Here is a 72,089-nt window from a genome sequence, read left to right as displayed (position 1 = left end):
ATTGGGAAGACTTTTTCTGTTATTTTGCCCTATTCTTAATTTTATTTGTTTATTTAAAGTTCATTGCTACTAAGGTAAAGAATCAATTGTATAAGTTCACAGGGTTACAGAAGAATTCAGCACACAAAACAGAGAAAGAGAGCTCACTGGCAAGAAAACGCCAGTAAAAGTCTATTTTGGGCGTTCAACGCCCAAAAGAAGCATCCACTGGGCGTTGAACGCCAGTAAGGATAGCTATCTGGGCATTAAACGCCAGAAAAAAGATCCTTCTGGGCGTTTAACGCCAGATTTACAGCGTCCTGGGCGTTTAGAAAAACGCCCAGTGACAAAGGAGTTCCTGGCGTTCAACGCCAGAAAGAAGCAACAGCTGGGCGTTGAATGCCCAGGAGAAGCAGCAATTGGGCGTTAAACGCCCAAAACATGCAGTGTTTGGGCGTTTAACGCCAAGATGGTGGGGAGGAGGTAAATTCATTTTTACTTCATATTTTTTATTTTAATTTTAATTTCCATGTTTCAATTCATGATTTCTTGCATAAACATGTTACAAACCCTGATTTCTAAAATCCCTAATTTCTAAAAACTCTACTTTAAAAATATCAAATGTATCTTAATCCATAAACACAAATTCTTTTTCAATCCAATCCAACTCTTTTTCAAAATTTCCGAAATAAATCTGTCTCTTTTCCTTCTAAAATCCTTTCAACTCATCAATATCTTTTTCAAATCTCCACATTATTTTTTTTCAAAATCCAAATTTATCTTTTTCAAATATCTTTCATATCTTTTCAATTTTAAATCACATCTTTTCATATCATACTTAATTTTTTTTATAAATCATATCTTCTATCTTATCTTTTTTAAAATTTTCGAAAACCCACCCCCCTCCCTTTTAAATCCACATTCGGCCTCCCTCCTCTCATCCACCATTCGACACCAGCTCTCCTTCTATCCCTCTCCTTTCTTTTCTTTTGCTTGAGGACAAGCAAACCTCAAAGTTTGGTGTGTTTATCCGTGATCACTAAATTATACCCACTAAGATCATGGCTCCTAAAGGAAAACAAACCACTCCAAGAGGCAAGAAAGAGAGTATTCCAAAACCACTTTGGAATCAAGGGAAGTTCTTAACGAAAGAACATTCAGACCATTACTACAAAATAATAGGTCTAAGATCAGTAATCCCGGAAGTCAAATTCAATCTGAAGGAAGATGAATATCCAGAGATCTAAGAGCAGATTCGAAACAGGAACTGGGAAGTCCTAGCTAATCCTGAAAAAAAAGTGGGAAGGAATATGGTTCAGGAATTCTACGCTAATTTGTGGCAAACAGACAGGCAGAGAATATATGGAACTGTCCTCTATGACTATCAGACTATGGTCAGAGGAAAGATTGTTCACATCCACCCTGACAAAATCAGGGAGATCTTTAAGCTACCTCAGCTGAAAGATGACCCAGACTCCTTCAATAGGAGAATGATGAGAACAAACAAGGGCCTGGATAAGATTCTAGAGGATATATGCATCCCTGGAGCCAGGTGGACCACCAGCAGCAAGGGTGTCCCAAATCAACTCAAGAGAGAAGATCTCAAACCAGTCGCCAGAGGATGGCTGGACTTCATTGGGCGTTCTATATTGCCCACTAGCAACCGTTCTGAAGTCACCGTTAAAAGAGCAGTGATGATCCATTGCATTATGTTGGGAAAAGAAGTGAAAGTTCATCAATTGATTCCATCTGAATTTTACATACTTGCAAACAAGAACTCCAAGGATGCCAGGTTGGCTTATCCAAGCCTAATCTCTATGTTCTGCAAGGATGCTGGAGTAAGGATGGGAATAACGGAGTACATCTCAGTGGAGCAACCAATCACTAAAACCACAACGGAAAAACAACAAGTGCAGGATGACCCCATCAAGAGGAGGGCGCAAGAATTTCTCCCGGAAGTCCCTCAATTTGAATATTGGGAATAGCTTGAAGCATCTGTTACCAAGTTGCAAGAATCTATTGACCAAATAAAGGAAGAACAGTAAAATCAAAACAGTATGCTCTGCAAACTGCTCAGGGAACAAGAAGAGAAAGGGCGTGACTTAAAGGAACTGAAGCATCAGAAGTTATCTCTTGAAGTACCAAGCACCCCACAGACTAGAGGAACATCCACATCCCAAACTCAAGGTTGTTGAGTTCTAATCTTAGCCTTAACTCTGTGATAATTGTTCTTATTTGAGTTTTACCTTAGAAGTTACAGTAGTAATTAGTAGTGATTTTATCTCCAATTAAGCTATAATTTATTTTTCTCATCATCATTAAACATGAATAAAATAGAATATTTTCTTTAGAATAAGGAGGCAATATTTTTCGAGTCTTTAATAAAACAAATTCTAATTGTTTACATGTGGTGGCAATGCTTTCTGCCTTCTGATAATGCCTGAACAGAGCATATGTCTTTGGAATTTGATGTTCTTGAATGTTAAATATGTTGGCTCTTGAAAGAATGATGAACATGAGACATGTTATTGATAATCTGAAAAATCATAAAAATGATTCTTGAAGCAAGAAAAAGTAGTGAACACAAAGCTTGCAAAAAGAAAAAAAGAGCAAGCAGAAAAAGCCAATAGCCCTTAAAACCAAAAGGCAAGGGTAATAAAAAGGATCCAAGGCTTTGAGCCTTCTGTAGTCAATACACATACGCCACCCTGTAACTGTTCTTGTAGGAACCAATTCATTCTTTTTATTATGAACCACCGTCATGCCTCCCTTCTTGGGGACAACTTGGACAGGGCTCACCCAGGGGCTATCAGAAATAGGATAAATAATCCCAGCCTCCAGTAACTTGGTGACTTCTTTCTGCACCACCTCCTTCATGGCTGGATTTAGCTGCCTCTGTGGTTGAACCACTGGCTTAGCATCATCCTCCAATAGGATCTTGTGCATGCATCTTGCTGGGCTGATGCCCTTAAGATCACTTATAGACCACCCAAGAGCTTTCTTGTGTGTCCTTAGCACTTGAAGTAGTGCTTTCTCTTCCTGTGGATTTAAAGAAGAGCTTATGATCACCGGAAAAGTGTCACCTTCTCCCAGAAATGCATATTTCAGGGATGGTGGTAGTGGTTTGAGCTCGGGTTTAGGAGGTTTCTCCTCTTCTTGAGGAATTTTCAGAGGTTCTTTTATTTCCACTGATTCCTCCTGATCAGGCTGAACATCTTTAAAGATGTCTTCTAGCTCTGATTCGAGACTCTCAGCCATGTTGATCTCCTCTACCAGGGAGTCAATAATATCTACACTCATGTAGTCTTTTGATGTGTCTGGATGCTTCATTGCCTCAACAACATTCAGCCAAAACTCGTCCTCATTGATTCTCAAGGTCACTTCCCCTTTTTGGACATCAATGAGGGTTCGTCCAGTTGCTAGGAAAGGTCTTCCTAGAATGAGAGTTGCACTCTTGTGCTCCTCGATTTACAGCACTACAAAGTCAGTGGGAAAGGTAAATGGCCTAACTGTGACAATCATATCCTCAATTATGCCTGATGGCTATTTAATGGAGCCATCAGCAAGTTGAAGACAGATCCGGGTTAGTTTGACCTCTTCAGTCAAGCCATGCTTTCTGATAGTGGATGCAGGGATTAGGTTGATACTTGTCCCAAGATCGCTATCTTGGTACAAGTACCCTCTAATGTGCATGGTATCATAAAGCTCCCAGGATCCTTAAGCTTTTCTGGTAAGCTCTTTAAAATGACTGCAATGCACTCTTCAATGAGGAAGACTATTTCAGTTTCCCTCCAATTCTTCTTATGACTTAAGATCTCTTTCATGAACTTAGCATAAGAGGGTATTTGCTCAAGTGCCTCTACAAACGGAATCTTGATTTCAAGAGTCCTGAGATAGTCTACAAAATGGGCAAATTCTTTATCCTGTTTTGCTTGGCGGAGTTTCTGAGGATAAGGCATCTTGGCTTTGTATTCTTCAACCTTAGTTGCTGCAGGTTTATTCCCTATAGAGGTGGTTGGAGAAGCCTTCTTAGAGGGGTTACCATCAGCACTTGCAGGTGTCTAATCCCTCATTGGCGTTTGAACGCCAGGCCTAGGGGTTGGATGGGCGTTTAACGCCAGATTCCCTCCCCTTTTTGGCATTTAAACGACGAAATTGGACATGGACTAGGCATTTAACGCCAGCTTTTCACCCTTTTCTGGCCTTTGAACGCCAGAGTTATTCCTCTCTGGGCTCTTACTGTCCTCAAAGGGATTTTGGGTAGCAGGTTGCTCGTCCTCTGTCAGCTGTTCTTTTCTTGGATTTCTGCTACTTTGAGTTGAGGTATTCAATATTTTTCCACTTCTTAATTGAACTGCTTGGCACTCTTCTGTTATTTGTTTTGATAACTACTGTTTTGTCTGATTCAATTGTGATTTCATATCCTTGTTAGCATTTTTGGTTTCTTGTAGCATCTCCTTAAATTCTGCTAACTGCCTTGTTATAGAAGATAGTTGCTCATTGAGTTCATCAACTTGTTCCTGAGGGCTAAAGTCAGTTGATACTGCCTTAGCTTCTTCTTTCATGGAGGACTCACTACTTATATACAGATGCTGATTTCTATCAACTGTATCGATAAGCTCTTGAGCCTCTTCAATAGTATTTCTCATGTGTATAGATCCACCAGCTGAGTGGTCTAGAGATATCTGAGCTTTTTCTATAAGCCCATAGTAGAAGATGTCTAACTGCACCCACTCTAAAAACATTTTAGAGGGGCATTTCCTTAGCATCCCTCTGTACCTCTCCCAGGAATTGTAAAAAGATTCATTATTCTCTTGTTTAAAGCCTTGGATGTCCAGCCTTAGCTGTGTCATTCATTTTGGAGGATAATATTGATTTAGAAATTTGTCTGATAACTGTTTCTATGTTCTTATGCTTGCTGTGGGTTGGTTATTTAACCACCTCTTAGCTTGATCTTTTACAGCAAATAAAAACAGTAATAATCTATAGACATCCTGATCTACTTTCTTGTCACGTATTGTGTTAGCAATTTGCAAGAACTGTGCCAGAAACTCAGTAGGTTCTTCCTGTGGAAGATCAGAATACTGGCAAATTTGCTGCACCATGACAATAAGCTGAGGATTTAGCTCAAAACTGCTTGCTTTGATGGGGGTATACAGATACTACTCCCGTATGCAGCAGTAATGGGGTTAGCATATGACCCTAGAGTCCTTCTGTACTGTTCATTTCCACTTAGGTCCATGATGGAGAAAAGGAAATTGATATGAATTGCAAATAAATTATATTTTTATTTTTATTTTATTTAATTAAAAATAACCGAATAAACAAAAAAAATTAAAATAAAATATTTGGAAAATAAAATAAAAGTTTTGAAAACTTAAATAATTGATTAATTAAGAAAATTTGAAAAACTTTGGATATGATTTTTGAAAAATATTTGAATTTTAAAATTTCAAAACTAAGATAAGATAAAATAGAAAGTTTTAAAATAAAAAAAATCTGAATTTCTAAAGGAAAAATTCGAAAATCAATTAAAATAAAGAGAAAAGATATTTTTTTTGAGTTTAATGAAGAAAGCGAAAAACAGTAAAAATGACACCAAACTTAGAATTTTTAGATCAAAACAAGGAAAACAAACAAGGAAGCTTTGAATATCAAAATGAACACTAAGAGAAACTTTTAAAAAAAATTTAAGAAAACAGAAATGCAAAGGACACTAAACATAAAAATTTTTATATTCTGAGCACTGATAATTCAAAAAAAAAAAGAGAGAAAAATAAGATTATGCAATTGACACCAAACTTAAAATATGAAACTAGACTCAAACAGAAGACTAAATCATGAAGTTATTGGTTTTGAAAATTTTCGAAGATAATTAAGAAAAAATAAAATAAGGATTTTAAGAATTTTAAACAAAAACAATAATAGAAGACTCTAAACCAAAAAGAAAAATTTTTCCTAACCTAAGCAACAAAATAAACCGTTAGTTGTCCAAACTCGAACAATGCCCAGCAACGGCGCCAAAAACTTGGTGCACGAAATCACAAGCACACTTTTGCAATTCCGCACAACTAACCAGCAAGTGCACTAGGTCATCCAAGTAATACCTTACGTGAGTAAGGGTCGGTCCCACGGAGATTGTCGGCTTGAAGCAAGCTATGGTTATCTTGTAATTCTTAGTCAGGATATCAGTAATGATTCTTAGTTTTAATTGTAAAAAGTAAAAGAACATGAAATAAATACTTGTTATGCAGTAATGGAGAACAGGTTGAGGTTTTGGAGATGCTCTGTCTTCTGAATTTTTGCTTTCCTACTATCTTATTCTTCACGCACACAGGTCTCCTTCCATGGCAAGCTGTTTGTTGGTGGATCACCATTGTCAATGGCTACCAGCCGTCCTCTCAGTGAAAAGGGTCCATGTACATGACTAATCATCTGTCAGTTCTCACTAATGTTGGAATGGGATCCATTGATCCTTTTGCACACTGTCACTGCGCCCAACATTCATGAGTTTGAAGCTCGTCACAGTCATCCCTTCCCGGATCCTACTCGGAATACCACAAACAAGGTTTAGACTTTTTGGATCCCAGGAATACTGCCAATTGATTCTTGCTTATACCAAGAAGACTCAGATCTCACGGATTTGAATGCTCTGTTGTCAGGAAGAGCAGACAAACTCGTGAACCAGGTACCCAAGAGATATACATTCAATCTAAGGTAGAACAAAAGTGGTTGTCAGGCACGCGTTCATAGGTTGAGAATGGTGATGAGTGTCATGGATCATCACATTCATCATGTTGAAGTGCAAATAAATATCTTAGAATAGAAAAAAGCGTGATTGAATGAGAAACAGTAGTAATTGCATTAATCCATCGAAACATAGCAGAGCTCCTCACCCCCAACGATGGAGTTTAGAGATTCATTCCGTAGAAGATACAAAATTCAGATGTAAAAATGTCATCATGTGCATAGTAAGTTTCTAAAAGTAGTTTTTATACTCAACTAGTGACCTAGGTTTACAGAAAATGAGTAAACTAAGATAGATAGTGCATAAATCCACTTTCGGGGCACACTTGGTGTGTGTTTGGCTGAGCATTGAAGCTTTCACGTGCATAGGCTACTCCTGGAATTTAACTCCAGCTTTTGTGCCAGTTTGGGCGTTTAACTCCAACTTTTGTGCCAGTTCTGGCGTTTAACGCCAGAATAGGGTAGAGAGTTGGTGTTAAACGCCAGTTTGCGTGATCTCAACTTAAACAAAGTATGGACTATTATATATTGCTGGAAAGCCTATGATGTCTACTTTCCAACGCAATTAAGAGCGCGCCAATTGGGCTTCTGTAACTCTAGAAACTTTATTTCGAGTGCCGGAAGGTCAGAATCCATCAGCATCTGCAGTCCTTTTTTAGCATCTGAATCAGATTTTTGCTCAGGTCCCTCAATTTTAGTCAGAAAATACCTGAAATCATAGAAAAACACACAAACTCATAGTAAAGTCTAGAAATGTGATTTTTTCATAAAAATTAATAAAAATATAGTAAAAAGTAGCTAAATCCTACTAAAAACTATATGAAAATACCTCCAAAGAGCGTATAAAATATCCGCTCATCAAAAACCTAAGATCAGATCTCCAATTAATTAAAATACAAAAGGGCAAAGTAAAAATTGACTTCGAATTGAAAGAATTAAGAATAATTCTTCAATCCGAATTCCATATCCAAAACAGAGAGTAAAAGATTGCAGAAGAGAGAAAACAAAAACAAAAAAGAAAACTTTAGATCTGATATCTATTCTAAATTCTAGAAAATTGAAAACTAAAAGAGAGCTCTCCTTCTGATATTAAATTACTACCTATATATACACTTTCTATTTCAGGCCTTCAGCACTTGGTGTGGGCCTTTTGGTCTTGCATGGAGTGGATCAAAATGGCCATTTGTTGCAGCTTCAGGTGAACGTAGCATTCTCAAATTGAACACTGCGTTCTTTCACCGACACGGGCAGGCCCTGTGCGCTAGCGTGTCCCTGGCATTCCTCATCATCAACGCGGGCGCGTACTGTGCGCAAGCGCGCCCTTGAGCAGTGCTCATTAACTGAACGCTTCATTCGCGGGATGAATGCTATGTACGTGATGGATAATTTTTGGAAAACGAATTCCAACATCCAAATCTAACCGGCAAGTATACCGGGTCGCATCAAGTAGTAAAACTCACTTAGAGTGAGGTCGATCCCACAGGGATTGATGGATCAAGCAACTTTAGTGGGTGATTAGTTTAGTCAAGCTAACATTGAAGTGAATTGTGTGAAATTGTAACCAACAGAATTTTAAATGACAGGAAATTAAAGTTACAGAATGTAAATAGGCAAAAACTTAAAGAACAAGCAATGTAAATTGTAGAAACTTAAATGACAAGAAATGTAAATTGCATGAAAAGTAAAGGGGGGCTGGGTGCTGGAAATTAAAGAAAGCAATGGATCCAAGGCAAGAAAAGTAAATTCAGATTTGCAGCAAGCTCAAAGTTAAAGTGTAGAATGTAAATGTGCAGGAAATGCAAATTGGAAGCAATGCAGTAGAAAGTAAAAATTGCAGAGAAGGAAATTGTAGCAGAAAAGTAAATCAGCAAGAAAACTCAAATCAATTGTGAAATCTAGAAAGACAAGTGAAGATCTCAGGGGCTCAATGAGACTAGAAAACAAGTCTAGATCTCAAGTCCTTCCTTGATCCAATACAGAACAATTTGCAAAAGAAATGAAGATGAAAGCAGTAAACAGAATGTTGATTCAAATCCTTAATTCACTAAAATTTTGTAGAAGAAGAACAAGAGAAATCTCAAAGTGAGAATGAAACAGAATTCCTTCAATTCTCAACCCAAGATTCAAAACAAAGAGAAAAACTAAAGAGAGAGAGAGTTCTCTATTCCTAATGCTCCCTCGTGGAGCCAGCCTCTAATGCTCTCTTATGGAGCTCTCCTGCCTTTTTGAAATGAAATTAATGCCTTTATATAGGCTTTTACAAAATGAAAATGAAAAATGAAAATAATATTTACAAAATGAAAATCCTAATCTAGCTTCTCTGTGTGCCTTTGAGTCATGTGGGCTTTGCTTGCTTTGGAGTGGAATTGGGTTGAAGATGGATCCGGATGGCATTGGTCTTGAGAAGAAATCCGCTTGCAATTTGGACTTTGGAACATTCACGTTTGAGTCAACGTTTGAGGCAAACGTTGACTCAAACGTCTTCGTGAAGGCATTATGCAGAATGGCCATTTTGCTGTCACTCACGTCTGGGTTCACATTTGAGGTCAAACATGAGCTCAAACGTGATCTCCTCCAAGGCATTCTTTGGCCAACGTTTGACCTCACGTTTGAGGCAAACGTTGGTGCAAACGTGGGCTCCCCTCCAGGGCATCCATCTAGCAACATTTGGTCCTTAAAGATGCCTTTCACTCATGCCACAATTTCATGCCAAATATGGATTGCTATATATCGTTGGAAAGCTCTAAATGTCAGCTTTCTAACCCAATTGGAATCATCTTAATTGGACATTTACAACTCAAGTTATGCTCCTTTGAAGGGAACAAGGTCGCTGGTGTTGCTGTCACTCACGTTTGACCCCACGTTTGAGGTCAAACGTGAACGCAAATGTTGGGAACATTGCCAGATTCGGAAGCTCAAACTTGCTGTCCACCTCATACTATTATATATTGTTAGAAAGTCCTGAATGTCTACTTTCCAATGCCATTGGAAGAGCATCATTTGGAGCTCGACAACTCGCGTTTTACTCCATCGAAGGTGCAGAGGTCAGTTGGCCTCACTGCAGGTTGCCACCATGTTCGTTTATGCACATTTCGGGGCAGTTTTCTCCCTCAGTTTTAGTGTCCACCATGCAATGCCATATATTCTTGGAAAGCTCTTGATTCCTACTTTCCATTGCTATTTGAATCACCTCATTTGAAGCTCTGTAGCTCAAGTTATTCCTGTTGGAAGTATACCCCTTCAGGCTGTGGGGAGCAACATTTCCCAAGGTATTCCTTAGCCAACGTTTTACCTAACGTTTGAGGTAAACGTTGGCGCAAACATTGAGCTCCTGGGTGGCTGTGCTGGTGAAGCTTCCTTGGTTTGGTCATGGGCCACACTTTTAAAAGCGTGGCCTAAGGCTCCAAAGTGTGCTCCAACTTCAAAGTTTGCCCCAAAGCTCTTTTTTTCTCCTTTTTAGCTTATTTTGTGCTTCTTTGCTTCTTTTTCTTCTTATTTTCTACAAAGTTTAACAAATCAAAAGATCAAAGAAATATACCATTTAAGCACCAAAGAATGCAAAATTTAAGCACTAATTATCAATTTCTTGCATGAAAAAGCATAGAAAAACATGACATGGTGACATGTCATCACAACACCAAACTTAAACCCTGCTTGTCCCCAAGCAAGAAAAGAATCATGCACTAAAAATTGACAATCCAAAGTAAGAAGAATAGCAACTCAATGTCCATGGTAAGCTAGTTTTCAATGTAAGCTACAATCATAAAAGAAATGTACATGATTGATGCTTCTATCTAGCTCAATTTATGAAATCTTTTTCCTTATAATTTTCCCTTGAAACAAGCTTTTGATTTTCTTATTAGCTTCTCCTTTTGGGTACTTTGCCCCATGAGTTAATAACAAAGCTACGATTCTAAATGCTTTGTTTTCAAGTGTTACCACTTGATACATAAGCACCACAAGCATTTGAATTAGAGGACTTCATTAAGCTCATTTTTCTTTTCTTTTCTTGACTCTCTAATCATTGATGCTCAGAACCTTGATCCTTGAGGGGGTGCTTTTGCACTTGAGCCTAGCCTTGACTTCTAAGTGTTTTGTTTTCAAGCATTTGGCTTGATACATAAACACCACAAGTACTTAGCAAATAAATTACCATTGGTACTCAGAGCCTTCAGCTTTCTCATTCTTTCCCTTTTTCTTTTCTTGCTTTATTTTCTTCTTCAAGGTTTTCATGATTTTCAAAAGATTTCACAAAATGTCCTAGATGAAAACTTCAATTAAATAAAATCCAATGCAATTAAGCAACAATCAAACATACTAGCTTTCCAATACTTTTATGCACATGCTAAAATCTTCTTTAATGCCTTGTTTGTTTATGATCATGATACTTTATTGCTTTTGAATTCACAAAACTCAAGTTGGTAATCATAATGGCACAGCACCATGTTGCAATTTAGAAATCAAACTATGCCTTTTGATACACACATGCATACAGAAAAGGTAAAGACAATCATGCAGTTTATAGTGCTTGAAACAAATGAGAAGAAAAGGAACTCTACAACCTTGTAGTTCATCTTCATTATTGTTGTCCTTTTTCCTCTATTCTTCCTCTTTCCCATGCCAAACTCAGAATGCTTGCTCATCCTCAAGCAACAATTAGAACAATGGCTATGGGGCTAAGATGGATCATGAATGTCTTACACAATGAAAAGTTAGTAGTACATGTGTTCTAAGCAAGCAAAATTAAAGATAATAATCAAGGCACAAGAGACAGAGACATTGTGATTGCAAACTTAAGAAGGTGAGCATAATACTTTGCATAAAAAATAAGTGGCACACCAAACTTAGTGTGACACTTTCACTTGGAATTGATGCAAGTATCTTGTAAGGATTAGAACCACATTTTGTTGCATAGCAACACCAAACTTAGAATGCAACTACATGTCAATTTATTTGAAATAAAACTAAAAGAAAGAAACTGTTATATGTTAAATACAATCACCAAGCCAAGAATCTATCATGAATAAAGCTCTCTTGGTAGTGTATTAACAAACACAGTAAATAAAAGAAAGCATTTAAAACAAGGGAATGACTAAAAACAAAGAGAAAACTAAAATTGTCTCACTAAAAGAAAGATAACAGTGCAAAGAACATTATGATTATGCAAACAAGTGGTGTTGCTGAATGATTTGCATAGAAAAATAAGTGGCACACCAAACTTAGAATCTTGGTGTGTCACTTTCATTTTTTTGATTTGATGCAATCATCCAAAAAGATTGAAAACAATTTGTTGCAAGGCAACACCAAACTTAGAATGTAACCGTATGCTATTTTATTGAATTTAATCAAAGTAAAGAAAGAGAACAAAGCATAGAAGAGAAACGTTACCTACTGTTGGCATGTTGTTCTTTACTTTCTTCCTCTTCTTCCAGTTTGTTAAGAGGAATGACCTCAAGGGAGGAGAAGATTCAGCTATTGCCCCTTGTCTTGGTTTCCTCTCAGCAAGCTTCCTTTTGTACATGGCTTGATTGAGCTTCCTTGCTATTGGTCCAGGGGTTGGATTGCTTGTGGTTGACCTCCTCTTGAATGTTGTCCTTGGTAGCTTGGTCACAATCCTCTTCTTGGTGCTTTTGTTAATTGCTTTCACTTCCTTGAATCTAAGTCTTGGTGGTTGTGTGATTGTTGGAGTCTTCTTTTCATCAAGAGCCTCTTGTATTGGTGGTTCCATGAGCCCTTCCTTCATGTGATTTTCTGCTTCACTTGAGTGTGAATTCTCTTGAGTATCTTCCTCCATTTTTTCTTCATGATTTTCCATTAATTCCTTTGGGAGGGAATCTTTATGTTTCATTGTCACCTCAAGTAGCTTTTGTGATAGTAAAACCTTTGGCTCATGTTCCTCATCCTTCATTGCAATTTCACTTGACACAGGGACCTTTTGTTCTTGTTTTTCCACTTTTTCCCCCACAAATTTGTCTTCATCCTCACTGTTTGATGGTTCTAAGTTCCTCTTTGTTTGCTCTAAGGGCCCATTCATCTTCTTGAGGATGGTTTCTTTCCAGGATTGGGGTTGTGTGTATCTTTCTACGAGTTTTCTGTGTATTTCAATGGCTTGGCATTGGCTTTCTAAGGGTTCTTTGGACCATTGAAGGTAATCCTCAACTGCTATTTCAAGAGATGAAGGTTGAGAGTAATTTTGGTGACATGGATGTGTTGTGGTGAAGTTGTGTTGAGGGGTATGGAATGAGTTGTGTGATTGATGGGATGACTTGTATGGATTTTGGAGGAAACTTTGTGTTGAGGCATAATCAAGTGATGAAGAACTTTCAAATGAGAAACTGGGAGGTGAGGGTGGATGCTCTTCCATTCTTTGGTGATGCTTCCAACCACCATGAGGATAATGATATGAATTATTTTGTGGTGTTGGTTGGTATCCCATATGATGTTTTTGTTCATCTTATGTCTCTGAAGCAAATCTCCATGAATTGGAGTGCTCAGAATGTGTATTCTCTTGGTGATATTCCCAGCCACCATTAGAGATTGGTGATGGTGGGTAATATCCCATAAAATTTGTTTGATCATAAGATGAGTTGAACTCCATTTGAATTTTGTAAAACACAACACCAAGGAAAATTGAAATTCATATCTCAGAGATGAATTTCTTAGTGAGGCAATAACTCAAAAACCTTGGTTTCAACTTAGAACAGAGAACAAAAATAAAGAAAATGCTTGATCTAGACTTCTCACCCACTTAATCATTGTTGATCTAAATCAATCCCCGGCAACGGTGCCAAAAACTTGATGGATAATTTTTGGAAAACGAATTCCAACATCCAAATCTAACCGGCAAGTATACCGGGTCGCATCAAGTAGTAAAACTCACTTAGAGTGAGGTCGATCCCACAGGGATTGATGGATCAAGCAACTTTAGTGGGTGATTAGTTTAGTCAAGCTAACATTGAAGTGAATTGTGTGAAATTGTAACCAACAGAATTTTAAATGACAGGAAATTAAAGTTACAGAATTTAAATAGGCAAAAACTTAAAGAACAAGCAATGTAAATTGTAGAAACTTAAATGACAAGAAATGTAAATTGCATGAAAAGTAAATTCAGATTTGCAGCAAGCTCAAAGTTAAAGTGTAGAATGTAAATGTGCAGGAAATGCAAATTGGAAGCAATGCAGTAGAAAGTAAAAATTGCAGAGAAGGAAATTGTAGCAGAAAAGTAAATCAGCAAGAAAACTCAAATCAATTGTGAAATCTAGAAAGACAAGTGAAGATCTCAGGGGCTCAATGAGACTAGAAAACAAGTCTAGATCTCAAGTCCTTCCTTGATCCAATACAGAACAATTTGCAAAAGAAATGAAGATGAAAGCAGTAAACAGAGTGTTGATTCAAATCCTTAATTCACTGAAATTTTGTAGAAGAAGAACAAGAGAAATCTCAAAGTGAGAATGAAACAGAATTCCTTCAATTCTCAACCCAAGATTCAAAACAAAGAGAAAAACTAAAGAGAGAGAGTTCTCTATTCCTAATGCTCCCTCGTGGAGCCAGCCTCTAACGCTCTCTTATGGAGCTCTCCTGCCTTTTTGAAATGAAATTAATGCCTTTATATAGGCTTTTACAAAATAAAAATGAAAAATGAAAATAATATTTACAAAATGAAATTCCTAATCTAGCTTCTCTGTGTGCCTTTGAGTCATGTGGGCTTTGCTTGCTTTGGAGTGGAATTGGGTTAAAGATGGATCCGGATGGCATTGGTCTTGAGAAGAAATCCGCTTGCAATTTGGACTTTGGAACATTCATGTTTGAGTCAACGTTTGAGGCGAACGTTGACTCAAACGTCTTCGTGAAGGCATTATGCAGAATGGCCATTTTGCTGTCACTCATGTCTGGGTTCACGTTTGAAGTCAAACGTGAGCTCAAACATGATCTCTTCCAAGGCATTCTTTGGCCAACGTTTGACCTCACGTTTGAGGCAAACGTTGGCGCAAACGTGGGCTCCCCTCCAGGGCATCCATCTAGCAACATTTGGTCCTTAAAGAAGCCTTTCACTCATGCCTCAATTTCCTGCTAAATATGGATTGCTATATATGGTTGGAAAGCTCTAAATGTCAGCTTTCTAACCCAACTGGAATCATCTTAATTGGACATCTACAACTCAAGTTATGCTCCTTTGAAGGGGACAAGGTCGCTGGTGTTGCTGTCACTCACGTTTGACCCCACGTTTGAGGTCAAACGTGAACGCAAACGTTGGGAACATTTCCAGATTCGGAAGCTCAAACGTGCTGTCCACCCCATGCTATTATATATTGTTGGAAAGCCCTGAATGTCTACTTTCCAATGCCGTTGGAAGAGCATCATTTGGAGCTCGACAACTCGAGTTATACTCCGTTGAAGGTGCAGAGGTCAGTTGGCCTCACTGCAGGTTGCCACCATGTTCGTTTATGCACATTTCGGGGCAGTTTTCTCCCTCAATTTTAGTTTCCACCATGCAGTGCCATATATGCTTGGAAAGCTCTTGATTCCTACTTTCCATTGCTATTTGAATCATCTCATTTGAAGTCTTGTAGCTCAAGTTATTCTTGTTTGAAGTATACCCCTTCAGGCTGTGGGGAGCAACATTTCCCAAGGTATTCCTTAGCCAACGTTTGACCTCACGTTTGAGGCAAACGTTGGCGCAAACGTTGAGCTCCTGGGTGGCTGTGCTGATGAAGCTTCCTTGATTTGGTCATGGGCCACGCTTTTAAAAGCGTGGCCTAAGGCTCCAAAGTGTGCTCCAACTTCAAAGTGTGCCCCAAAGCTCTTTTTTTCTGCTTTTTAGCTTATTTTGTGCTTCTTTGCTTCTTTTTCTTCTTATTTCCTACAAAGTTTATCAAATCAAAAGATCAAAGAAATATACCATTTAAGCACCAAAGAATGCAATATTTAAAAACTAATTATCAATTTCTTGCATGAAAAAGTATAGAAAAACATGACATGGTGACATGTCATCAGTACGCGTGCGCGCCTTGTGCGCTTGCGCGTGTATAGCAACAAATCAATTCTGCGCTCCGGCGTCTTGTACGCGTCTGCATCCATCACCACTCTTATTCTATCGGCGCGGGCGCGGCAGGTGCACGTGCGCGTCGATTCCCTTTTTCAAGTTCCCACTCTGAAAGTATCGCAGGCGTTCACTCGAAATGAATGTAGCGTTCATGGTTGGTGAACACTGAACCTCGATGCACGCTGGTGCGCCATGTGCGCGTGCGCATGGGTCTCCAAACTTGCTTCGTCATGCGGGGGCAGCTAGTGCGCGTATGCGCCCTTGTGAACGTAGCATTCATTGAGTGAACGCAGCGTTCTCCTGCACGTTGCTTTTCTCTTTATTTCCTTCTTCTCATTTCTTCACCTGTTATCAATTAAACATGCCATGAAAGTTTCACCAAAATCACAAGGTTTTGCATCGTCTATAATAATCAACTAAATTATTCATAAATCTCATGATTTTATAAAAAATTAACAATGTTTAATTGAGTTAAAGCAACATGAAATTCTACTCCAATCACTTACTTATTGTGCAAGAAAGTGCATAAAACCTAATGAAACAAATGAAAAATGCTTTTGAAACTAGCATAAGATGACTTGTCATCAAACTCCTTAGTCATTGATACTCATCGCTTTGGACCTTGCTCTTTTTTTTTTGCTGTTTCTTTTGCTTCAAGGATTAAATTTTTGTTTATTTCAGAGAAATCATAATAATTCTCTAAATCTATTTTCCTTGTACATCAACATTTTTTTATTCAAATTTAAATATGAACTGTTCATGTCATGCATTCGGAGTCACAGAAAATACCACCATATTTGAATGAATAAGACTACTCTAAAAATTAAACTCAATTTCTCATGCACTACATCTTTTCTTCTTTCCTTTTGATCTCAAGCTCAGTAGATAATACATGAGGCACCTTTCAATATTAAAGCAAATTATAGAAAATTTCAAAATAGTAGAACTAAACTAGAACCTAGGAATTTATCTAATAAAGGATCATGTAATAAACGAGACAAAATAGCAGAAAACCAAAACATAACATAGTAAGAGCGGGAAGGAATATAGAGTGAAAGGAACTCAACCACCTCAGTTATGTTGGTGGCCATCTTATTCCTCCAGCTATGCTCCTCAGTGAAGATGATTCGCCTCCCTTTGAAACCATAGAAAAGCCATAAGCGAAGCGACAACACCAAACTTAAAGGTTTGCTTGTACTCAACAAAGAGGGACATAAAAAGACATAAAAATATTATGATGAAAGAAGAATAAAAGGATAAAGGAAGAAGAGAGAATTAGGATTAGGGAGTGGATGATTTGAAATCAGGCGCTGAGGTGGCTTAATTAGGCGTCGCATATGACGCGTACGCGTGAGGGACGTGTATGCGTGGATCGCGCGATTTTCAAAGTGATGCGTAAGCGTCTAGCACGCGTACGCATGCCCTTGGTTTGTGCGAATCATGCGAAGCGGCCACATGCACGCACAACTCTCTGTTCGCGTGGCCTGGGAACCAAAATTCTCACATGACGCGTGCGCATCAGCGACGCGTACGTGTGGATGGCCATTGTAGGAAAATGACGCGCACACGTCAGGGATGCGTACGCGTGATGGGGCTTGTGCTCCCAGCACAATTCCAACCCCACACCATCATAACTCTCTGGGGCTTGTACGCGTGATGGGGCTTGTGCTCTTTTTTTTTAAGTGTTCGGTTCCTGTTTTAAAATAGCTGCATGATCAGAAAAATAGTAAAAACTCAATAAAAATCAAATAAGTAAGAAAACTACTACTATGAAAAATAACTAAGGATACGAGATTATCAGGTTGCCTCCTGACAAGCGCTTCTTTAACGTCACTAGCTTGACGGTCAGTTCTGCTAATTCAGCAGATGAGCGGACCTCTGGCGATCAATTTCGCCTCCAAGATAGTGCTTCAACCTTTGGCCATTCTCTGTAAATTTCCTATCTGAATTCTCTTCCTGTATTTCCACATGACCATATGGTGAAGCTCTAGTAACCACAAACGGTCCTGACTACCGGGATTTCAGCTTCCTGAGAAAAAGTTTGAGCCTTGAATTATATAGAAGCACTCTCTGTCCTGGCTCAAAGACTCTGATGGCAATCTTCTTGTCATGCAATAACTTGGTTCTCTCCTTATAGAGCTTGGCATTCTCATAGGCTGAATATCTGAATTCATCAAGGTCATTCAACTGAAGCATTCACTTAATTTCTACAGCTTCTGAATCAAGATTTAGATACCTGATTGCCAGTAAGCTTTATGCTCCAGCTCAACTGGCAAGTGACAGGCTTTGTCATAGACCAACTGATAAGGGGACATGCCAATGGGAGTCTTGTACGCCGTTCGGTATGCTTAGAGAGCATCATCAAGCTTCCTAGACCAGTCCTTTCTTGAAACACTGACAGTCTTCTCTAGAATCCTATTGAGTTCCTTGTTGGAAACTTCAATCTGTCCACTTGTCTGAGGGTGATAAGGGGTTGCCACTTTATGACGGACTCCATATCTCTGCAGAAGAGAGTCCAGCTATCTGTTACAGAAGTGACTTCCTCTATCACTAATGAGTGTCCTTGGAACACCAAACCAACTAAAGATATATCTCTGAAGAAAACTCATTACCACCTTGGCATCATTGGTGGGTAGAGCCACAGCTTCTACCCACTTGGACACATAATCAACCGCCACTAGAATATAGTTGTTTGAATGTGAGGGTGGGAAAGGTCCCATGAAATCAATACCCCACACATTAAATAACTCAACCTCAAGAATTCCCTGCTGTGGCATTTCATGGTTGGCAGGGAGATTCGTGGCTTTTTCACATCTGTCACAATGTTTCAAAAATGCTCTTGAGTCCCTGAAGAGAGTCAGCCAGTAGAACCCGCTCTGAAGGACCTTTGTAGCTGTCCTTTCACCACCAAAGTGACCTCCATAATAAGAACCATGACAATGCCAAAAAATCTACTGCTTTTCCTCATCCGGGACACATCTCTGGATTATACCATCTGAACATCTTTTAAAAAGGTATGATTCCTCCCAAATGTAGTACTTGGCATCAGTCAATAGCTTCTTTACTTGTTGCCTACTGTACTCCCTTGGAATAAAATTCATGGCCTTGTAATTTGCAATGTCTGCAAACCATGGAGCCTGCTGAATGAGGAACAATTGCTCATCCGAAAACATCTCAGTCACAACTGTGGGTGGTTGTACTCCTGCTTCAGGCTCAATTCTGGAGAGATGGTCAGCTACTTGATTTTCTGACCATATCCTGTCTTTTATCTCAATATCAAACTCCTGAAGGAGCAACACCCATCTGATTAATCTTGGTTTAGAATCCTGTTTGGTTAGAAGGTACTTCAAAGTAGCATGATCAGTATAAACAATAACCTTAGAACCAATTAAATAAGACCTAAACTTATCAACAGCATACACAATAGCTAACAATTCCTTTTCTATAGTTGTGTAATTCTTTTGGGCATCATTTAACACACGATAGGCATAGTAAATGACATGTATAAGCTTACCATGCATCTGTCCTAAAACAACTCCTATAGCAAAGTCAATGGCATCACACATCAATTCAAATAGTAAATTCCAGTCAGGGGGAGCTATAATGGGAGCAGAGGTAAGGTTTGCTTTTAGAGTTTCAAAATCATGCAGACATTCAGCATCAAACACAAAAGGAACATCAATAACCAATAGGTTGCTTAATGGTTTAGAAATTTTAGAAAAATCCTTTATAAATTGGTGTACGAAATTGTGATTACAATTTTCACAACTCCGCACAACTAACCAGCAAGTGCACTAGGTCGTCAAAGTAATACCTTACGTGAGTAAAGGTCGATCCCATGGAGATTGTCGGCTTGAAGCAAGCTATGGTTACCTTGTAAATCTTAGTCAAGAGATTAATGATAAAAATGATTTTTGTGTATGAAAAGTAAATAACATGAAACAAATGGTACTTATGATTTAGTAATGAGGAACAGGTTGAGGTTCCAGAGATGCTCTGTTCTCTGAATCTCTGCTTTCCTACTGTCTTCTTCTTCAAACACGCATGGCTTCTGATGAGACGCAGAAGCTGGTGAATTAAAAATTATTAAAATAGTTGCATTGCAAGTATAGTTCTTAACTCACCGAAAATCTGCCTATCAATTTAGAAATATGTCACAGAGAATTAAATTAAAAATTACTGGGAGTTTTAAGTTTCAGGTCGTCTCCCAACGAGTTGCAGAAAAGTGTGCTATCTTATTAATCAGATGTTCCAAGAAGTTGAGCTAAGTAAATTGGAATGTAAATTGAGGAAAGTTAAATAATATGAATAAAAGCCTTGACTGGGAGTTGATTGGTTGGAATTTCTATTATTGGTGGAGTGATTGTAAGATTAATTTATAATTAATGGTTGTTCTGTTTGGTTATCCTTTACTAAGTAAGGGAAAGTCAAACAATCTGGAATGCCAGATCTGTTCACAAGTTGCAACCCACTTAGTTCTAAGGGGTTGGCGTTGGTGACATGATAGCAATCCAACATTTAACCCAATTACAAATTTCTCTTTAGTCCTTCCAACTCAAGAGTTCCTTTTAATCAACTCCCCATCAAGTAAGGAAACTACTCACGCATTGTAAATAAAGAATCCATAGCATATGAAAGAGAATTAAAAGAAGACATGATTATTGGAATTAAAATTAAATTAAAAAGAAATAATCCTTGCATTAAATAATCATAAAAGTATTCAAATAACAAAATTGAACAAAACAAGGAACATGGAAGAATAAAACCAAGTTGAGAAAATGAACTAGAATGACGAAGTCTTGATGAGGGAATAACTCTTCTCAATGTTCCAATGCTAAGACCAATTGAAAATTAAAATTCTAAAACCTAGAGAGAAAAACCTAAGAGAGTAAAACTAGATCTAAAACTGTCTCTGAATGAATCTGTTATTTGTTTCTGCATGTTCTCTGACTCTAGTCTGCTGTTCCGGGCCGAAAACTGGGTCGAAATAAGGCCCAAAAATCGCCCCCAACAAATTCTGCAGATTATGCAGATCGCACATGTCACGCGATCGCGTCATCCATGCGGACGCGTCACTGCGATTTGCTCTCCTTCGCGCGGTAACGTGAGCCATGCGACCGCGTCACTTCTCACTGGTTATCTCGTCAAATTCTTGTGTTCCTTCCATATTTGCTAGCTTCCTTTCCAGTCTCCAACTCATTTATGCCCTGTAAAGTCTGAAACACTCAACACACAGATCACGGCATCGAATGGAATAAAGGAGAATTAAAAATAAATAATTAAAGTCTCTAGGAAGCAGTTTTCAAGCATGTAATAAATTCAAGAAGGAAATCTAAATGCATGCTAATTTAATGAATAAGTGGGTAAGGATCATAGTAAAACCACACAATTAAACACAATATAAATCATAAGATAGTGGTTTATCAACCTCTCCACACTTAAACATTAGCATGTCCTCATGCTTAATTGAAGGAGATAAGGAAATAAGTATGAACATGTAGAAACTCATGAAATGCAATGCAAACCTACATATATATAAATAAATGCAACTATATGATTCTTGTCCACTTAATCAAAAGTAAATAAGCTCTTCAAAACAATTACAAATCAAATTCCACTAATTTTATCATTACACAATAAAATGGATAAAAGTGCCTGAAGATAGCCCATGAAAGCAGGGAACCTGAAAATTCAAGTATTGAACCCTCACCGGTAATGTATGTACGCTCTAATCTCTGGTGTATAGGGTGGTCACTCCATCCTTCTCTAATCATGCTTTCTAATTTTTGTTCTTTTCCTAACCAATCAACAATAGTTAATATACCAATGCAAACATCATGAGGTCTTTTCAAGGTTGTAATGGGGCTAAGGTATAGGTAGGGGTGTATATTTGGTCAAGTGAGCTAATAAATTGAATCTTTAATTAACCCAAGCTCTAACATAACTTGTATACACTTAATGTCATCTTTAAAGTTCATACCTAGCTACCCAGAATTCCCTTTTTCAATCCATACTCATGTATCAACTTATATTTTTGGTTCTATCATATGTGCATTGATCTTTGAATTCTGAATTTAACATTGGGGTAATTTTGTCCCCTTATTTATTGATTTGCCATTTTTTTATAAATAAATAAAGCTTATCAATGCACATAGATTTTTTTTTTCATTCTTATATTTTTACATGAGTAGGTATCCAAATTCTCCTTAAATTTTTATGATACATTCCCTTGACAACTTTTGTTCCCACAATTTCCCATACTTAACTGGCACACACACTTCTATCTTAAGCTAACCAAAGATTCAAATTGGGATATACAATTGTTTTTCGGCTTAAGGTTAGTAATGTGGTAAAATATCGAACAAATGGGAATTAAAGGCTCAAAGTGGTTAACAAAGGTAATTAAAAAGGGTAGGCTTAATTTGGATGAGTGTGTTCAAATAAATAATGGCCTCAATCATGTGCAAGCATGCGAATATAATAACTATTGGACATATAAGATAAAACAAAATATAGATTACAATCGTAGAGAAGCAAACACACAAGAATGAAATAATTATGGTTAAATAATGTAACCATTCATAAAGGCTCAAATCTTTCACAGGTTGTGTGTTCTTTAACTCAAATATCATGTTCCAAACATAACTCAAGCAAATTTATCATATTTCTTTTTGAAAAATTAGTGAAATTTTGTTCCAAAGATGGATTTTTAAAGAAACTTATTGTCTTTTTAATCAAGTAGAACATGCATGCAACTATCCTAACCTATGCAATTTATTCTATTTTATAAAGGAAAGAAAATCTAACTAAAATATCCTAATTATTGGTGCTAGAGAAGAGAAATTACCTCCGGAAGTCAGGTACTGACCGACCTCCCCACACTTTAAGGCTTTGCACCGTCCTCGGTGCCATCTGTCAGAAACAGGGGTTGGCTGGTAGCAGTATCTCCACAGGCGGGACCGACATGGCTCCCTGTGCTAGTAAAGGAAGTAGAGTCCGGGGTGTCTGAGTCTCTGAAGCGTCCCTTGAGTAACTCCTTGAGGTGTTTGAATCGGCGCTCGTTACGGCGCTCTCTCATCTTTGCTTTCTGTTTTTGTCGATCCAACCGTTCGATTATCTGCTGGAGCAATTTCTCAGTTGTAGATGCTTGTGGTGTCAAAGAAGGATTATCTTCAACTGGAGCAGTAGGCAGGCTTGTAGTGGCTGCTGAGAGTCTGAGGTATTTCCCGTTAAGGACATACTGATCATCCTGTAGAAGCATGGCTTTGGTGTCCCCAGCTCTGTAGGAGACTCCGGCTGCTAAGACAAGATCTGAGACCAAGGCGGGGAAAGGTAAGTTGTCCGCAATTTGTACGTGTTCCATAGCATTCCGGATGTGTCTTACGAGATTCAGAGGTTAGTCTGTAAGGATGCACCATAGTAGAACAGCCATGTCTGCAGTGAAGGAGGACTCATGAGAGCTCGGAAAGACGTAATGGGACATGATCTGTGCCCATACGCGAGCCTCCAAGGTAAGTGCTGAAGCCAAGATTCCCTTAGGGCGGGTACGGTGGTATCCGTAGATCCAACGGCTGCCAGGTAATACGATGACTCCAAGAACGGAGTCCCAGTTGAATTGGTATCTCTGGCGCTGAAGGGTGGCTACTTGAAAAGCGTCCATTCCTGCTGGAATAGGGAGAAGACTCAGAGCTTGCTGAATGGCCTCTTCTATGATGTGGACTTGCTTCTGCCGGACATAAACAGACTGCAGGGTCGGTATGTAGAAGTTGGAGTAGAACTCAACTACCCAAGAAAGATTGACCTGCCTCGGCTGCTTCCGTAGGAAACCCCATTGTCTTCGCTCAATTTGCGGCTCAACAAAGGTGGCAATATTGGACGGGAGGATAAGAAGGTATTCATTGTTATAGTTCCTTTCTGCTAGGATAGGGACCATCTGCTCACAGTAGTGATTGGAAAATCGCGCAGCGTCCTTTTCTGGAAAGGCTTTCTCCTTTTCGTCAACCTTTATTATCCTCTTGACTCGTTTTGTTGAGGGCTTGACTGCGGTGGAAGAAGGCTCTGCCACTAATGCTCTTTTAGTTCCTCTTCTTGCTAGTGGTTTGAAAGTTGCTTTCTCCTTTCCTTTCTTGGTGGCCATCCTGAAAGAAGGGAAGAGAAAGAAAATTAAATTTAAAGAGATATACAGCAAGGAAGGAAACGGAAAAGAGGGTGAATGATGCATAGCAAAATGTAGATGACATTAACACATGCTCTCGAGTACATATGAAAAGCCATCAATGGAAAATAGCTAGTGCATACAAAGTCAAGTGAATGCAAGGTGTTTATTGGCATGCCGGCAAAGGGCATGAGTAGCATAGACCAAGCAATACTTTGTAACAAACTATCACATTTGTATTGACAATTAAATTCAATTAATAAAATAACAAGGGAAAGTTGTGAAAAGCAAGCATTGAATAGTAGAGTAAAGTAATGTAGAAAAGTGCATAGGGCTATATAGGCTTTTTCACAAACACATGGCATGCATGGTAAATAAGATATAAAAAGTATGAAATTGAACATGCAAGAAATCCCCTTAAAAATAATAATAATTGTCAAATAAATTGTAACAAGTCACAAGTATATAATGAGGGATAATGACTCAAAAATTTTCTAGCACCATGTAAAAAGGGAAAGAAGAAAATAAAATACAAAAGGGAAAAAAAAGGAGGGAGAAAGAAAATAAAAATGTATATAATATAATAAGAATGATGGAAAAGAGAAGAAGGAAGAAGAAAGTGAAACCTTGTTAATGGTGGTGAGAGGGATAGAGAGTTAAAGGTGAGATAGAAGGGAGAAGGAAGAAATAAGGAGGGAAAAGAAAAATTAGAATTTGGGGGAGAGAAAAATAAGATAATTTGGCAATTTAGGTAGAGCTGTGCGGCGCATGCGACGCGGCCGCGTGGGGCACGCGTTTTCGTGGGTGTGCGTCAGGTAAGGGGACGCGATCGCGTCGGTCACGCGGTCGCGTGACCCATGTTACGTTGCTAGCGCGAGTGCAGCCTCGCTCCAGCACAACTCTCTGTTCGATTTATTATAATTGCCAAAATTGGGTGACGCGATCGCGTAGGTCACGCGATCGCATGAGTGTGCATTATAAAATGGGTGATGCGGCCTCGTCGGCGACGCGGTCGCGTGACAAGGATTGTGCCTCCAGCACCAATCCAGCATCACTCTCGCATAGAATGTTACTGTGCATCCTTTTACGTCAAAAATTTAGGGCACACGGCCGCGTGGGGCACGCGGTCGCGTGGAAGGCCAGGATCCCCATGCGACGTGAACGCGTCAGGGACGCGGTCGCGTGGGTCGATTTGTGCCATTGGCACGCCTCCAGCCGGACTCCAGCCGAACTCTATGTTCGGTTATTTGTTTTCTCCACCCTCTTTGCAACGCGGACGCGTCGCTGCTGCGATCGCGTCGCTCGGCGAAAACCCCCTTTTTTATTAAAAAAATAAAAAGAAATATGAAGACATGAAATGCAAATGCACGAAAGCACTAATAAAGAGGAGAGTTATTAAAGAAGAAAAACAAAAAGTGAAGAAAAGAACGATCATACCGCGGTGGGTTGTCTCCCACCAAGCACTTTGCTTTAACGTCCGTAAGTTAGACGCTCCACTAGCTCAATCGGCTGCTGTGTGGGGGTCTTCCAGGTGGAAGATCTCAAGCTCCTTATTTTTCTGCACCTTCTCACCATGGTACAGCTTCAGGCGTTGTCCATTAACCTTAATAAGTTCAGAACTTGAAGGATGGCTTAGGTGATAAACTCCGTACGGTTCAGCCTTCTCTGCTTTGTATGGACCTTCCCATTTTGATCTCAACTTACTGGGCATGAGCCTTAGTCGAGATTTGTAAAGGAGGACAAAATCTCCAGGTTGAAACTCTTTCTTCTTGATGTTCTGATCATGCACAGCTTTCATCTTTTCCTTGTAAATTCTGGAGTTCTCATAAGCATCTAGGCGAAGGTTCTCCAGTTCCTGCAGTTGCAACTTCCTTTCAGCTCCGGCGTTCTCAATTCCCATGTTGCACTCCTTAACTGCCCAGAAGGCTCTATGTTCTATTTCAACTGGGAGATGACAACCTTTTCCATAAACCAAGCGGAAGGGACTCATCCCAATGAGCGTCTTGTATGCCGTTCTATATGCCCACAGTGCATCTTGTAGCCTGGTGCTCCAGTCTTTTCTGTGAGGCTTTACTATCTTTTGCAAGATACGCTTAACCTCTCTGTTTGATACCTCGGCTTGCCCATTAGTTTGGGGATGGTAAGCTATTGCAACTTTATGGATTATCCCATGCTTCTTCATCAATCCTGTTAGTCTCCTGTTACAAAAATAGGTGCCTTGATCGCTCACGATTGCTCGTGGTGATCCAAAGCGACATATAATATGGTTTCTCACAAAGGAAACAACAGTGTTAGCATCATCAGTGCGGGTAGGAATTGCTTCTAACCATTTGGAAACATAATCCACAGCTAACAATATATAAAAATATCCATTAGAATTTGGAAATGGACCCATGAAGTCAATGCCCCAAACATCAAAAATTTCACAGAAGAGCATATATTGTTGAGGCATCTCATCCCTCCTGGATATATTACCAAATTTCTGGCATGGGGGGCAGGATTTACAAAACTCAGCAGCGTCTCTAAAAAGAGTAGGCCACCAGAATCCGCAGTCTAAGATCTTTCTAGCTGTTCTTTGAGGGCCAAAATGTCCTCCACTCTCAGATGAGTGACAGGCCTCTAAAATGGACTGGAATTCTGATTGAGGCACACAACGTCTAATTATCTGGTCAGCGCCACATCTCCATAAATATGGGTTATCCCATATATAATATTTAGACTCGCTTTTCAGCTTGTCTCTTTGATGTTTAGAAAAATGTGGAGGAAATGTGCGGCTAACTAAATAATTAGCAACAGGTGCATACCACGGGATTACCGCAGATACTGCTTGCAGGTTGTCAAAAGGAAAATTATCATATATAGGAGTAGAATCATCCTTAATATGTTCAAGGTGACTCAAGTGGTCTGCTACTAAATTCTGATTACCACTCCTATCCTTTATTTCTAAATCAAATTCTTGTAATAGCAGTATCCAACGTATAAGTCTTGGTTTGGATTCCTTTTTAGCTAATAGATACTTTAGAGCTGCATGGTCCGAATACACTACTACTCTAGTACCAAGTAAATAGGCTCGGAATTTATCCAGAGCAAAAACAATAGCCAGAAGCTCTTTCTCAATAGTAGTATACTTGGACTGGGCAGTGTCTAAAGTCTTAGACGCATAGGCAATAACAAAAGGATCCTTACCTTCGCGCTGAGCCAGCGTTGCTCCTACTGCATGGTTGGAAGCATCGCACATGATTTCAAACGGCTGACTCCAGCCTGGTCCTCTCACAATTGGGGCTTGAGTTAGAACAGTCTTCAGCTTATCAAACGCTTGTTCACAATCCTCACTGAACTCGAACTCAATATCCTTCTGCAGTAATCTAGACAAGGGAAGTGCCACCTTACTAAAGTCCTTAATAAATCTCCTGTAGAAAACTGCATGGCCAAGGAACGAACGGACTTCCCTCACAGAAGAGGGGTAAGGTAAACTAGAAATAACATTCACCTTTGCTGGGTCTATAGAAATACCATTATTAGATACCACATGTCCTAATACAATCCCTTGTTTTACCATAAAGTGGCATTTTTCGAAATTCAATACAAGATTTGTGTTAACACATCTATCTAATACTTGAGATAATCCATCTAAAAGAATCACCATAAACGCTAAAATCGTCCATAAAAACTTCCATACAGTCCTCGATAAGATCAGAGAAAAGACTCATCATGCACCTTTGGAAGGTAGCTGGTGCATTGCACAAGCCAAAGGGCATTCTCTTATAAGCATAGATCCCAAAAGGACATGTAAAAGTAGTCTTTTCCTGATCCTCAGGAGCTATATGAATCTGGAAATAACCTGTGTAACCATCTAAAAAGCAATAATGTGATTTACCTGACAGGCGATCCAGCATTTGATCAATGAATAGAAGTGGGTAGTGATCCTTACGGGTAGCTTGGTTGAGACGCCTGTAATCAATGCAGACTCTCCAAGCATTCTGAACTCTAGTTGCTATGAGCTCTCCATGCTCACTCTTCACTGTAGTGACTCCAGATTTCTTGGGCACCACTTGTACTGGGCTTACCCATTCACTGTCTGAAATGGGATATATGATAACTGCTTCCAATAGTCTGGTCACTTCCTTTTTGACAACTTCCAAGATGGTGGGATTCCATCTTCTCTGGGGTTGACAGACAGGTCTTGCTCCCTCTTCGAGAAATATTCTATGCTCGCATACTTGAGGGTTAATTCCCAATATGTCTGCCAAACTCCACCCAATTGCTTTCTTATGCTTCCTCAGTACATCAAGTAACTGCTCTTCTTGTTGAGAAGTCAGTTCCCTTGCAATAATAACCGGAAGCTTCTGCTCATCCTCAAGGTAAGCATATTTGAGATGTGGAGGGAGAGGTTTCAATTCTAACTTTTGATCATGGGCAGGCTCTGGATTATCTGGGGCTTGTGAAAATGGCGAAGTGCCCTCACTGTCAGTTAAGAGGGTCCCCACACTGGGACCTTGTCCAGTGTGCCTCTCTTCATACTCTTCCTCTTGAATTTTAGCCACACTTTCGTCTATGACATCACACTGGAAGATAGAACGATCTTCTGGGGGATTGTCAATGACTCCATTCAGATTGAAGATTATTATGCGGCCATCTATTTCAAAGGAGTATGTTCCTGAAAAAGCATCCAATTTGAATTTTGATGTCTTCAGGAATGGTCTTCCAAGTAGGATTGATGATGGCTTATATGAATCATTGTGGGGCATCTCCAAGATATAAAAATCAGTGGGAAATGTGAGCCCTTTAATGTTCACCAAAACATCTTCAGCAACTCCAGCCTCTGTAATAATGCTTTTATCTGCTAACACAAAACGAGCTGCCGACCTTTTTAAGGGAGGGAGCCTCAAAACATCCTATATAGACAAAGGCATTATACTGACACATGCTCCTAAATCACACATGCAATCATAAATTACTACACCACCAATAGTACAACTAACTATGCAAGGACCTGGATCATTACATTTTTCAGGTAATCCTCCCATTGAAGCAGATATAAAACTACCTAAAGGAATAGTTTCTAATTCATTAATTTTGTCTTTATGGATACATAAGTCTTTTAGAAACTTTGCATATTTAGGTACCTGCTGAATAACATCAAAAAGGGGAATAGTTACCTCGACCTTTTTGAATATCTCTACCATTTTAGGATCGGGTTCCAGCTGCTTCCTGGGCTTCCTTGCAAGTTGTGGAAATAGAACGGGAGTAGTGTTTTCTGTGGTGCCTGCGCTTTTTGGTGCTTCCTCCTGTGGTTGAGCTATCTCTTCTTCAGCTATGTCCTGTATATCCTCTTCCTCTTCAAAATCTTCGATTTCTACCACCTCTTCAGCTGAGGCATATTCTGGTGAGCTTGGTTCCTCCTGAATCCTCTCTTGTAGTGTGGTTCCGGACCTCAGGGTGATGGCATTAATGCCTCCCTTTGGGTTGGGTAATGGTTGAGAGGGGATTCCAGTGGTGCTTGAAGGTTGGTTATTGGAATTTTGTGCTGGTACAAACTGTGTCACAAAAGCTTGCATAGTAGAGGTGAGACCATTCAGACTGGCATTAATAATATTCATGATGTTACTTTCCATGGCCTGTTGTCTTTTCTCAAAAGATTGCAGTAGGTCTTCAGTAGAAGGTGAAGAAGAATGGGTAAATTGAGAGGTCTGTTGCTGATTGTTCTGTGGTCCTTGGTTCTGCCTCAAGTGAGGTGCTCTGTAAGGTTGATTTTGCTGCCTGTTGTTGTTATTGTTCCACCTCTGATTTCCCTGATTATCTCTGCCTCCTCTGTTATTGTTGTCCTTCCAATTCTGGTTTGAATTGTCCTGCCATCCATGGTTATTATTTCCACTTTGATTGTACCCTTGGTTGGGGCGGTCATAGAAGTTGTGAGTGGATGCCACCATGTTGTCTTCTTGTTGGAGTTGTGGGCATTCATCAGTGTAATGGCTGTAATCAGCACAGATTCCACAAATTCTTTGTGGGACTAGTTGTTGGTTTTGCTGTGGTGGAGGAGGTTGAGCTTGCTGAGCTTGTTGATTCAACTGTATTTGCTTCAGCAAGTTGGTCATTTCACAGATGCCTTCACGTAGAGCAGCAGTCTCGCTGCTAGAAGATACTTCTGCAACAGCTTTTGAACGGCCTTGCTTCTGTCTGTGGTTCCTAGTGGATTCAGCTAAATCACTGATCAATTGCCAAGCTTCATCAGTGGTCTTGTACTTCTTCATAGACCCATTGCTGGCACTTTCCAGTATGGTCTTATCTTGGGGCCTCATACTCTGTGTAACATAGCTGAGTAGCACGATCTTGTCAATCATGTGGTGGGGGCATGCTTCCAGAAGATTATTGAAGCGCTCCCAGTATTCAAAGAGAGTCTCATTGTCATCCTGAATAATTGTGGAGATATCCTTCCTTAGCTTATCAGTAACTTCGGATGGAAATAATTTCTCCAGAAACTCCTTTCTGAGTGTAGTACCACTCTCTTGCTTTTCCCTCAAGAGAGAACGGAAAAGCTTTCAGCAGAATTAAAGTTTCATCAGTGCCATCACGCCTGACAGTGGAACAGGCTGCCTGGAAATCTCTCAAGTGCTTGATAAGCTCTTGAGCAGGTAGGCCATGAAACTTGGGCATCAAATTTAACAGTGCGGTCTTTATTTCAAAATCTGTAGCTACCGCTGGATGATGCGCTTGAAACGGTTGCATTGTAAAATCAGGAGCTCCTTCCTCCTGAATGGTAACTCTTCTAGCTACCATGTTTTCTGCACGTAAAACAACCGAATCAGTAGAACGGGGGCTGGTTTCTTCCTCAGATTCACTTTCAGATCCGCCCTCAGAGCGGGCTAACCGACGCTGTTCTCGCCTTATTCGTGAAATTGTCCTTTCAATTTTGGGATCGAATATTAGCAAGCGCGGATCAGGAACTGAACGCGTCATTTGACGGAAGAAACATGCAGCTCATAGTAGCAAAATAAAATAAAATGCAAATAAATAAATTTTAATTAATAAGATTAGCACTCTATTGCAACTCCCCAGCAACGGCGCCAAAAATTGATGAGACGCAGAAGCTGGTGAATTAAAAATTATTAAAATGGTTGCGTTGCAAGTATAGTTCTTAACTCACCGAAAATCTGCCTATCAATTTAGAAATATGTCACAGAGAATTAAATTAAAAATTACTAGGAGTTTTAAGTCTCAGGTCGTCTCCCAACGAGTTGCAGAAAAGTGTGCTATCTTATTAATCAGATGTTCCAAGAAGTTGAGCTAAGTAAATTGGAATGTAAATTGAGGAAAGTTAAATAATATGAATAAAAGCCTTGACTGGGAGTTGATTGGTTGGAATTTCTATTATTGGTGGAGTGATTGTAAGATTAATTTATAATTAATGGTTGTTCTGTTTGGTTATCCTTTACTAAGTAAGGGAAAGTCAAACAATCTGGAATGCCAGATCTGTTCACAAGTTGCAACCCACTTAGTTCTAAGGTGTTGGCGTTGGTGACATGATAGCAATCCAACATTTAACCCAATTACAAATTTCTCTTTAGTCCTTCCAACTCAAGAGTTCCTTTTAATCAACTCCCCATCAAGTAAGGAAACTACTCACGCATTGTAAATAAAGAATCCATAGCATATGAAAGAGAATTAAAAGAAGACATGATTATTGGAATTGAAATTAAATTAAAAAGAAATAATCCTTGCATTAAATAATCATAAAAGTATTCAAATAACAAAACTGAACAAAACAAGGAACATGGAAGAATAAAACCAAGTTGAGAAAACGAACTAGAATGACGAAGTCTTGATGAGGGAATAACTCTTCTCAATGTTCCAATGCTAAGACCAATTGAAAATTAAAATTCTAAAACCTAGAGAGAAAAACCTAAGAGAGTAAAACTAGATCCAAAACTATCTCTGAATGAATCTGTTATTTGTTTCTGCATGTTCTCTGACTCTAGCCTGCTGTTCCACGCCGAAAACTGGGTCAAAATAAGGCCCAAAAATTGCCGCCAATGAATTCTGTAGATTATGCAGATCGCACATGTCACGCGATCGCGTCATCCATGCGGATGCGTCATTCGCGCTTTTCCTCGCCACGCGTTCGTGTCGTCCACGCTACCGCGTCGCTAGAACTTTTCCAATTCGCGTGGCCGCGTGATCCATGCAGCCGCGTCACTGCGATTTGCTCTCCTTCGTGCGGTCGCGTGAGCCATGCGACCGCGTCACTTCTCACTGGTTATCTCCTCAAATTCTTGTGTTCCTTCCATATTTGCTAGCTTCCTTTCCAGTCTCCAACTCATTTATGTCCTGTAAAGTCTGAAACACTCAACACACAGATCACGGCATCGAATGGAATAAAGGAGAATTAAAAATAAATAATTAAAGTCTCTAGGAAGTAGTTTTCAAGCATGTAATAAAATCAGGAAGGAAATCTAAATGCATGCTAATTTAATGAATAAGTGGGTAAGGATCATGGTAAAACCACACAATTAAACACAATATAAATCATAAAATAGTGGTTTATCAGCTTCCTTCAATGGCAAGCTGTATGATCCTCTCAGATGAAAAATACCAAGCACGGTTTCTGCACGGCTAATCAACTGTCGAATTTCTCGTCTCGGATGAAAAATACCAGGTATAGCTACCGCACGGCTAATCATCTGTCGGTTCTCACTAGCCTCAGAATAGGATCTCTCTATCCTTTTGCACACTGTCAGTGCGCCCAACATTCGCAAGTTTGAAGCTCGTCACAGTCATCCCTTCCCAGATCCTACTCGGAATACCACAGACAAGGTTTAGACTTTTCGGATCCCAGGAATGCTGCCAATTGGTTCTAGCCTCTACCACGAAGGTTCTAATCTCACGGACTTGGTTCATGGATCAGAGACCCAAGAGATACGCACTCAAGCTGTCCCCCAATGACTACGTTGAGCTTAGATAGAACGGGAGTGGTTGTCCGGCACTCGTTCATAGATTTGAGAATAATGATGGGTGTCACAGATTATCATATTCTCTATATTGAAGTACGAGTGAGTATCTTAGAATAGAATCAAGCATGATTGAATAGAAAATAGTAGTAATTGCATTAATCCATTAAAACACAGTAGAGCTCCTCACCCCACCTATGGGGTTTAGAGACTCATGCCGTAGAAGATACAATATGAAGTGTAAATTGTCATGAGTTCAAAATGAATCTCTAAAAGTAGTTTTTATACTAAACTAGTAACTTAGGTTTACAGAAAATGAGTAACTAAGTGCAGATAGTGCAGAAATCCACTTCCGGGGTCCACTTGGTGTGTGCTAGGGCTGAGCATTGAAGCTTTCACGTGCATAGGCCATTCTAGGAGTTAAACGCTAGCTTGGGTGCCAGTATGGGCGTTTAACTCCAGTTTTGGTGCCAGTTCTAGCGTTTTACTCTAGAAAAGGGTCTCTGGCTGGCGTTTAATGCCAGTTTGGGCCATCAAATCTCGGGAAAAGTGTGGACTATTATATATTGCTGGAAAGCCCAAGATGTCTACTTTCAAACTCAATTGAGAGCCCACCAATTGGGCTTCTGTATCTCCAGAATATCCATTTCAAGTGTAGGAGGGTCAGAATCCAATAACATATGTAGTCTTTTCTCAGCCTTAGAATCAGATTTTTGCTCAGGTCCCTCAATTTTAGCCAGAAAATACCTAAAATCATAGAAAAACACACAAACTCATAGTAAAGTCTAGAAATATGATTTTTGTATAAAAACTAATAAAAATATAATAAAAAGTAACTAAAACATACTAAAAACTATCTAAAAACAATGCCAAAAAGGGTATAAATTATCCGATCATCATAAATCTTCTACAAAATCCTGCATGACCCAAGAAACTCCTGACTTCCTTAACATTGGCTGGTGGTGGTAATTTTTCAATTACCTCCACCTTTGCTCTATCAACCTCAATTCCCTTACTTGAAATCCGGTGTCCAAGTGATGCACGGAAACTTGTCTCTCAACAATTTTCCTTCGACAATTATACCGAATTGTCGTCAAGTAAAAACTCACAATAGAGTGAGGTCGAATCCCACAGGGATTGATTGGTCAAGCAACTTTAATTAGAGGAATGTTCTAGTTGAGCGAAGCAAAATTTCGGTTTGAGAGTTGCAGAAAATTAAATGGCGGGAAAGTAAATAGCAGAAAATGTAAATGCTGAAAGTAAAGAGCTGAAAATAAATGACGAAAAGTAAATTGCAGAATCTTAAATGGGAATGGGGAAGATGCACATAAAAGTAAATTGCAAAAATTAAAAAGAATGGGTAAGATCAGAATGGGGAATTCATTGGGTTTAGGAGATGTTGCATTGTCTGCATCAAGTTTATTTTCATCTCTTCCTCAATCAATGCATTCATTGATCTCCTTGGAAATCTTAAGTGATCGAATTACAATTCCTTGTAATTCAATCTCTCAAATCTTGATCAATAGCCAATTCCTTGGTCAATTGCTCATGAGAAGAGATGAAGTATGGTCACTGATTATACCACATGCATTCCCAAATCAAGTGTTGGTAGAATTATAGTCACCATATCCTTCCAACCCCAATTTGGTCCAACATGAGAAAGCATTTCTAGCATGATCTCTTCATTCCTCTTCCAAGATTCAGAAGAGATCCAAGTATGAATAGCTTCTTTTCCAAGATAACTACCCAATTGGATGAAGATTGAAAGCTTTCTAGTAAAATCAAGAGAAAAGATAGAAGAAGAATAATGAAAACTAATATTGATCCATCAAATTACAACAGAGCTCCCTAACCCAATGAAAGGGGTTTAGTTGTTCATAGCTCTGGAAATGGAAAACAAAGATGGAAGATGCATTCTGAAAAACCAAAGAGTAGTGACGTCGAGATTTTTACCAGTAAAGAGATTCATAGAAACAGTTGCGTTGTAAATATAGTTTCTAAACCGACAAAAATCCCTTCGTACAAACGTTTTGGTTGTCACAAGTAACAAACCCCTTTGAAATTGATAATCGAGTATTAAAACCTCGGGTCGTCTTCTCAAGGAATTGCAGGGAGGTATGTTCTTATTATTGGTTATGAAGATTGTAAATTGGGGGTTTTGGAAGTTTGGGCAATGCGCATAGGTATATTTTCGAGCAATAAAAATAAATAAATAACTGTAAAATAAACTCTTGGCAAGGTATGAGAACCGGAAGTCCTATCCTGGTTATCCTTATCAATTGTAATGAGAATTGGATTTTTCTCCCACTTTGTTAACCTCTAACTATGAAGGCAAATTAAGTGGATGAATTAATTTTGATTCCTCAGGTCCTAGTCTTTCCTTGGGAAAGGCTAGAGTTATTGGAACTTGAATTAATGAAATGAAGAAATCCAATTTTCAATCAACAATGAGTTTGATAACTCAAGGGTCTCCAATTATTTAACCAAAGACAAAAGGGAAGGAAGTCTACTTGAATGAAAACAATTTGGATAAACATAGAGCATTAATAAATTAAAGAGAGCAATCATAAGTCTGAAATACCTCAAATAATATTAATTAAGAAAATCATAACATGAATGTAGCATAAGCCAAATAGGCAACATAACTAATATAAGCATTAAAGTATCTGAACGTAAGAGATAAATATAAAGTAAAAGAACGTTGAACCTGGGATTGAGAGTCACTCCTAAAACTAAGAGAAATCCTAAATCCTAATCCTAAGAGAGAGGAGAGAACCTCTCTCTCTAAAAACTACATCTATTCCTAAAATTATGAATTATGAGAGCCTCCTATGAATGGATGTATTCTCCCACTTTATAGCCTCTAATCTGTGTTTTCTGGGCCACAAACTGGGTCAAAAACAGTCCAGAATTCGCTGGTTTCGAATTTTGCTACGCTGGATTTCCGTCACTGCGACGCGGCCGCATGGATCACGCGGTCGCGTCACCTAGCTTCAGAGGAACTATAACATATTATATATCAAATCGAAGCCCCGGACGTTAGCTTTCCAACGCAAGTGGAACCGCGTCGTTTTGACCTCTGTAGCTAAAGTTATAGCCGTTTGAGTGCGAAGAGGTCAGGCTGGACAGCTTAGCAATTTCTCCAACTTCTTGTATTCCTTCCACTTTTGCATGCTTCTTTTCCATCCTCCAAGCCATTCCTGCCCTACAATCTCTGAAAGCACTTAACACACATATCAAGGCATCTAATGGTAATAAGAGAGGATTAATAATAAGCAAATATAAGATCAAAGAAGCTTGTTTTCAATCATAGCACATAATTAGGAAGGCAAATGTAAAACCATGCAAATAGTATGAATAAGTGGGTAAAGAGTTAATAAAAACTACTCAGTTGAGTACAAGATAAACCATAAAATAGTGGTTTATCAACCTCCGTACACTTAAACACTAGCATGTCCTCATGCTAAGCTCAAGAGAAACTATAAAGATGAAGAGGAATGGTAGGATGTATGAAATGCAACCTATAAATGCAACTACATGCAAAATGATTCTACCTACTTAGTTAAAAGTAAACAAATCCTTCAAGAAGAAATATGAACTGGATTTCACTAATTCAAATCATGAAAATGAAGTACAAATAGACTTGCAAGAAGAAAACAGCTCATGAAAGCAGGGAACAAGGAATTGAGCATCGAACCCTCACTGGTAGTGTATACACTCTAATCACTCAAGTGTTTAAGGTTCGATTCTCTCAATTCTCTACTTACCTTGCTTTCTAAGGCTTGCTTTTCATCTAACAATCAACATAAATTTAATGCACAAATACACAAATCAAGAGGTCTTTTAAGGGTTGTAATGGGGTTAGGGTCAAGGTAGGATTGTATTTGGCCAAGTGGACTAAAATCTGAATCCTTAATTAACTTAAACTTGCCACCTAACTTTAGACAATCCATGTAATCATAATATAATATCTAACTATCCATTAACCATGTTTTCCACATATTCATGCATTCTAATTTCGAGTACAGTACATATGCATTGCTTTCACTTACTTTGGGGCATTTTGTCCCTTTTTTGCTTAATTGCTCTTTTTCTTTTCTTTTTTTCTTTTTCTTCTTCTTCGTTTATATATATATATAATTTTTTTTTTCAATGCATATGATTAAATTATTGAATGCATGAACATGTCCTAAATATTTCTTTCACATTTTTAGGAAAAACATACTCATTTCTCAAACCAAATATTTCCAAACCCACTTTTCCACACTTAAATCATAAGCACTCTCACTAGTCTAAGCTAACTAAGGATTCAAATTAAGGACATTATTGTTTTCCGCTTAGAGTTAATGATGTGCTAAAGTAAAGAACAAAGGGGTAAAATAGGCTCAAATTTAGTTTGTAATGGATAATGAAAAGGTTAAGGCCATATGGGTATGTAAGCTAAGTGAAACAAAGGCCTCAATCATATAAGTGCATGTATACATCAAACCATGGAAATATAGAATTAAGCAAGACAAAGATCACAATTTTAGAGAGAAAAATACACACTAAAACAAAATTTTTGGTTGATAAAATGCAACCAATTTAAATAGGCTCAAAATCTCACAGGTTTTGTGTGTTCGAGCTCTAAACCATGTTCCAGTATAATATCTCTTCAAACAAGTGTAACATTAAATTTTATTCAAATTAGTGAAATTCTCTAAAAATTTTCTTGAAAAAGAAAATATTACTTCAACCAAGTGGTAAAATATGCAAAAAATCAAACAAATATGCAATTAAACAAGCAAATGCAACAATGAACAAACAAATAAAAAATAAAAAATTTGGTGTTGAGTCAAGAAATATCTACCCATGGAGATCGGTATCGACCTCCCCACACATAAAGATTGCACCGTCCTCGGTGCATGCTGAGATGTGCAGGTGGACGGGTTGTTTCAACTGTTTGCTTTTCTCTAAAGATTTTGTAGATGGACTTGTTTGTCTCCCTTTTAGAAGTTTCTCCTTTTTGCCGTCTTTGGTGGCCAGCCTGAAAGAAGAGAAAAAGAAGAACAGTAAACCAGAAATAAAGATAAGAAACAATTTAAAACATGGGTTGGTTAATGCCAAAGAATGAGGGTCTCAATTACATGGTAGCTACAACATGCAAGTGAAAAAATAATAGAAGCACATGGCATACCAGTAATAGAAAAAATGTTGCAACAATGAGGGAGAGTGTGGGTAAGGAGAGATAATATAAATTCATATCAATGTAAAATTAATACAGGTATAAAAGATTGGCATTGATATAAATAATATTACCTATTGAAAACAAAACAAGTCACTAAGCATCAAGAAAATACCAGAAAAGATGTAACAGTTGAATAAGAATATTTGAACACCAATAATAACTTTAGAAAAATAAAATATGCAATGAATGAAAGTATGCAATTAAATAAAATAAAATGAAAGTGAAAAAGAATAAGAAGTAGAAAAAGAAAGTGAGAAAGGAGAGAGAAGGAAGAAATTAGGATTAGAAGAGAAAAGATAAGAAAATTGACACTAATCTGGATAGGTTGTGCGACGCTGGCGACGCGGTCGCGTGGGTGACGCGGTCGCGTGTTGCGCGATAAGGTTGGGTGACGCGGATGCGTGGGGCACACGATCGCGTGACTTGATTTGTGCTAGTGGCGCGCGTGCAGCCTCGCGGTCGCACAACTCTCTGTTCGAACCTATTTTTGCCAAAATTCTGGGTGACGCGATCGCGTGAGTGGCCTTTCTTTTAAAAATGACGTGGACGCGTGGGGCACACGTTCGCGTGGTAGGGCTTGGGCTTCCAGCACGAGTCCAGCTCAACTCCAGCTCAACTTTCTGCCGTACAACCTTTTTACGCCGATTTCAGGTCACGCGGTCGCGTGGGTGACGCGGTCGCGTGGGAGGTCATTATTCCCATATGACGCGGTCGCGTCAACGACGCGGTCGCGTGGGGTAATTTGTGCCATTGGCACGCCTCCAGCGCTGCTCCTGCGTGACTCTTTGTTCATATTAATATTGTCTCCCATCTCCTTGCGACGCGGACGCGTCGCTGATGCGGTCGCGTCGCGTGCTCGCTTTTTTTTTTTGTAATCATAAAAATGCAGAATGCAGTGTTAATATGAATGTGATGCAAAACTCCAGGTTCAATATAACAAAATAAAATAAAATTCAAAAACAAATAAAACTAAATAAAAATGAAAAAGGACGATCATACCATGGTGGGTTGTCTCCCACCTAGCACTTTTAGTTAAAGTCCTTAAGTTGGACATTTGGGGAGTCCTTTGTTATGGAGGCTTGTGCTTGAACTCATCCAGGAATCTCCACCAATGTTTGTGATTCCAGTGGCCTCCAGGATCCTAAACTAGGCGCAGAAAGCCTTCAAGCAAGTTAAAACAAGTGACAAGGTCCCAATAGTGTTGATTTCTGGGATGAATTCCGGGGTCCCAGACCTTGCCTTTGCACCCATCTTCTTGTTGATCATCATTTTTCCACTTGGGTGGTGAACAGTCGGAATTCTTACTGAGACATCCAAACAGCTTCCTAGACCTATTCAGTTGAGTTTTATGCCAACCGTTGCATTTAAACTTAAAGCTCCCAACCATAATGAACCTTGCTTGACAATTCTTATCACTGGCCATCTTCCTCTTACTCTTAATGCCACAAAGAGCTCTAAGTTGACCATCCGTCTCCAGTAGCCTATATTCAAGTGGGATTAGAAAGCTATGGGATATGAATTTTACCCACTTGAATTTTGTGAAGGATGATGGCAACTTAGGGGGAGGGGTTTCCAACAACTTTGGCAAGGTAATTTCAAGCTCCACTCCCTTGTGCTCTTCTTTGACATCTTCTACCTCTTGATCAACCTCTACAAAATCTTCAACCATGATTTGCCTTGGAGGTTGTACGCTCTTCTCAACATCAACATCAAACACCGTGGAAGGAGGCTCTGTGACTGGACTTTCCAATGGAGGTACATCATCTCTCAAGTCTGCAACCACTTCTTCCTTTTTAATAATTGCTGCTTTGTCCAGTTGTTTAAGTATAAAATCGTATTCATCCTCGATGATTTTCTTTTCATGACAACTCTTTTCAACTACTCTTTCATCTTCAAGGGTCTCTCCTACCTTTACCCGTAGGGCTTCCTCTAGCTCTTTATGAAGTATGGATTCGCGAAGATGATTCCTTCTTTCTTGTTCCATATCAATAGCATAATTGGGATCATCTTGCTCTTGGATTGATGGATGTGGGTGCTCTTCCATAGATGGTGGTGATGGGATGGAGAGATTATTCTGTGGTTGACAAGGAAGTGCACTAGAGCTTGAGGGTTGATTGTTGAAGGTATTTGGTGGTCTGATTTGGGTGAAGAGAGCTTGTATAGTAGAGTTTAGATCGGCAAGTGCTTTTTCCATGGAGGTTTGGGGTGGATCTATGTATGGTTCATTTGGTTCATAAGGTGGTTGGTATGGTGGATGTGGGTTAGGGTCATATGGAGGTGAATGGTGGAAAGGGACTTGTGAGTGTGGTGGTCCAAAGTTATGTTGAGGAAAGGGTTCATAGGCATATGGTGGTGGTTGTTGATAGTCCATTGGAGGTGGTTGTTGCCATGAGGGTTGATCAAATCCTTGTGGCTTCTCCCATCTTTGATTGTTCCAACCTTGATGCCTGTTCTCATTGTAATTTCTTCTTCCTGCAACATTATTGTAACCAGACTCAGAGCCAAAGGGGTGAGAGTTCATAGTAGCAAATAAAAAATTAAAAACAAAAAAATAAAATAAATTTAAATTAAAAGGTTATTTAAATTTTGAATTTGAAAATTAAATTTTGAAATTTGAATTTTGAAATTTTGAAATTTGAATTTTGAATTTTGAAAATTTTTGAATTTGAATTTTGAAAAAAAAAATTTTAAATTTAAATTTTGAAATTTGATTTTTGAAATAAGATAAGATAAAATAAAAATTTTAAAATAAAAATCAATAACCTCTTAATTTACGAAAAAGTGAAAAAATAAAAATAAAAAAAAAACAAATCAAAAAGCAAATATTTGCAATAACCAATAATAAGGCACACGTTTGCAATTCCCCGGCAACGGCGCCATTTTGACGTGGAGATTTTTACCAGTAAAGAGATTCATAGAAACAGTTACGTTGTAGATATAGTCTCTAAACCGACAAAAATCCCTTCGTACAAACGTTTTGGTTGTCACAAGTAACAAACCCCTTTGAAATTGATAACCGAGTATTCAAACCTTGGGTCGTCTTCTCAAGAAATTGCAGGGAGGTATGTTCTTATTATTGGTTATGAAGATTGTAAATTGGGGGTTTTGGAAGTTTGGGCAATGCGCACAGGTATATTTTCGAGCAATAAAAATAAATAAATAACTGTAAAATAAACTCTTGGCAAGGTATGAGAACCGGAAGTCCTATCCTGGTTATCCTTATCAATTGTAATGAGAATTAGATTTTTCTCCCACTTTGTTAACCTCTAACTATGAAGGCAAGTTAAGTGGATGAATTAATTTTGATTCCTCAGGTCCTAGTCTTTCCTTGGGAAAGGCTAGAGTTATTGGAACTTGAATTAATGAAATGAAGAAATCCAATTTTCAATCAACAATGAGTTTGATAACTCAAGGGTCTCCAATTGTTTAACCAAAGCCAAAAGGGAAGGAAGTCTACTTGAATGAAAATAATTTGGATAAACACAGAGCATTAATAAATTAAAGAGACCAATCATAAGTCTGAAATACCTCAAATAATATTAATTAAGAAAATCATAACATGAATGTAGCATAAGCCAAATAGGCAACATAACTAATATAAGCATTAAAGTATCTGAACGTAAGAGATAAATATAAAGTAAAAGAACGTTGAACCTGGGATTGAGAGTCACTCCTAAAACTAAGAGAAATCCTAAATCCTAATCCTAAGAGAGAGGAGAGAACCTCTCTCTCTAAAAACTACATCTACTCCTAAAATTATGAATTATGAGAGCCTCCTATGAATGGATGTATTCCTCCACTTTATAGCCTCTAATCTGTGTTTTCTGGGCCGCAAACTGGGTCAAAAACAGTCCAGAATTTGCTGGTTTCGAATTTTGCTATGCTGGATTTCCGTCACTGCGATGTGGCCGCATGGATCACGCGGTCGCGTCACCTAGCGTCAGGGGAACTATAGCATATTATATATCAAATCAAAGCCTCGGAGGTTAGCTTTTCAACGCAACTAGAACCGCGTTGTTTGGACCTCTGTAGCTAAAGTTATAGCCGTTTGAGTGCGAAGAGGTCAGGCTGGACAGCTTAGCAATTTCTCCAACTTCTTGTATTCCTTCCACTTTTGTATGCTTCTTTTCCATCCTCCAAGCCATTCCTGCCCTATAATCTCTGAAAGCACTTAACACACATATCAAGGCATCTAATGGTAATAAGAGAGGATTAATAATAAGCAAATATAGGATCAAAGAAGCATGTTTTCAATCATAGCACATAATTAGGAAGGCAAATGTAAAACCATGCAAATAGTATGAATAAGTGGGTAAAGAGTTAATAAAAACCACTCAATTGAGTACAAGATAAACCATAAAATAGTGGTTTATCAAGTAGTTCTCAAATTTCCAACTCCCCCAAAAAGCTCCTTCTCTAATTCAAAACTACCCCTATATATACTACTCTTCTGATCTTCTAGTTGGTTCTTCAAGTCTTGGATATGGGTCATTGGTTCTTGAGTTTGAAGCAGTTATCCTCTTCAGTGGGCTTAGCTTTACTTGCAGAGAGAAAGTGTGAAGTAGGCAGGGTATTTAGCTCAGGACGTTAGTGGCGTTAACGTTAAGTGAGAGTGTGGGTTCGAGAACGTTAGTAACAATCACCTTTTTCACTAACGTTCCTAACCCAGGGATGATCCACGTTAACTTCAACGTTAGTGGTACCAACGTGACCACTAACGTTGCCTCTTGGTCCTTCGCACACATTATTGGGACTCACCTTTTCCAATAACGTTGAGAGTCCTCCCTTCCCCCTACGTTAGAGTCCACGTTAACTTAGTTAACGTGGCTCTTAACGTAGGCTTGCCAATCCTTTGAGAACGTTAGTGACACTTACCTTTGTCACTAACGTTCCAAGATGCCCCTACTTCCCACGTTAGAATCCACGTTAACTAAGTTAACGTGGCTTCTAACGTGGTGATGATAGCCATCTCCAACGTTACTGACAAAGGTGAGTGTCACTAACGTTGGCTCATCATCCTTTCCTCCATGTTAGCTTCCACGTTAACTAAGTTAACGTGGGAGTTAACGTGGCTTAAAGTGGCTTAGTGTGGCTCATTCCAACGTTAGTGACAAAGGTGAGTGTCACTAACGTTGGTGATTATTTGCTTTCTCCACGTTAGCTTCCACGTTAACTAAGTTAACGTAGGAGTTAACGTGGCTCAAAGTGGCTTAGTCCAACGTTAGTGACAAAGGTGAGTGCCACTAATGTTGGCAATTCTTTTGCTTCCCAACGTTAGAGTCCACGTTAACTAAGTTAACGTGGCCCTTAACGTGGCCAACATGAGCTTGGTCCAATGTTAGTGACAAAGGTGAGTGTCACTAATGTTGGCTCCACTTTCTTCTTCCACGTTAGAGTTCACGTTAACTTAGTTAATGTGACTCTTAACGTGGGCTATGATGGTTTCGAGGACGTTATTGGCGATTACTTTTCTCATTAACATTGCAAGCTAGCTCCCATTCCACGTTAGTGGTCACGTTAGTTAGACTAACGTGGCTGCTAACGTGGTTCTCTCTTGCTTCCTTTGTCCTGAAATCAAGCAATAAAGTGTATCAAAGTTCTAATCCTCATCATGAGACATGCATCATCCAATTTGTCATTTAATTCATGCAAAATTCTCATGAAATCATGTAAAGTGCACCATGCTTGCTTGAATCAAGATATAAGTGAAATTATACCCAAAACTTGCTTATTTCCTAAGAAAATGCATGAAACTACCCTAAAACAGTAAAGAAAAGGTCAGTGAAACTGGCCAAAATGCCCTGGCATCACCAAGAACAATACCTTCTGTAACCATAAAACGGCATTTTTCCCAATTTAAAACAAGGTTTGATTCTTGACACAGTTTCAAGACAAGAGATAAATGCTTAAGGCAGGATTCAAAAGAATTACGAGAAACAGAAAACTCATCCATAAATACCTTAATGAACTTTTCAACCATATCAGAAAAAATTGAAAGCATACACCTCTGAAAAGTTGCTGGAGCATTACAAAATCCAAATGGCATTCTTCTGTAGGCAAACACCCCAAAGGGGCATGTGAATGCTGTCTTCTCTTGATCTTGAGGGTCCACTGCAATTTGGTTATATCCAGAATATCCATCTAGAAAAAAATAAAATGCATGACCAGCTAACCTCTCAAGCATCTGATCAATGAAGGGCAAGGGGAAATGATCCTTCCTTGTAGCAGTGTTGAGCCTCCTGTAGTTTATACACATTCTCCATCCTATGACTGTCCTTGTAGGAATAAGCTCATTTTTTTCATTCTTGATCACCGTCATCCCTCCTTTCTTGGGAACTACCTGCATAGGACTTACCCAAGGACTGTCAGAAATAGGGTAAATAATACCTGCTTCCCATAATTTCATTACCTCTTTTTGGACCACCTCTTTCATGGTTGGATTGAGTCTCCTTTGTGGTTGCACAACTGGTTTAGCATCATCTTCAAGGAGGATCTTGTGCATACACTTGGTTGGACTAATCCTCTTCAAGTCACTAATGGTCCATCCAAGAGCTGTCTTATGGCTCCTGAGCACTGAAATAAGTGCCTATTCCTCTTCAGGCTTCAGGGAAGAGCTAATAATCACTGGATAGGAATCATTTTCACCCAAGAACACATATTTAGGAGTAAAGGTTTAAGCTCAAGCTTGGGGGCTTCCTCCTCTACTTTAGGCGTGTGAACCATAGCCTTCTGGGGTGGTGAATCATCAACTTCAACTAATTCATACATAGAAATAAGATCCAGAATGTCATCAAGTACCTCAGCTTCCAGTACTTCTTGAACGAGTGGTTCAACAACATCAATCCTCATACACCCTTCAAAATCATTAGGGTGCTTGAGAGCTTCAAAAACATTAAGGACCACTTGTTCTTCATTTACCCTTAGGGCTCTTCCTGTAGCGAAAAAGGGTCTACCAAGAATAATAGAGGATTTTACATCCTCTTCATGTCTAATATTACACAATCTGTAGGAAAAATAAATAGTCCTACTTTAACAAGTAAATCCTCAACAACACCCACAGGTAATTTAATAGAAAGATCAGCAAGTTGAAGAGAAATACGAGTGAGTTTTACCTCCTCAATTTGAAGCTTTTTCATCACTGAAAGTGGCATGAGATTGATGCTGGCTCCAAGATCACATAAAGCTCTCTGAATGGTGACATCTCCAATGGTACAAGGAATCACAAAGCTCCATGGATCTTGTATTTTCCCAGGAAGTTTATGTTGAATAATAGCACTGCATTCCTTGGTTAACACCACGGTTTCTTGCTCCTTCCAATTCCTCTTGTTAGTCAACAATTCTTTCAAAAATTTAGCATAAAGAGGCGTTTTCTTAAGAGCCTTTTCAAAAGGAATGTTGATCTGTAACTTCTTGAAGACATCTAAAAATTTAGAGAATTGCTTTTCTTTGGAAGCCTTCTGAAGCCTCTGAGGATATGGCATTTTTGGCTTGTATTCAGGAGCCTTCGACAATGTAGGATAAGTGTCAAGAAAGTCAGGGAACGGGTTGTCTGCACGTTTTGGAGGGGCTTGCTCTACTTTTTCCTTCTTCTCCTATGGAGCTTCCTTTTCAACTAGCTCTTCATTGGCCTTTGTCTCAGAGCCAACTGTTTTACCACTTTTCAATTGAATAACCTTACAATCTTCTCTTGGGCTCACCACTGTATCACCTGGAAATGTACTTGCAAACCTCTCAGGTATTTGCTTGCTCAGTTGGCCCATTTGCACCTCTAAGTTTCTAATGGAGGCTCTGGTTTCCTGCATAAAACTCCTCATCATCTTCCAATTAGAATCTTCTTGGGATTTAGAATTTGCTTGCAGAGGTGGTTGTTGTTGATGAGATTGAAATTGGCGGTTATTGTGATTGTTCTGTTGGAAGCTGGTGCACGAAATTGTGATCTCAGGCAACGGTGCCAAAAACTCTGTACGCACGTCTTAATAAATTATTTTTCATTCACAACTTCGATACAACTAACCAGCAAGTGCACTGGGTCGTCCAAGTAATAAACCTTACGTGAGTAAGGGTCGATCCCACGGAGATTGTTGGTATGAAGCAAGCTATGGTCACCTTGTAAATCTCAGTCAGGCGGATATAAAATAGTTATGGAGTTTTCGAATTTAAATAACAAAATAAGGATAGAAATACTTATGTAAATCATTGGTTAGAATTTCAGATAAGCGTATAGAGATGCATTCGTTCCTCTGAACCTCTGCTTTCCTGCTGTCTTCATCCAATCAATCTTACTCCTTTCCATGGCTGGCTTTATGTAAGGACATCACCATTGTCAATGGCTACTTTTGATCCTCTCTGGAAAATGGTCCGATGGGCTGTCACTGCATGGCTAATTGTCTGGAGGCATCACCCTTGTCAATGGCTGCATCCCATCCTCCTGTGAAAATGGTCTAAATGCTCTGTCACAGCACGGCTAATCATCTGAGGTTCTCGATCATGCTGGAATAGGATTCACCCTCCTTTTGCGTCTGTCACTACGCCTAGCACTCGCGAGTTTGAAGTTTGTCACAGTCATTCAATCCCAGAGTCCTACTCAGAATACCACAGACAAGGTTTAGACTTTCCGGACTCTCATGAATGCCGCCATCAATCTAGCTTATACCACGAAGATTCTGATTAAGAGATCCAAGAGATACTCATTCAATCTAAGGTAGAACTGAAGTGGTTGTCAGGCACGCGTTCATAAGGAATGATAATGATTGTCACGTTCATCACATTCAGGTTGAAGTGCGAATGAATATCTTAGAAGCGTAATAAGTTGAATTGAATAGAAAATAGTAGTACTTTGCATTAATCTTTGAGGAACAGCAGAGCTCCACACCTTAATATATGGAGTGCAGAAACTCTACCGTTAAAAATACATAAGTGAAAGGTCTAGGCATGGCCGAATGGCCAGCCCCCAAAACGTGATCACACGATCAAAAATACAATCCAAGATGTCAAATACAATATTAAAAAGTCCTATTTATACTAAATTAGTTACTAAGGTTTACAGAAGTAAGTAATTGATGCATAAATCCACTTCCGGGGCCCACTTGGTGTGTGCTTGGGCTGAGCTTGAATGTACACGTGTAGAGGCTCTTTCTGGAGTTGAACGCCAGGTTGTAACGTATTTCTGGCGTTCAACTCTGGTTTTTGACTTGTTTCTGGCGTTTAACTCCAGACAACAGCGTAGAACTGGCATTAAACGCCCTTTTACGTCATCTAAACTCATTCAAAGTATGGACTATTATACATTTCTGGAAAGTCCTGGATGTCTAATTTCCAACGCAATTAGAAGCGCACCATTTTGAGTTCTGTAGCTCCAGAAAATCCACTTTGAGTGCAGGGAGGTCAGAATCCAACAGCATCAGCAGTCCTTCTTCTACCTCTAAATCTGATTTTTGCTCAAGTCCCTCAATTTCAGCCAGAAAATACCTGAAATCACAGAAAAACGCATAAACTCATAGTAAAGTCCAGAAATGTGAATTTAACATAAAAACTAATGAAAACATCCCTATAAGTAACCAGATTCTACTAAAAACATACTAAAAACAATGCCAAAAAGTGTATAAATTATCCGCGCATCACAACACCAAACTTAAATTGTTGCTTGTCCCCAAGCAACTGAAAATCAAATAGGATAAAAAGAAGAGAATATACAATAAATTCCAAACTATCAATGAAACATAGCTCCAATTAAATGAGCGGGACTTGTAGCTTTTTGCCTCTTGAATAGTTTTGGCATCTCACTTTATCCATTGAGGTTCAGAATGATTGGCATCTATAGGAACTCAGTGTTCAGATAGTGTTATTGATTCTCCTAGTTCAGTATGATGATTTTTGAACACAGCTATTTTATGAGTCTTGGCCGTGGCCCTAAGCACTTTGTTTTCCAGTATTACCACCGGACACATAAATGCCACAGACACATAATTGGGTGAACCTTTCCAGATTGTGACTCAGCTTTGCTAAAGTCCCCAATTAGAGGTGTCCAGGGTTCTTAAGCACACTCTTCTTTTGCTTTGGACCTTGACTTTAACCGCTCAGTCTCAAGTTTTCACTTGACACCTACACGCCACAAGCACATGGTTAGGGACAGCTTGGTTTAGCCGCTTAGGCCAGGATTTTATTCCTTTAGGCCCTCCTATCCACTGATGCTCAAAGCCTTGGGATCCTTTTTATCTACCCTTGCCTTTTGGTTTTAAGGGTTATTGGCTTTTTGCTCTTGCCTCTTGGTTTTAAGAGCTTTTGGCTTTTTCTGCTTGCTTTTTCTTTTTCTAATTTTTTTTGCCTCTTTTTTTTTTCTGCAAGCTTTTTTCTTTGCTGCTTTTTCTTGCTTCAAGAATCATTTTTATGATTTTTCAGATTATCAAATAACATGTCTCCTTATCATCATTCTTTCAAGAGCCAACATATTTAACATTCTTAAACAAAAACTTCAAAAGACATATGCACTGTTCAGGCATTCATTCAGAAAACAAGAAGCATTGTCACCACATCAATATAATTAAACTAAGTTCAAGGATAAATTCGAAACTCATGTACTTCTTGTTCTTTTGAATTAAAACAGTTTTCATTTAAGAGAGGTGATGGATTCATAGGACATTCATAACTTTAAGACAAAGTTACTAAATACTAATGATCATGTAATGAAGGCACAAACATGGATAAGCACTTAACATAGAGAAAACGAAAAACAGAGAATGTAAGACCAAAGAATGAGTCCACCTTAGTGATGGTGGCGTTTCCTTCTTGAGGAACCAATGATGTCCTTGAGCTCTTCTATGTCTCTTCCTTGTCTTTGTTGCTCCTCCCTCATTGCTTTTTGATCTTCTCTTATTTTATGAAGGATGATGGAGTGCTCTTGATGTTCCACCCTTAATTGTCCCATGTTGGAACTTAATTCTCCTAGGGAGGTGTTGATTTGCTCCCAATAGTTTTGTGGAGGAAAATGCATTTGAGGCATCTCCGGGATCTCATGGTGATGAGCTTTATGCGCCTCTTGAGATCCATGAATGGGCTCTCTTGCTTGCTCCATTCTTTTCTTAGTGATGGGCTTCTCTTCCTCAATGGGAATGTCTCCTTCTATGGAAGCTCCAGCTGAGTAACATAGATGGCAAATAAGATGAGGAAAAGCTAGCCTTGCCCAAGGAGAGGGCTTTTCGGCTATTTTGTAGAGTTCAAGGGAGATGACTTCATGAACTTCTACTTCCTCTCCAATCATGATGCTATGGATCATGATGGCCCGATCCACAGTAACTTCAGATCAGTTGCTAGTGGGGATGATGGAGCGTTGGATGAACTCCAACCATCCTCTAGCCACAGGCTTGAGGTCCAGTCTTCTTAATTGAACCGGCTTGCCTTTGGAGTCAATCTTCCATTGAGCTCCTTCCACACATATGTCCATGATGACTTGGTCCAACCTTTGATTAAAGTTGACCCTTCTAGTGTAGGGGCGTGCATCTCCTTGCATCAAAGGCAAGTTGAACGCCAACCTCACATTTTCCGGACTAAAATCTAAGTATTTCCCCCGAACCATGGTGAGATAATTCTTTGGGTTCGGGTTCTTACTTTGATCATGGTTCCTTGTGATCCATGCATTGGCATAGAACTCTTGAACCATTAGGATGCCGACTTATTGGATGGGTTTTGTTAGAACTTCCCATCCTCTTCTTTGGATTTCATGTCAGATCTCCGGATACTCATTTCTCTTGAGCTTGAAAGGGACCTCGGGGATCACATTCTTCTTGGCCACAACATCATAGAAGTGGTCTTGATGGGCTTTGGAGATGAACCTTTCCATCTCCCATGACTTGGAGGTGGAAGCTTTTGTCTTCCCTTTCTCTTTTCTAGAGGATTCTCTGGTCTTAGGTGCCATCAATGGTAATGGAAAAACAAAAAGCTTATGCTTTTACCACACCAAACTTAGAATATTGCTCGCCCTCGAGCAAGAGAAGAAAGAATAGATGAAGAAGAAGAAGAAATGGAGAAGAGGGAGAGAGAGAGGTGTTTCGGCCAAGAAGGGGAAGAGAGGGTTGTGTTGTGTGAAAATGAGGAAGAAAGGAGGGCTATATATAGGGGAGGGAGAGGGTGTTAGGTTCGGCCATTTAGGGTGGGTTGGGTGGGAAATTGATTTTGAATTTTGAAGGTAGGTGGAGTTTATGAGGTAGGTTTATGGGGAAGAGTGGATGGATGTGAGTGGTGAAGTGGTGATAGGAAAGAGAGTTTGAGGTGATTGGTGAAGAGTTTTGGGAAAGAGTATTTATGGGATTGTGTCAAAGAGGGGTGAGAAGAAGTGAGTGGAGGTAGGTAGGGATCCTGTGGGGTCCACAGATCCTGAGGTGATCCTGTGGGGTCCACAGATCCTGAGATGTTCAAGGATTTACAACCTTGCACCAAATTAGGCATGCAAAATGCCCTTGCACACAACTCTGGGCGTTCAGCACCAGATTGGTGCTTGTTCTGGGCGTTGAACGCCCATTTGTTGCCCATTTCTGGCGTTGAACGCCAGAACCATGCTTGTTCTGAGCGTTCAGCGCCAGCTCTTCTCCAGGGTGCAATTCTGGCGTTCAAATGCCCAGATGCTGCCCATTTTGGGCGTTCAGCGCCAGAACCATGCTCTGTTCTGGCGTTGAATGCCAGTCAGATGCTTCTTACTGGCGTTTAAAAGCCAGTAAGGTCTTCCTCCAGGGTGTGATTTTTCTTCTGCTGTTTTTGATTCCGTTTTCAATTTTTATATTTATTTTGTGACTCCACATGATCATGAACCTAATAAAACATGAAAAACCATGAAAATAAAATTAGATAAATAAAAATTGGGTTGCCTCCCAACAAGCGCTTCTTTAATGTCAATAGCTTGACAGTGGGCTCTCATGGAGCCTCACAGATGTTCAGAGCATTGTTGAGACTTCCCAACACCAAACTTAGAGTTTGGATATGGGAGTTCAACACCAAACTTAGAGTTTGGTTGTGGCCTCCCAACATCAAACTTAGAGTTTGACTGTGGGGGCTCTGGTTGACTCTGTTTCTAGAGAAGCTTGTTATGCTTCCTCTCCATGTTTACAGAAGGGTAACCTTGAGTTGTAAACACAAGGGAGTCCTCATTCAATTGAAGGGCTAGTTCACCTCTGTCAACATCAATCACAGCTCTTGCTGTGGCTAGGAAAGGTCTTCCAAGGATGATGGATTCATCCTCATCCTTCCCAATATCAAGGATTATGAAATTAGCAGGGATGTAAAGGCCGTCAGCCTTTACTAACACGTCCTCTACTTGTCCATAAGCCTGTTTTCTTGAATTGTCTGCCATCTCTAATGAGATTTTAGCAGCTTGTACCCCATAGATTCCCAGTTTCTCTATTACAGAGAGGGGCATGAGATTTATCCCTGACCCAAGGTCACACAGAGCCTTTTCAAAGATCATGGTGCCTATGGTACAAGGTATTAGGAACTTCCCAGGATCCTGTTTCTTCTGAGGCAATGTTAGTTGATCCAGATCACTCAGTTCATTGGTGAACAAGGGAGGTTCATCTTCCCAAGTCTCAATACCAAATAATTTGGCATTCAGCTTTATGATTGCACCAAGAAACTTGGCAGCTTGCTCTTCAGTAATATCCTCATTCTCTTCAGAAGAGGAGTACTCATCAGAGCTCATGAATGGCATAAGGAGGTTCAATGGAATCTCTATGGTCTCTAGATGAGTCTCAGATTCCTTTGGTTCCTCAGAGGGAACTCCTTATTGATCACTGGACGTCCCAGGAGGTCTTCCTCACTGGGATTCACGTCCTCAACCTCCCTTACAGGTTCGGCCATGATGGTTGTGTCAATGGCCTTGCACTCTCCTTTTGGATTTTCTTCTGTATTGCTTGGGAGAGTACTAGGAGGGATTGCAGTGATCCTTTTACTCAGCTGGCCCACTTGTGCTTCCAAATTTCTAATGGAAGACTTTGTTTCATTCATGAAACTTACAGTGGCCTTGGACAGATCAGAGACTAAGTTTGCTAAATTAGAGGTATTTTGTCCAGAGTTCTCTGTCTGTTGCTGAGTGGATGATGGAAAAGGTTTACTATTGTTAAACCTATTTCTTCCACACTTATTAAAGCCTTGTTGAAGCTTTTGTTGATCCTTTCATGAGAGATTTGGGTGATTTCTCCATGATAGATTATATGTGTTTCCATAAGGTTCACCCATATAATTTACCTCTGCTATTGCAGGATTTTCAGGATCATAAGCTTCTTCTTCAGAAGATGCCTCTTGAGTACTGTTGGATGCAGCTTGCATTCCATTCAGACTCTGAGAAATCATATTGACTTGCTGAGTCAATATTTTATTCTGAGCCAGTATGGCATTCAGAGTATCAATTTCAAGAACTTCCTTCTTCATAGGCGTCCCATTATTCACAGGATTCCTTTCAGAAGTGTACATGAACTGGTTATTAGCAACCATGTCAATGAGTTCTTGAGCTTCTACAGGTGTTTTCTTTAGGTGAATGGATCCACCTGCAGAAGTATCCAATGACATCTTAGCTAATTCAGATAGACCATCAGAGAATATATCCAGGATGGTCCATTCTGAAAGCATGTCAGAAGGACACTTTTTGGTCAGTCCTTTGTATCTCTCCCAAGCTTCATAGAGGGATTCACCTTCTTTCTATCTGAAGGTCTGAACATCCACTCTAAGCTTACTCAGCTTTTGAGGAGGAAAGAACTTGGCTAAGAAAGCCTTGACCAGCTTATCCCAAGAGTTCAGGCTATCCTTAGGTTGAGAGTCCAACCATACTCTAGCTCTATCTCTTACAGCAAAAGGGAAAAGCATGAGCCTGTAGACTTTAGGATCTACTCCATTAGTCTTAAAAGTATCACATATCTGCAAGAATTCAGTTAAGAACTGAAAAGGATCTTCAGATGGAAGTCCATGAAACTTGCAGTTCTGCTGCATTAGAGAAACTAATTGAGGTTTCAACTCAAAATTGTTTGCTCCAATGGCAGGAGTGGAGATGCTTCTTCCATGTAAATTGGAATTAGGTGCAGTAAAGTCACCAAGCATCCTCCTTGCATTATTATTATTTTCGGCTGCCATCTCCTCTTCTTGTTCAAAAATTTCTGAAAGGTTGTCTCTAGACAGTTGTATTTTAGCTTCTCTTAGTTTTCTTTTCAGAGTCCTTTCAGGTTCTAGATCTGCTTCAACAAGAATATTCTTGTCTTTGCTCCTGCTCATATGAAAAAGAGGGACAGAAAAATAATAACAATAGGGATCCTTTTTACCACAGTATAGAGGTCCCTGTGTGAATAGAAGAAAAGAAGAAGAGAAAATCTGAACTCAGAGAGAGAGAGGGAGTTCGGATTTTTGGTGAGTGATGTGAGGAAGAGATGTTAGTAGATGAATAAACAAATAGAAGAAGATGAAAGGGGGAAGTGAATTTTTGAAAATAATTTTTGAAAAAGGTTAGTAATTTTTGAAAATTTAAAATCAAAAATAAAAATAATTAGTTAATTAAAAAGAAATTTTGAAAAAGAGGGAAGATATTTTCGAAAATTAGAGAGAGAGGGAGTTAGTTAGGTAGTTTTGAAAAAGATAAGAAACAAACAAAAAGTTAGTTAGTTAGTTGAAACAAATTTGAAAATTAATTTTGAAAAGATAAGAAGATAGGGGGTTAGAAAAGATATTTTAAAATCAATTTTTTTTGAAAAAGATATGTTTTAAAAAGATATAATTAAAAATATATGATTTTAAAAAAGATAAGATAAAAAGATATTTTTGAAAAGATATGATTGAAATTAGTTTTGAAAAAGATTTGATTTTTAAAATCACAATTAATGACTTGATTCACAAGAAATCACAAGATATGATTCTAGAACTTAAAGTTTGAATCTTTCTTAACAAGCAAGTAACAAACTTGAAATTTTTGAATCAAAACATTAATTGATGATGTTATTTTCAAAAATTATGAGATAAAATTAAGAAAAAGATTTTTGAAAAATATTTTTATAATTTTCGAAAATAACTAAGAAAAATGAAAAAGATTTAATTTTTGAAAAATATTTTGAAAAAGATAAGATTTTTAAATTAAAAGTTTGATTTGACTCATAAAAACAACTAGATTTTAAAAATTTTTGAAAAAGTCAAATCTAATTTTCGAAATTTTGAGAGAGAAAAAGGGAAAGATATTCTTTTGATTTTTGAATTTTTATGATGATGAAAGAGAAAAACATGAAAAAGATGCAATGCATGAAAATTTTGGATCAAAACAATGAATGCATGCAAGAATGCTATGAATGTCAAGATGAACATCAAGAACTTATTTTTGAAAATTTTTATATGCAAAGAAAACATGCAAGACACCAAACTTAGAAATCTTTCATGTTTAGACATTATGAATGCAAAAATGCACATGAAAAACAAGAAAAGATGCAAAACAAGAAAACATCAAGATCAAACAAGAAGACTTACCAAGAACAACTTGAAGATCATGAAGAACACCATGAATGCATGAATTTTTCGAAAAATGCAAGATGAACATGCAATTGACACCAAACTTTCAACTTGACTCAAGAGTCAAACAAGAAACATGAAATATTTTTTATTTTTATGATTTTCTAAATTTTTTTTGGTTTTTTCGAAAATTATATGAAAAAGAAAAAATAAGGATTCCAAAATTTTTAATATGAATTCCAGGAATCTTATGCTCTTTAGTCTAAAGCTCCAATCAAAGGGTCAGGCTTGGCTTAATAGCCAGCCAAGCTTTAGTATGTAACTCAGACATGACACGCCTAAAATTCCCTACCCAGAAGAATTAGACATGGCTTTACAGCTGGCCAGGCTTCAACATGCTTCATGAAACACTAGAATTCATTCTTAAAAATTCTGAAGAAAAATATATTTTTGAAAACATTTTTATTTTAAATTTTTTTTCGAAAACAAAGGAAAAATTTTTTGAAAGATTTTTGAAAAATTTTTGAAAAGAAAACGAAAAAGAAAATTACCTAATCTGAGCAACAGGATGAACCGTCAATTGTCCAAACTCGAACAATCCCCGGCAACGGTGCCAAAAACTTGGTGCACGAAATTGTGATCTTAGGCAACGGTGCCAAAAACTCTGTACGCACATCTTAATAAATTGTTTTTCATTCACAACTTCGATACAACTAACCAGCAAGTGCACTGGGTCGTCCAAGTAATAAACCTTACGTGAGTAAGGGTCGATCCCACAGAGATTGTTGGTATGAAGCAAGCTATGGTCACCTTGTAAATCTTAGTCAGGCGGATATAAAATAGTTATGGAGTTTTCGAATTTAAATAATAAAATAAGGATAGAAATACTTATGTAAATCATTGGTTAGAATTTCAGATAAGCGTATAGAGATGCATTCGTTCCTCTGAACCTCTGCTTTCCTGCTGTCTTCATCCAATCAATCTTACTCCTTTCCATGGCTGGCTTTATGTAAGGACATCACCATTGTGAATGGCTACTTTTGATCCTCTCTGGAAAATGGTCCGATGCGCTGTCACTGCATGGCTAATCGTCTGGAGGCATCACCCTTGTCAATGGCTGGATCCCATCCTCTTGTGAAAATGGTCCAAATGCTCTGTCACAGCACGGCTAATCATCTGAGGTTCTCGATCATGCTGGAATAGGATTCACCCTCCTTTTGCATCTGTCACTACGCTCAGCACTCGCGAGTTTGAAGTTCGTCACAGTCATTCAATCCCAGAGTCCTACTCGGAATACCACAGACAAGGTTTAGACTTTCCGGACTCTCATGAATGCCGCCATTAATCTAGCTTATACCACAAAGATTCTGATTAAGAGATCCAAGAGATACTCATTCAATCTAAGGTAGAATGGAAGTGGTTGTCAGGCACGCGTTCATAGGGAATGATGATGATTGTCACGTTCATCACATTCAGGTTGAATTGCAAATGAATATCTTAGAAGCGGAATAAGTTGAATTGAATAGAAAACAGTAGTACTTTGCATTAATCATTGAGGAACAGCAGAGCTCCACACCTTAATCTATGGAGTGCAGAAACTCTACCGTTAAAAATACATAAGTGAAAGGTTTAGGCATGGCCGAATGGCCAGCCCCCAAAACGTGATCACAGGATCAAAAATACAATCCAGGATGTCAAATACAATAGTAAAAAGTCCTATTTATACTAAACTAGTTACTAGGGTTTACAAAAGTAAGTAATTGATGCATAAATCCACTTCCGGGGCCCATTTGGTGTGTGCTTGGGCTGAGCTTGAATATTACACGTGCAGAGGCTCTTTCTGGAGTTGAACGCCAGGTTGTAACGTATTTCTGGCGTTCAACTCTGGTTTTTGACTTGTTTCTGGCGTTTAACTCCAGACAGCAGCATAGAACTGGCGTTTAACGCCCTTTTACGTCATCTAAACTCGTTCAAAGTATAGACTATTATATATTTCTGGAAATCCCTGGATGTCTACTTTCCAAAGCAATTGGAAGCGCGCCATTTTGAGTTTTGTAGCTCTAGAAAATCCACTTTGACTGCAGGAAGGTCAGAATCCAACAGCATCAGCAATCCTTCTTCTACCTCTGAATCTGATTTTTGCTCAAGTCCCTCAATTTCAGCCAGAAAATATCTGAAATCACAGAAAAACACACAAACTCATAGTAAAGTCCAGAAATGTGAATTTAACATAAAAACTAATGAAAACATCCCTAAAAGTAACCAGATTCTACTAAAAACAATGCCAAAAAGCGTATAAATTATCCGCTCATCAGAACCCGCCCTGAGAATTATTGTTGAAATTCTGAGCTCTGTGAGGTTGGTCCCTCCACCCAAAATTTGGGTGATTTCTCCACCCCTGATTGTATGTCTTATAATATGGATCATTGTTGGGATTTCTAAGACCACTCCCCATGTAATTGACCTGTTCAGAAGAGGATTGAGCATAATCATAATTATCATTTTGCACAAAATTACCTGTCATGTCATAGGAGACCTCTTGAGGTGGGTTTTGGGTGTTGATGGCTGAGACTTGCATGCCATCCATCTGTTGAGTAAGTAGACTTATTTGCTGAGACATAAGCTTGTTCTGAGCAAGAATAGCATTAAGAGCTTCTACTTCTATAACACCCTTCTTCTGAGGAGCCTCAGAGTTCACAGGATTCCTGTTAGATGAGTATAAATATTGGTTGCTAGCAACCAATTCAATAAGCTCAATAGTCTCCTCCGGTGTCTTCTTCTTGTGCAATGAACCACTTGCAAAATTATCTAAGCACATCTTGGACATTTCACCCAAGCCTTCATAAAAGATATCTAGTTGGGTCCATTTGGAGAACATGTCCGGAGGGCATTGCCTAGTCAGTATCTTGTACCTCTCCCAAGCTTCATAAAGAGTTTCACCATCCTTCTGCCTGAAGGTCTAAACCTCCACCCTAAGCTTAGTCAGCTTTTTTGGTGGGAAAAAATTAGTAAGAAACTCAGTAACAACCTTGTCCCAAGTATCCAAACTCTCCTTGGGTTGGGAATCTAGCCATAGCTTTGCTCCATCCCTCAGATCAAACGGGAAGAGCATGAGTTTGTACACCTCTGGGTTCACTTCATTTGTCTTCACAGTATCACAAATCTCCAGAAAGTTAAAAATAAATTGATTTGGGTCTTCATGGGGAAGACCATGATACTGGCAGTTTTGTTGCACCAGGGTGACCAATTGTGGCTTCAACTCAAAGTTGTTCGCATCTATAGGAGGCACCACAATGCTTTTCCCATAAAGATCTACAGTAGGAGCAGAGTAAGAGCCAAGCACTCTCCTTTGTTGCTCATCCCCATTTGGATTTGCCACATTGGCATTAACAGCATTATTAGGATCCATAGTGGATGCTGCAGCCTTGTAAAGTCTTGTTTGTTACAAACGCCGCCTGAAAGTCCTTTCAGGTTCAGGATCAAAGTCTAAGAGAGGTTCCTTATCTCTGTTCCTGTGCATAAATAGACAGAAGACAAGAAAAGATGGAACTCTCTACGTCAGAGAGCAGAGAATTCCCAGTGAGGTAACCTATGTAAACAATTAAAATAAAAATACTAAATAGAATAAATAGATAAATTTCGAAATTTGTAGCTAAAATTAGGACAGAAAAATTCGAAAATAACAAGAAAAATAAACAGGAAAAATTGAAATAAAAATAACTAGGGGACACCAAACTTAATTTCAGAAATTAAGAAAAAATATTAGTGCTATTTATTTAATTATATTATTGTTTTTTTTCGAAAATAATAAAGCAAAATTTAAGTAAAATTAAAACTAAAATGCCTAATCTAAGCAATCAAACAACTAATAGTTGTTAATCACAGGTGAGTGAGGGTCGATCCCACGAGGATTGAAGGACTAAGCAACAATGGTTGATTAATTTACTTAGTTAGGCAAGCAGAAAATAGTGTTTGAGAGCTCAAAAGCATTAAACAGTAATTCAAAATATCATAAGACAGGCAAGTAAATAAGTTGGAAATAAAATATTGAGAAGTAGTTAAGGCTTCAGAGTTATCTATTTTCCGGATTGACTTTTCTTATTAATTTATTTTAATCATGCAAGATTTAATTCATGGCAAATAATATGTGACTAGACCCTAATTCCTTAGACCTTTCTATTCTCCTCTAACTTTCATCAACCGCCAATTCCTTGGTCAATTAATTCCAATTAGGAGGTGAAGTTTAATTCTAGTTATTATGCCACAAAAATCCTAATTATCCAAATATAAGAGGATTATATGTCACGTATACCGTTAAGTCCAAATAATTAGAAATTTAGGAGAATATATTTTCAAGCTGTTGTTCAAGTAAAGAACTTTTCCAAGTTATACAAGAACTCAATTAGAAAGAGGGTCATACTTCCGTTCCACCCAAATTCATAAGATAAAGAACGAAAACAATTCATAAATTATAAATCAATACATGAATTAAAATAGAAAAATAATAGAATCAATCCATACAATAGACAGAGCTCCTAACCATAACAATGGAGGTTTAGTTGCTCATGGTTCAGAGAAAAAAATAAGGATTCTGGTAAACTGTAAATTGGGCTGAGTTGGAATGAAAAGTGGAATAATGTTGGAAAAAATCCCAAAAGAGAAGTTTCTTTTCTCTTTTATATCTAATCATAATAAATTAAAAAATCTATTTTCTCAAACTAAAACAATATCTTTTCCTATTTTAAAAAAAATCAATAAAGTTTAAATTTGAATTAATTATAACAATCAGCATTTTCTGCACATGGCTCATGTCACGCGTACGCGTCGCTGTGTAAATCTCTAAATCACGTGCACGCGTCAGGTACGCGCACGCGTCGCTCCTCGCTGGTGATCTCCTTGAATTCTTGTGCTCGTTCCATCTGTGCAAGCTTCCTCTCTATCCTCTAAGCCATTCCTGCCCTATATAGCCTTCTTCTCTTTTTCTGCGGAAGCTACATCAAATCCATCCGAATGCTCCTAAAATAAACAAAATTGCACAAGACTGAAAGTAGCATCTATAGTGGCTAAAAGATAATTAATTCTTAATTAAACTCAACAAATTAAATACAAATTCACTAGGAAAAGATAGGAAAGATGCTCACGCATCAATGATAGGTGAAAAGAAAGCTAAGGAAGGTAGAGCAAACAAGCAACAAAAAAAGGGCCATGGAATGGATCAAAGGGAAGCAACATTGGTGGCCAAAGTTGGCCCACCAACGTTGCCTCAAACATTGAGAAAAGAAGAATAGACCAATGTTGGAGCCAAAGTTGGTGCTCCAACATTAGGTCCAACGCCCATGCTTAAAAGAGGTGCAAAGTTGGCCTCCAACTTTGCCTCAAACGTTGGCCAAGAAAAGTGCGTGGTTGGAGCCAAAGTTAGACTCCAGCTATGCCACAAACTATAAGCAAGAAGGCAACGTTTGAGCCCAAAGTTGGACCTCAAACGCTACCTCAAATGTTGGCCAAGAGAAAGGTGCATAGTTGGAGGCAAAGTTGGACTCCAACTATGCCTCAAACTTCAATTCAAGAGACCATAGTTGGAGCCATAGTTGGACTCCAACTATGGGTCCAACGTTGGGGGTAGAGAGGTGCCAATGTTGGAGGGAACGTTGGTGGTCCAACGTTACCTCCAACGTGCTCGACAAATTTCAAGTTTTGGAGATTGGGAAAATGTGCAACGACGCGTACGCGTGGGTCACGTATACGCGTGGATATGCTTTTTAGCCAATCGGCGTGCACGTGTACGTCACGCGTACGCATGGATAGGAAAACGTTGGTGGTCCAACGTTAGGTCCAACGTTGAGTCCAACATGCTCGGCAAATTTCAAGTTTTAGAGATTGGGAAAATGTGCAACGACGCGTTCGCGTGGATGTTCTTTTTAGACAATCGGCATGCACGCGTCGGTCACGCATACGCGTGGATGAGCAAATGTTGAACTCCAACGTGAGGTCCAGCATTGAGTCAAACGATGGGTTAAACTTCAGGGCCAATGTCCCAGCCTTGTTTAGCAAAGTTTGACCCAACGTTTGAGCTCAAACGTTGAACTCCAACGTAAACTCCAACGTCAACCCAATCTCAATACAAAAGGCACCCAGGAAGAGTATGAACGTTAACTTCTAAACGTCCTCATCAACGTCACTAAAGGCGACTCCCAATTAGCTTAAAGAAAGGCAAAAGGGCCCAGTCAAAGTACTTGAAGACCAAATGAAGAAAGTGTATAAATAGCTTAGAGTTTAAGTTAGATGGGGGGCTTACACACTGAGTACTCTAACTCTACCCAATTTTACTTTCTCTGCAATTCTTAGTTTACTTTCAATGTACTTTTTCATTTCACTTTCCATTCTAAGAGCTATAAACAACTAAACCCATTTCATTGGGGTAGGGAGCTCTATTGTAATTCAATGGATCAAATATAGTTTTCATTCATCTTCTTCTTTCCTTTCTCTTTGATTTACTAGAAAGCTTTCGATCTTCATTCAATTGAGTAGTTCTCTTGGAAAAGAAGCTACTCATACGTGGATTTCCTTGGAGCCTTGGAAAAGGGATGAGAAAATCATGCTAGAAATGCTTTCTCATGTTGGACCGGATTCGGGGTTGGATAGATATAGTGACATGTAATCCTACCAATACTTTGATTTGGAAATACATATGGTATAATCAGTGATCGTACTTCATCTCTTCCCATGAGCAATTAGATCAAGAAATTAGGCAATTGTTCAAGCTTAGAGAGATTGAATTGCCAAAGAATTAGAATTCAATCACCTAAGATTGCCAAGAGATCAATGAGTTGCATGGATTGAGGAAGAGATGAGAATGAACTTGATCCGGAGAATACAATATCTCTTGAGCCCAATGAACTCCCCATCTTTAATCTTCCCATTCTCTTTACTTTCTGTTATTTACTTTTATGCCTTGTCTCCCCATTCCCATTTATTTTCTTGCAATTTACTTTCTGCCATTTACATTCCGCATTTACTTTCAATTATTTATATTCTTGCAATTTACTTTTCCCGCCATTTAATTTTCTGCACATCCAGATTCAAATTTGATTCAGTTCAACTAGAACATTCCTCTAATTAAAGTTGATCAACAATCAATCCTTGTGGGATTCGACCTCACTCTATTGTGAGTTTTTACTTGACGACAATCCAGTGCACTTGCCGGTGGAAATTTGTTGAGAGACAAGTTTTCGTGCATCAAGTTTATGGCGCCGTTGCCAGGGATTAATTATGTATTGACAATGATTAAATTGGAGGATAACTAGATTGAGAATCTTTTCTTTTCTTTTATTGTTTACAGCTATTTTTTTTGCACTTTCAGTTACTTTTCTCTGTTCTTTTACTTTCCAGCTCAACTAATTCAGTAACTCCACTAACTGTTTGATTAATTGCTCTAACCACTTTTTTTTTCATTAACTGTGAATTTTCCACTTGCTATTTGCCTGTGTTTGCTGAGTGTATGACAGGTAGAAAAGGAGCTTCAACCTCTTTTGATAGTGAACCTGAGAGGACCTTCCTTAGATTAAGGAGGGAAGCAAAAGGCAAGGGAGTAGTTGAAGAAGAAGAGTTGGAAGAAGATCTAAATATTGCTATGGAGGAAGAGGTTCATAACCATGCTGGAGAAGGTGTAGCTAATCATGCTCCACAAGAGAGAAGAGTGCTAGGCTCCTACATGAATCCCAATCAAGGGAATTGTGAGAGCAGCATTCTCAAACTAACCATTCATGCCAATAACTTCGAGTTGAAGCCACATCTCATTACTCTTGTCCAAAACAATTGTTCATTTGGAGGAAGTGCCCAAGAAGACCCCAATCAATATTTGACCACATTCCTAAGAATTTGTGATACTGTGAAGTCTAATGGTGTTCATCCTGACACCTATAGATTGCTTTTGTTCCCATTCTCTTTCAGGGACAAGGCATTTAAGTGGCTAGAGTCATTCCCTAAAGAGAGCCTCACAACTTGGAAAGATGTGGTAAACAAATTCTTGGCAATGTTCTATCCTCCACAAAGAGTCAATAGGCTAAGAGTAGAGGTCCAAACATTCAAACAACAAGATGGGGAGACCCTTTATGAAGCATGGGAAAGGTATAAAGACTTGACAAGGAAGTGTCCTCCGGATATGTTCAACGAGTGGGTGCAACTGCATATCTTCAATGAGGGGCTGTCATATGAGTCAAAAAAGGATCTAGATCATTCTTCTGGAGGCTCTCTCAACAAGAAGAAGACCATTGAAGAGGCTATTGATATGATTGCAAGAATCGTGTTGGTTAGGAATTTCTCGTATAGAAATAAGAACTTCGTTGTAAGCATAGCTCCAAACCAACAAACAACTCTCACATCGAATTAAATTTGGTTTCGTCACAAGTACAAACCCCAATAAGAATTAACCAAAGTATTTAGACTCTGGGTCATCCCACAAGGAATTGCAACGAAGTGTATGCTTATTGGCTATAAAGGGGTAAGGGGGTTGGTTTTATATTTTTGTAAGAAATTAAATGGTAAGAAAAGTAAATGGACAATAACTAATAAAATGAAAGGAAAAGAACTCATGGCTAGACATAGGTAATTGAGATCACCATCCTTGTCTACAAACCATATATTGACAATTATGAGGAACCAAGCTCATTAAGTCTACTTCCAAAAGTCTTAAGTACGTAATATCTACTCCTAGACTTGAAGTACGTCAAATGGCTTTGATCACATCAACCCATAAGTTCCAACCTACCTACTAATTAGATTAGTAGTGGGTTGGTGTCAATGAGTATCAAACTGATCACCAAGGGTTCTCAAATCACCAAATCATTAAGACCCAATGACTCAAGGTCACTCATTTCCCTTAGCCTAGGCCAAGAGTCAAGAAAACTACTCAAAAACTAGAAGAAACATTTTAACAAACACCTAGAGTGCAAGAAAAGTAAACATCATAAAATGCAACAATTAAAAGAACATATCACCAACATGAGCAAGAAATCAATAATAGCAACTAAGATCAACATAAAAGAACATGGAAACATAAATTTGTATTGAAAGAAAATAGAAATCAATAAGGGTTAATAAACATAAAAGAGAGCAAAATAAGAAATTAACAAGAGAAACTAAGAAGATTAAGATAATAGAACACTAAAATGTAAAGAGAATTGAAATCAAAACAAGAATTGAAAGAGAAGTTTGAGAGAGATTAACCTAATTTCATCCTAATTTCTATCCTAAATCTAGAGAGAGGAGAGAGCCTCTCTCTCTAGAATTCTACCCTAAAACATGATAAAAAATAAACTATGACTACTGGGTTCATTCCCCCCAATCCTTGGATTCAATAGCATCAGAAATGAGTGGGATTGGGCCCAAAATGCTTCAGAAATCGCTGGGGGCGATTTCACTTTAGTGGGCCACGAGCAACATCGGCGCGCAAGAGTACATGGCGCGTGCACGCCCCTGTACGCGAAGCAACATATGGCAAATTTTACATCATTTTGAAGCCCCGATGTTAGCTTTCCAACGCAATTAGAACCGCCTCATTTGGACCTTTGTAGCTCAAGTTATGGTCATTTGAGTGCGAAGAGTCAGGCTTGACAGCTTTACGGTTCCTTCATTTCTTCATGAGTTCTCCCACTTTGCATGCTTTTCTCCTCACTTCTTCCATCAAATACTTGCCTTATGAACCTGAAATCACATAACAAACATATTAAGGCATCGAATGGAATTAAAGTGAATTAAAATTACCAATTTTAGGGTCTAAAAAGCATGTTTTCACATTTAAGCACAAATCAAGGGAGAATTGCAAAACCATGCTATTTCATTGAATAAATGTGAGAAAAGGTGATAAAATCCCCCAAATTAAGCACAAGATAAACCACAAAATTAGAGTTTATCAAATCTCTCCACACTTAAACCAAGCATGTCCTCATGCTAAGAATAAAGAAGGACAAGAAAAGGGTTATGAACATTTATTCAATGCAAAGAAACTATATAAACCTATCTACATGCATACAACTAAATGCAAAATGCTTCTACCTACTTGGTTAAAAGCAAATCAATCTCCAAGAACATACATAAGCAAGTAGGGCAAAGGTCATATGACGACTCACAAGCTCTACCAATTCAAATATAAAAATGAAGTTCAAATAGACTTGCGAGAAGAAAGCTCATGAAAGCCGGGTACAAGGAATTGAGCATTGAACCCTCACCGGATGTGTATCCGCTCTAGTCGCTCTAGTGTATAGGGTCGATCACTCAATTCTCTTCTAATCATGCTTTCCATGATTTATTTTTCATCTAACAATCAACAATTATTCAATGCATGCATACACTCATCATGAGGTCTTGTTCATAGGTTGTAATGTGGATAGGGTAAAGGTAGGGATGCATATGGTCAAGTGAGCTTGAAATTTGTATCTTGATTAGCCTAAGCTCTCACCTAACACATGTAATAACCTATACAATTCTAATACACAACCTAGCTACTCATGATTCCCACTTTTTTCACATACTCATGCATTCTCTTTAATTAACATTCCATATGCATTGATTTTTATTGAACTTTACTTTGGGGCATTTTTGTCCCCTTTTTATTGTATTCTTTTTCTATTTATTTTTCTTTTTCTTTTTCTTTATTTTTTTCTTTATATATATATTTTTTTTTCTATATTTTTTTTTTGAGAAATATATACAAACATATCAATGCATATGGTTTTACATATGGTGTATGAATATGTACCCAATTCCTAATATTTTTAACAAAAATAAAAATTACACTTTTACCTCAACCAATGTTCCAAGTTTCCCATTACCCAAATGATACACACTCTCACTAGCCTAAGCTAATCAAAGATCCAAATTAAGGACATTTATTATTTTTCACTTAGGGGTAGTGATGTGCTATAATTAAGAACAAAAGGGATTCAATAGGCTCAAAATTGGCTAACAATGGTTGATGAAAGGTAGGCTATTTGGGTAAGTGAGCTAAACGAAATGATGGCCTCAATAATATAAATGCATGTATACATGGAATAATGGACATAAAGAATCAAACAAATCAAAGATTACAATAATAGAAAAAGAATAATGCACACAAGAATGAAAATAAGTGGTTATATGATGTAACCACACCATTAGGCTCAAAACTCACATGCTTGTGTCCTTAGCTCAAAAACCATGTTCCAAAATACATTCTTCAAGCAAGTTCAACAAGAGAAAAAAAATATTTTTCAAAATTGGTAGGGTACCCTAAAACAGTTTTCTTAGAAAAGAAATCATCACCCTAACCAAGTAGTTCTAACATAAAAAGAAGTGATGAAAAATATGTACAAATTCTAACTATCATGCAGCCTATCATGCAATGCAACAACTAACTAACAAAGACAAAAATTAAGAATTGGTGTTGAAAAAGGAAGTTGTTACCCATGGAGGTCGGTTAGACGACCTCCCCACACTTAGAAATTTGCACAGTCCTCGGTGCATGCAAAGAAGAACAAGGTGGATGGGTAGCTTCAATTGATGAGCTCCTTCAAAAGGTTGTGCGGAAGGACTTGTTTGTTGCCCCATTTAAAAGCTTTCTCATTCCTTTCCTTCTTAGTGGCCAACCTCAAAGGAGAGAAAAAGAAAGAAAATTAAGCCTGCAACAAAGATATGAAAGCAATTAGAACATAGGCGGGGGCTAATGCTAAATAAGAGTAAGGTTCTCACTACATGTTAGCTACGCACGTAAGTGAGAGAGAAATATAGGAAAAGGGCATATCAACTAATACTTGATGCAAGAGTAAAGTCAAAGCATGGTTACATGACATGAAGAGCATATTGCATCAAGTTTAATCAATAATTGACACAAACAAGATCAGTGATAAGCATGAGAGCATTTGGTCCCATCCTAACTCACTGATGATGAGGTATAAAAACAAGGGGTCATGAGTCAGGAAGGACTAAAGCACTAATCTTGTGTGTATAGCAAATATTACAATTAATGCCAAACAAGTCACAAAGCACCAAGATTAACCAAGAAATTCTCAACAATTGAGTAAAAGAATTCAACACCAATATTAAAATAAGAAACTTAGAAAATAAAAGGGAAAACAAGTTACAAAAATAAAATTAAAATGCAATGAATGAAAACAAGAAAACGCAATAAAAGAAAATAGAAGAAAAGAAAAAAAAAATTATTATTTTTTTATTATTATTATTTATTTATTTTTTAAAAAGAAAAAAATTTTCAAGAGAGGAAGAAGAAGAAAAAGAAAAAAAAAGTAGAAAGAAAGAAGAAGAAAAGAAGAGAGAAGGAGAAAGGAGAAAGGAGAAAAACAAGGTGCAAATCCGTGCATATGCGCCATGCGTGCTTAGGCACGAATGCAGCAGGTACAATCTCTGTGCGCACGCCATGCGTGCTCAGGCGCGGATGCAACACAGACAATCCGCGGGCGCACGCCATGCGTGCTTACGCGCGGATGTGGCAGGGACAATCGGCGCGCACGCACCATGCGTGCTTATGTGCAGATCGCCTGGTACAAAGTAGGCATAAAGCGGGCACAACTCTCGGGTTTTTGTACCAGGAGTGTGAGATGCACCACCGGTGCGCGCGCGCACACCGTGCTTGCGTGCGGATGCCCATTTTCTTTTTTTAAGAAACATAGAAGCAGAATTTAACACTCTCCTAACCTACAAGCATTCTAAAACAATGAAAAATCAAATTTAACAAAAATATTTAAGTTTTTGAAAAATTTTCAATAACAAAAACAAACAAAACTTGTACTTCAACCAACCTACTTTAACAATAATCTAAACTAATCAAAACACACTACTACAACCTATCATCAAAACAAAATGTATAAGAGTATAGAAAAGAAGAAAACTACCTATAATGGCAACTCAAATCACTTTTTAACCAAATCTAAAAGAGAGTGGAAAGAGTTTACCATGGTGGGGTGTCTCCCACCTAGAACTTTTAGTTTAAGTCCTTAAGTTGGACATTTGGAAGGCTCCTTGTCATGGTGGCTTATGCTTGAACTCATCTTGAAACTTCCACCAATGCTAGGACTTCAAGTAAGCTCCAAAATTCAAGATCAATGGCACCAAGCTTTGATGAAGTTCCACACAAGCTAAGGGCTTCCAAAATTGGTCTTCATATATTTCGGATCCCAAATCTTGTTTCTACACCCATCTTCAAGTTGATCATCACAATTCCAATTGGGTGAGGAGTGATCCGAATTCTCAAGTAAACACCAAAGCATCTTCCTAGACCCCTTTAGTTGAGGACTATACCAACCATTGCACTTAGACTTTAAGCTTCCAACCATAAGGAACCTTGATTGGAATTTCCATCCACTACTCAATTTCCTTTTGTTGTTAACCCCACAAAGAGCTCTAAGTTGCCCATCATTTTCAATCAAACCATATTCAAGTGGGAAAGTAAATATCAGAGATAAGAATTTTACCCACTTGAATGTTGTGTTGGATGGTGACTTAGGAAGGGACGTCTCCAATGGTCTTGTAAGTTCCATTCCCTTGTGCTCTTCTTTGAATACCTCCACCTCTTGGCAAGCTTCTTCCACCTCCACCTCATGACAAGGCTCTTCATGTCAAATTACTTCCTCACCAACCTCTTCTAGCTCTTCTCCATTCTTCATATCACAACTTGGAGGTAATGTGGAACTTATCTCAACATCCACCTCAATTTTAAGAGGACAAGATTCTTCAAATACCAATGGATCATGTGTTAGTGTGGGCTCATCTCCAAGAGGAAGATTTGTTATTTGCTCACCTTCTTCCAATTCTTCATCATTCATTATATGCTTAGGAGGTTGCGCATTATCCTCCTCAACACCAAATCCAAGCTCATTGGAAGAAGGTTCAACAACTTCCACAAAATCATCAACAATGTCACTTAATGTGGAAGTGCTCTCAAGTTTAAAATCCACCTCTTGTTCAACTTCCTCTAACTCTTCAACCACTTCTTCTTTTTCAACAATCTCTTCCTCCTCCACTTGTTGCAAGACATACCCCATCTCCTTGTCCTCATGTTGAGATTCTAAAATCTCCTTCATGCTCCTTTCATCGGTTGATTTCTCACATTCATCCATGGAGATGCTTTGCTTGTTGCATGAGTTCCACGAGTCCAAGTTGGCTTTAATTTTGGCAAGGTTAGCCTCAATAGCTTCATTCCTCCTCTTTTGGGCTTCCTCTTGCTCCTTTTGACGGATTATTGCTTGAAGCTGATCCATTGCTTCATTGAGACGATCCATTGGCTCTTGGATGGATGGGTATGCGTGTTTTTCCATGGAGGGTTGTGGTGGAGAGGGAAATTTATTATGTGGTTGAAAGTTATCATACATGGAAGGTGATTCATCTTGGTAATAGTATGGAGGTGGTGGCTCTTGAGGGTATTGGTGGTGGAATTGGGGTGGTTCTTCATATGGTTCATATGGTTCACAAGGTGGTTGGTATGGTGGATATGGGTTGGGGTCATATGGAGGTGTTTGGTGAAAAGGGGCTGTGAGTAAGGTGCTTCAAAATTATGTTGAGGAGGTGGTTCATAGGCATATGGTGGTGGTTGTTGACAATCACAATAAGGGTCACCACATCCATTAGATTGATATGCATTAGGATTAGGATTATACCCATAAGAATCCGGAGGTTGTTGTTGCCAAGAAGGTTGATCAATCCCTTGAGGATCCTCCCATCTTTGATTGTTACATTCTTGATGCACATCCTCAATGTAGCTTCCATTCCCTACAACATAATTTGAGCCAAACTCATAGCCAAAGGGATGAGAATTCATAATAGAAAATAAAAATAAAAGCTAACAAAAATAAGCAAGAAAGTCCTAAAGTTAACAAAAACTAACAAATAAGCAAAAAGCAAACATATTCACAATATTCATAATAGCCAATAATATAACACCATTGCAACTCCCCAGTAACGGCGCCATTAATTTGATTGCAAGAATCGTGTTGGTTAGGAATTTCTCGTATAGAAATAACAACTTCGTTGTAAGCATAGCTACAAACCAACAAACAACTCTCACATCAAATTAAATTTGGTTTTGTCACAAGTACAAACCCCAATAAGAATTAACCAAAGTATTTAGACTCCGGGTTGTCTCACAAGGAATTGCAATGAAGTGTATGCTTATTGGCTATAAAGGGGTAAGGGGGTTGGTTTTATATTTTTGCAAGAAATTAAATGGTAAGAAAAGTAAATGGACAATAACTAATAAAATAAAGGAAAAAAAACTCTTGGCTAGACATAGGTAATTGAGATCACCATCCTTGTCTACAACCATATATTGACAATTATGAGGAACCAAGCTCATTAAGTCTACTTCCAAAAGTTTTAAGTACGTAATATCTACTCCTAGACTTGAAGTACGTCAAATAGCTTTAATCACATCAACCCATAAGTCCCAACCTACCTACTAGTTAGATTAGTAGTGGGTTGGTGTCAATGAGTATTAAATTGATCACCAAGGGTTCTCAAATCACCAAATCATTGAGACCCAATGACTCAAGGTTACTCAATTCCCTTAGCCTAGGCCAAGAGTCAAGAAAACTACTCAAAAACTAGAAGAAACATTTTAACAAACACCTAGAGTGCAAGAAAAGTAAACATCATAAAATGTAAGAAATCAATAATAGCAACTAAGATCAACATAAAAGAACATGGAAACATAAATTTGTATTGAAAGAAAATAGAAATCAACAAGTGTTAATAAACATAAAAGAGAGCAAAATAAGAAATTAACAAGAGAAACTAAGAAGATTAAGATAATAGAACACTAAAATGTAAAGAGAATTGAAATCAAAACAAGAATTGAAAGAGAAGTTTGAGAGAGATTAACCTAATTTCATCCTAATTTTTATCCTAAATCTAAAGAGAGGAGAGAGCCTTTCTCTCTAGAATTCTACCCTAAAACATGATAAAAACTAAACTATGACTACTTGGTTTATTCCCCCCTAATCCTTGGATTCAATAGCATCAGAAATGAGTTGGATTGGGCCCAAAATGCTTCAAAAATTGCTGGGGGCGATTTCACTTTAGTGGGCCACGAGCAGCATCGGTGCACACGCGTACATGGCGCGTGCGCGCCCCTGTACGCGAAGCAACATATGCCAAATTTTATATCATTTTGAAGCCCCAGATGTTAGCTTTCCAACGCAATAAGAACCGCCTCATTTGGACCTCTGTAGCTCATGTTATGGTCATTTGAGTACGAAGAGGTCAGGCTTGACAGCTTTACGGTTCCTTCATTTTGTTCATGAGTTCTCCCACTTTGCATGCTTTTTTCCTTACTTCTTCCATCTAATACTTGTCTTATGAACCTGAAATCACTTAACAAACATATTAAGCCATCGAATGGAATTAAAGTGAATTAAAATTACCAATTTTAGGGTCTAAAAAGCATGTTTTTACATTTAAGCATAAATCAAGGGAGAAGTGCAAAACCATGCTATTTTATTGAATAAATGTGAGAAAAGGTGATAAAATCCCCCAAATTAAGCACAAGATAAACCACAAAAGTGGGGTTTTTCATGATGTCATTGAAACAGTGGCTAATAATGAATATTTCTATGCCTCTGAAAGAAGCAACAATAGAGGAGTGATGGAGCTAAACAACATGGATGCAATTATGGCTCAGAACAAGATGATTGCTAAGCAATTGGCTGACCTCATCAAGCAGATGGAGAAGAACCGCAGCAATCAATACTCAACCACCAACAGCCCAAGAGGAGTTCAATGCAGATGAAGGAGGAGATTGGGAGCAGGCTAATTACATTGGAAATTCATCGAGTCAACCCTATGACCCATACTCCAAAACCTACAACCCTGGTTGGAAGAACTACCCAAATATTGGGTGGGGAAACCAACAAAACCAGAGCCAAGACCAAAGACCTCACAACTCCAACCACTGCAATAATTCAACCTATCAACAACCTAATCAAAGATCATACCAAACCTCATAAAATACTTACTCCCAGCCTCCATATCAAGCACCAAAAAACAATTCTCAACAACCCAATTCCAACCCACCATCACCACATAATGATAGAATCTCCAGGATTAAGGCTATGCTCGAAAATCTTTGTAAGGAAGTTCAAGAGAATAAGACATTCAAGGAGGAAGTAAGATTCAGTATAAAGAACCAGGGAGACACCATCAAGAGACTTGAATCTCAAGTAGGATATTTGTCTCAGCAAATTCCTAAGCCCACTGATAGCTTCCCAAATGACACTGAGAAGAATCCAAGAGGAGAAACAAAGAATGTAAAGTGAGAAGAATGCAAGGCAATCACTCTTACAAATGAAGAAATTCTGGAGGAAGACACTAGCAAGCTAACAGAACATAGCCAAAGAAAGTCCCAGAAAAACTTGGAGGAGAAAGAACAAGGAACTGAACCTGTACAAGGGAAGAAACCAAAAGAGAAGGAAGTGCTGGAACCCTATGTGCCAAAAGCACCATTCCCTCAGAGACTCAAGGGTAGTGAAAAGAAGAAATATACACTCGATT

The 72,089-nt window shown here is 38.6% G+C and overlaps 1 protein-coding gene and 3 non-coding genes across 4 annotated transcripts; all 4 read left to right on the top strand.

The window, feature by feature from the left end:
* The first annotated feature begins 30,259 nt into the window (after window positions 1–30,259).
* On the top strand, window positions 30,260–30,367 carry LOC148580111 (small nucleolar RNA R71). Its single transcript, XR_015899131.1, has one exon. It is a non-coding gene; the product is annotated as a small nucleolar RNA R71 (small nucleolar RNA).
* Window positions 30,368–52,700: 22,333 nt separating this feature from the next.
* On the top strand, window positions 52,701–52,808 carry LOC148580110 (small nucleolar RNA R71). Its single transcript, XR_015895598.1, has one exon. It is a non-coding gene; the product is annotated as a small nucleolar RNA R71 (small nucleolar RNA).
* A 4,622-nt stretch (window positions 52,809–57,430) lies between these two features.
* Window positions 57,431–57,537, top strand: LOC148580109 (small nucleolar RNA R71). Its single transcript, XR_015895678.1, has one exon. It is a non-coding gene; the product is annotated as a small nucleolar RNA R71 (small nucleolar RNA).
* Window positions 57,538–62,055: 4,518 nt separating this feature from the next.
* On the top strand, window positions 62,056–71,328 carry LOC148580108 (uncharacterized). The gene is made up of 2 exons (XM_088491643.1): window positions 62,056–62,840; window positions 71,115–71,328. Exons 1-2 carry the CDS (start codon window positions 62,056–62,058, stop codon window positions 71,326–71,328), a joined length of 999 nt encoding a protein of 332 aa, XP_088347769.1.
* Window positions 71,329–72,089: the final 761 nt, after the last annotated feature.

Source organism: Arachis ipaensis, chromosome B10 (genome assembly GCF_059453495.1).
Source record: "Arachis ipaensis isolate K30076 ecotype BB chromosome B10, ASM5945349v1, whole genome shotgun sequence".
Lineage (NCBI taxonomy): Eukaryota > Viridiplantae > Streptophyta > Magnoliopsida > Fabales > Fabaceae > Arachis > Arachis ipaensis.
The sequence above is the reverse complement of the archived record's forward strand: the minus strand, read 5'-3'. Positions and strand labels throughout refer to the sequence as shown.

Excerpts from the sequence above, each read along its gene's own strand:
- LOC148580108 (XM_088491643.1), top strand. The coding sequence starts at position 62,056 with ATGACAGGTAGAAAAGGAGCTTCAACCTCTTTTGATAGTGAACCTGAG. Across the intron at positions 62,841-71,114 it reads AAGACCATTGAAGAGGCTAT|TGATGTCATTGAAACAGTGG; the intron begins TGATATGATTGC and ends TGGGGTTTTTCA.